At 47.7% G+C, this 60,948-nt stretch overlaps 18 protein-coding genes and 2 non-coding genes across 20 annotated transcripts in view; 6 read left to right on the top strand and 14 right to left on the bottom strand.

Annotated features, from left to right (window-relative positions):
• Positions 1-592: 592 nt before the first annotated feature.
• Positions 593-1,705, bottom strand: GGS25DRAFT_503487 (uncharacterized protein). Its single transcript, XM_049262075.1, has one exon. It carries the CDS (start codon positions 1,602-1,604, stop codon positions 1,107-1,109), a length of 498 nt encoding a protein of 165 aa, XP_049113877.1. The 5' UTR covers positions 1,605-1,705; the 3' UTR covers positions 593-1,106.
• Positions 1,706-2,134: 429 nt separating this feature from the next.
• Positions 2,135-3,660, bottom strand: GGS25DRAFT_524597 (putative serine/threonine protein kinase; the record flags this gene model as incomplete). The annotated part of the gene is made up of 5 exons (XM_049264635.1): positions 2,135-2,331; positions 2,395-2,557; positions 2,618-2,916; positions 2,980-3,305; positions 3,371-3,660. The coding sequence occupies 5 exons, from the start codon at positions 3,658-3,660 to the stop codon at positions 2,135-2,137; spliced, it is 1,275 nt and encodes a 424-aa protein (XP_049113876.1).
• A 963-nt stretch (positions 3,661-4,623) lies between these two features.
• Positions 4,624-7,013, top strand: GGS25DRAFT_503485 (uncharacterized protein). Its single transcript, XM_049262074.1, has one exon. It carries the CDS (start codon positions 4,800-4,802, stop codon positions 6,573-6,575), a length of 1,776 nt encoding a protein of 591 aa, XP_049113875.1. The 5' UTR covers positions 4,624-4,799; the 3' UTR covers positions 6,576-7,013.
• Positions 7,014-7,094: 81 nt separating this feature from the next.
• On the bottom strand, positions 7,095-8,697 carry GGS25DRAFT_533927 (Arb2 domain-containing protein; the record flags this gene model as incomplete). The annotated part of the gene is made up of 4 exons (XM_049265727.1): positions 7,095-7,574; positions 7,679-8,358; positions 8,436-8,551; positions 8,630-8,697. 4 exons carry the CDS (start codon positions 8,695-8,697, stop codon positions 7,095-7,097), a joined length of 1,344 nt encoding a protein of 447 aa, XP_049113874.1.
• Positions 8,698-9,346: 649 nt separating this feature from the next.
• Positions 9,347-9,823, bottom strand: GGS25DRAFT_524594 (glucocorticoid receptor-like (DNA-binding domain); the record flags this gene model as incomplete). The annotated part of the gene is made up of 3 exons (XM_049264634.1): positions 9,347-9,409; positions 9,474-9,645; positions 9,717-9,823. The coding sequence occupies 3 exons, from the start codon at positions 9,821-9,823 to the stop codon at positions 9,347-9,349; spliced, it is 342 nt and encodes a 113-aa protein (XP_049113873.1).
• A 908-nt stretch (positions 9,824-10,731) lies between these two features.
• GGS25DRAFT_503480 (uncharacterized protein) lies at positions 10,732-11,379 on the top strand. Its single transcript, XM_049262073.1, has 4 exons — positions 10,732-10,913; positions 10,984-11,024; positions 11,086-11,154; positions 11,213-11,379. Exons 1-4 carry the CDS (start codon positions 10,778-10,780, stop codon positions 11,309-11,311), a joined length of 345 nt encoding a protein of 114 aa, XP_049113872.1. The 5' UTR covers positions 10,732-10,777; the 3' UTR covers positions 11,312-11,379.
• Positions 11,380-13,921, bottom strand: GGS25DRAFT_503479 (acetyl-CoA synthetase-like protein). Its single transcript, XM_049262072.1, has 6 exons — positions 13,601-13,921; positions 13,264-13,499; positions 12,840-13,205; positions 12,478-12,735; positions 11,900-12,397; positions 11,380-11,824 (listed from the first exon to the last, which is right to left on the bottom strand). Exons 1-6 carry the CDS (start codon positions 13,641-13,643, stop codon positions 11,492-11,494), a joined length of 1,734 nt encoding a protein of 577 aa, XP_049113871.1. The 5' UTR covers positions 13,644-13,921; the 3' UTR covers positions 11,380-11,491.
• Positions 13,922-17,063: 3,142 nt separating this feature from the next.
• On the top strand, positions 17,064-19,874 carry GGS25DRAFT_533925 (uncharacterized protein; the record flags this gene model as incomplete). The annotated part of the gene is made up of 7 exons (XM_049265726.1): positions 17,064-17,773; positions 17,832-17,962; positions 18,014-18,895; positions 18,954-18,997; positions 19,054-19,284; positions 19,349-19,561; positions 19,644-19,874. Exons 1-7 carry the CDS (start codon positions 17,361-17,363, stop codon positions 19,872-19,874), a joined length of 2,145 nt encoding a protein of 714 aa, XP_049113870.1. The 5' UTR covers positions 17,064-17,360.
• Positions 19,875-20,722: 848 nt separating this feature from the next.
• GGS25DRAFT_503470 (uncharacterized protein) lies at positions 20,723-22,534 on the bottom strand. Its single transcript, XM_049262071.1, has 3 exons — positions 22,074-22,534; positions 21,770-21,941; positions 20,723-21,541 (listed from the first exon to the last, which is right to left on the bottom strand). The coding sequence occupies exons 1-3, from the start codon at positions 22,095-22,097 to the stop codon at positions 21,078-21,080; spliced, it is 660 nt and encodes a 219-aa protein (XP_049113869.1). The 5' UTR covers positions 22,098-22,534; the 3' UTR covers positions 20,723-21,077.
• A 353-nt stretch (positions 22,535-22,887) lies between these two features.
• GGS25DRAFT_524589 (uncharacterized protein) lies at positions 22,888-23,371 on the top strand (the record flags this gene model as incomplete). Its single annotated transcript, XM_049264633.1, has 3 exons — positions 22,888-22,897; positions 22,961-23,250; positions 23,336-23,371. The coding sequence occupies 3 exons, from the start codon at positions 22,888-22,890 to the stop codon at positions 23,369-23,371; spliced, it is 336 nt and encodes a 111-aa protein (XP_049113868.1).
• A 257-nt stretch (positions 23,372-23,628) lies between these two features.
• Positions 23,629-24,082, bottom strand: GGS25DRAFT_524588 (SOH1-domain-containing protein; the record flags this gene model as incomplete). The annotated part of the gene is made up of 2 exons (XM_049264632.1): positions 23,629-23,901; positions 23,975-24,082. The coding sequence occupies 2 exons, from the start codon at positions 24,080-24,082 to the stop codon at positions 23,629-23,631; spliced, it is 381 nt and encodes a 126-aa protein (XP_049113867.1).
• A 640-nt stretch (positions 24,083-24,722) lies between these two features.
• GGS25DRAFT_t96 lies at positions 24,723-24,793 on the top strand. Its single transcript has one exon. It is a non-coding gene; the product is annotated as a tRNA-Gly (tRNA).
• Positions 24,794-25,191: 398 nt separating this feature from the next.
• On the bottom strand, positions 25,192-25,313 carry GGS25DRAFT_t86. The gene has a single exon. It is a non-coding gene; the product is annotated as a tRNA-Met (tRNA).
• A 1,646-nt stretch (positions 25,314-26,959) lies between these two features.
• On the bottom strand, positions 26,960-31,860 carry GGS25DRAFT_503463 (ARM repeat-containing protein). Its single transcript, XM_049262070.1, has 7 exons — positions 31,303-31,860; positions 30,948-31,026; positions 30,378-30,844; positions 30,134-30,318; positions 28,887-30,073; positions 27,827-28,822; positions 26,960-27,770 (listed from the first exon to the last, which is right to left on the bottom strand). The coding sequence occupies exons 1-7, from the start codon at positions 31,390-31,392 to the stop codon at positions 27,583-27,585; spliced, it is 3,192 nt and encodes a 1,063-aa protein (XP_049113866.1). The 5' UTR covers positions 31,393-31,860; the 3' UTR covers positions 26,960-27,582.
• An 8,676-nt stretch (positions 31,861-40,536) lies between these two features.
• Positions 40,537-42,046, bottom strand: GGS25DRAFT_414812 (uncharacterized protein). Its single transcript, XM_049258515.1, has 3 exons — positions 41,768-42,046; positions 41,596-41,658; positions 40,537-41,524 (listed from the first exon to the last, which is right to left on the bottom strand). Exons 1-3 carry the CDS (start codon positions 41,930-41,932, stop codon positions 40,772-40,774), a joined length of 981 nt encoding a protein of 326 aa, XP_049113865.1. The 5' UTR covers positions 41,933-42,046; the 3' UTR covers positions 40,537-40,771.
• Positions 42,047-45,146: 3,100 nt separating this feature from the next.
• Positions 45,147-48,311, bottom strand: GGS25DRAFT_414846 (DNA/RNA polymerase). Its single transcript, XM_049258516.1, has 2 exons — positions 47,648-48,311; positions 45,147-47,579 (listed from the first exon to the last, which is right to left on the bottom strand). Exons 1-2 carry the CDS (start codon positions 47,860-47,862, stop codon positions 45,830-45,832), a joined length of 1,965 nt encoding a protein of 654 aa, XP_049113864.1. The 5' UTR covers positions 47,863-48,311; the 3' UTR covers positions 45,147-45,829.
• A 4,701-nt stretch (positions 48,312-53,012) lies between these two features.
• GGS25DRAFT_524584 (uncharacterized protein) lies at positions 53,013-53,507 on the top strand (the record flags this gene model as incomplete). The annotated part of the gene is made up of 2 exons (XM_049264631.1): positions 53,013-53,068; positions 53,315-53,507. The coding sequence occupies 2 exons, from the start codon at positions 53,013-53,015 to the stop codon at positions 53,505-53,507; spliced, it is 249 nt and encodes an 82-aa protein (XP_049113863.1).
• Positions 53,508-55,400: 1,893 nt separating this feature from the next.
• Positions 55,401-56,884, bottom strand: GGS25DRAFT_524583 (zf-DHHC-domain-containing protein; the record flags this gene model as incomplete). Its single annotated transcript, XM_049264630.1, has 3 exons — positions 55,401-56,155; positions 56,236-56,685; positions 56,770-56,884. The coding sequence occupies 3 exons, from the start codon at positions 56,882-56,884 to the stop codon at positions 55,401-55,403; spliced, it is 1,320 nt and encodes a 439-aa protein (XP_049113862.1).
• Positions 56,885-57,585: 701 nt separating this feature from the next.
• On the bottom strand, positions 57,586-60,067 carry GGS25DRAFT_503447 (Osmotin, thaumatin-like protein). The gene is made up of 2 exons (XM_049262069.1): positions 58,892-60,067; positions 57,586-58,836 (listed from the first exon to the last, which is right to left on the bottom strand). The coding sequence occupies exons 1-2, from the start codon at positions 59,336-59,338 to the stop codon at positions 58,048-58,050; spliced, it is 1,236 nt and encodes a 411-aa protein (XP_049113861.1). The 5' UTR covers positions 59,339-60,067; the 3' UTR covers positions 57,586-58,047.
• Positions 60,068-60,155: 88 nt separating this feature from the next.
• GGS25DRAFT_414388 (actin-like ATPase domain-containing protein) overlaps positions 60,156-60,948 on the bottom strand; it is a 3,396-nt gene continuing 2,603 nt past the window's right edge. The window contains exon 3 of the mRNA XM_049258514.1: positions 60,156-60,948. This exon is cut by the window's right edge and continues 1,348 nt beyond it. Within this exon, the coding sequence (XP_049113860.1) occupies positions 60,857-60,948 (92 nt within the window). The 3' untranslated portion in view covers positions 60,156-60,856.

Raw genomic sequence — 60,948 nt, 5'->3', positions numbered from 1 at the left:
TGGGGAGAGAATAGTTGACTTCTTGGGGAGCGGATGCCAAGACATCGAGATCATAAAGGGGTAAAAAACACTTGCAGCTAGGATGATGATACTAAGACTAATTTCGATATTCTCTTCTATTATAAAGTAGTTAGGTATCTATCCGGAATTGTGCTCTAACGACAATAGTTAGATCAAGCGTCTTATCAAAATCAGCTTACATATACCTAGGTATCAAGCGTGCTAGTCTACCTAGTACCCGTAGCAGAGTAAATCGTCACGCAAAGAACTCCCTCAACCACTCCCCCATCCCCTCCGTCGCCCCCCTCCTCCCCATCTCCAGCGTCTCCAGCACCTCCCCCCCCTTTACCTTCACCCTCCTCACCCCCTTCACCTCCAACCCCAGCAACTCCTGCCCCAGACACCCCCATCCCACTCCCTCTCCATCCCATCCCCACACACAGAAAAAACCTCCTATCCAACCCCTCAATAAACCTGCACACGCCACACGCCCACAGGGAACCGCCGCACCCCTCCCCCCCTCCGTAGCTCCAGGCGATTTGCTCCAGCCCGCCCTCGGGCCGCGCCACGTGCCATAGGCGCTCCGAGCCCGGGTCGAGCGCGTGTGCATGCTTTTTTCTTTCTTTTTTTTTTTTTTTTTTTTTGCAGGAAAAGACGAGGAAGACGGGGCGGCGGTGGTGGAGGGCCAGCCAGGGAGGGATGTGATGGGCAGGAAGCGGGGTTTTCAGGCCTGAGTGGGCACGTGTACCTAGGGGATGCGGATGTGGCGGGGGCGGCACCTCGACCTGATATCAGCAAGCCGTACTCGTCGGGGTCGGCCGTGTCGGCAACGAGGGATGTGCGTTGGGGGCAGATGTCGGGTCGCTGCGCGGCGCGTGAAATGCAGGGCAGCAGCCTGCTCGACCGTGTTTTGAGTGTGCGTCGTGTGCATGTGCGGGGTAGGAGAGGAGGGCGGAGGGGTGAGTTTGGCTTGGATGCGGCAGGCGCATCGTTCTGGCGGCTTGAACTCGAACCCCGGCTCCAGGTTCGCCACGGCTTCGTCTTCGTTTAGGCTCGTGTGGATGTGGATGGGGAATGTAGTAGCCTAGGAGGGACTTTTTGATTTGCTAATCTTCATCATCATCGTCGTCGCCATCTAGATCGAACTCGTAGTTCTCTTTCTCCTCCGCCCAGTCAGAATTCGCAACCTGCAGATTCGCCACCGTCAAGCCGGTATTCGCAGCCCTAATGCGGAACGAGTCGACGTTGCGCTCGAGCTCGTCGTCGTCTAGCGTTACTAGTATGACGCCCTTGCTTCGCCACTCCTTGTCGGCGACGGCGATGAACCACCTAGGCTCAAACTTCTTCTCCTTCACCAGTTCGAGGTGGTGGTCGAAGACGGCGCGCAGGGGCTGGCCGATGAAGCGTGGCTGCGGGGCAATGCGCACGTTGGCTCCAGGTTCATTGCCCGTGTCTATGCACTCAGCTTCGCATACACGCTGGAGGTCTGCGAGCTCCGTGTCGGTTAGGTCGACGAGAGTATAGATAGGTGCTGGTGTCAAAGCGGTGTTGTTGTCGTATTCTGGTGACTTAACAGGCAGGGAGAGATCTGGGGTATCGGACATGATTCTATTGGTTATTAATTCAGGGTACTTAGGTAGTGAATATCGACGGTTGGGATTCTTAGCCAGATGATATCTTATAATTCTAGTCTCGGGATTTGTTGATGAAGGATGTGAATGTGAGGTGAAGACGGTCGTATATTAATTGCCTACACCGCCGCACAGCAACATGATGTGACCCCGGCGCAGATGTGAGTCAGCATGCATACTTCGTATATACGCGAATGATAGGTAGAGGGAATTTGATATGTAGATCCCTTGGATAGCGATCATCCATGTTATTCCATTCCATCATCCTAGGTACACGTCGTAGGTAACTAGCCTAGGTATATTATTAGATACTCCTGCTAGGAATGCACAGATTCTTCGAGTAATATACAATATTCATCAGAATACCTTCATGAAAGCCCCCCTTTTCTCAATCTCTCTCCTTTACAACCATCTGCGACCGTATCATACTATAGAAGTGCTTAAATTCAAAGCATGCTACTGGAAGCAATTTGGAGATTCCTAGTAAGGCATGAAGCTTTAGGTTAGGAGTCTGCCCCAGTCTCCAGGTTGAACCAAGGGTCCAGTAGTAAATTCAAGGCACAAGGTCGATCCTCCGGCCTCCACTGGAGCATCTTTCTGATAACAGATAGAAACTGTTCTTTCTCCTCCCCTTCAAGGTTCTCCTCTTCTTCGTCTAACGAGGTATTCTCAATATTCTGGAGGTGAGGGTGCAGATTTCCTACAAACCCGTCAGTTAGCCTCTATCACAGATTTCCATCGTTTCATGGAGGGGTTCTTGTACCATCTTCGTCAAAGAATTCATATGAACATCTGCTTCTCTCTAAGAAGTCTCTGGGTGGATTTCCTAGGAGAGATACCATCCTCGCCAACTGCGCTCCTCTGGTAACCTCCCTGTTGGGTTCTCCGTTGCGGAAGAGATGTTTGCCCTCGAACAGATACCACATCTATTGACAGTCCGTTAACATTACGAGGTACACGGTACAGGTTTCTCATATTGGCCTTACCATAATCCCAAGACTCCAAATGTCCACCTTCTCGTTCCAAGGGATACCTAGGACAATCTCCGGCGCTCGGTATGCATCTTGCATCGCTTCGCCAAGAAAGGGGCCTTCCCCCACTCGTACCTTACCAAAGTCGCAAATAACCGGGAACGCATCCGACCCAATCATAGGGGTTCTCGATTTGTATATAACCCTATCAGCTGTAATCTTCCTTGGTGTAGGATACATCAGCTCTTCTTGCACGAAGCCGTCCCAAATCCGAACGTTTTCCGACGCCATCATGATATTTCCTGGGTGGAGATCTATGCCCGTCTTAGCTCAAACAACCCAAGTTGGTAAGGGGGTAGGTAGGTAAGTATCAGTACCAGTGTGAACCATGCTGCCCATCGAGTGGAGGTACCAAACCCCCGGCATGAAAGTATATATCACGGACTTCAGTAGACGCAGTGAGAATTTACCACCACGCCGGTTGCGAACATCCTCAAGAGTCATACACAGCGGGGCATAGACCATACAGACATGCGATCCAACTGGCCCATTGATCCGGAAGCTTCGCCGACAAAATCGTAGGCGATCTAGCCCAAAGTCGTCACCGTCATTTATAGATCTAAGGTAGCGATGAATATTGTTTTCGGTTGCAGCCTGCTGTGATCCAGTTTCATAGATCTTCACAGTCGCATAGGTATCTTGCCTTCACCTGCGTCAGCACCCCTCGATCCCCAAGTTTAGACAGTTGAGAAAAGTAGGTGTGCTTACTCATTGTCCCGACATAACCAAGCCGTCGACGCGGAGCCATAGCCAAGCTTCACCATAACTTGGTACCTGGTAGTGATGAAATCGCCGAGCCGGATAGGATACCATCTTTCAGGGTCGAACGACGATATCGTCTCCTCCTCTAAGACAATATCCTCGTCAATCACCTCAAACTCAGGCACGAGATCTTCTAGCGGGGTCAAGTGACCGTCTTCCTCATCACTTGACGGATATTCTGACCACCCATCTGACAATCCATTTGACAATCCATTTGGCAATCCATTTGTTTCCATTGTTGATGAGCACAGAAGGTGGTATTACTAGTGATATAGAACGGGCTGGCTTTTACTAATTAGTCGTATTTCTCAGCTACTTCAAATAGGGGGGATGGGTAGTTTCAGAATTTGCGCTTTACTCTGAATTAGAAAAGATTATGTTCTATAGTTCTTCACAGATGTCCTCGTATATGTACTAATCTAGGACGAGTCATTCTACACCTATGTTCGTATCCCAGCCTACAGGTTTGTACTTATCTGTGTAGCAACGGAGTTGTTTTCATGATCATTGTTGAAGTACACCCATATGTGCGTAGACTCTTAGTTAGCCATCAGTGTACACGTGCTCATATTTAGATTCCAACGCAGAAACCAACGACCCTTCCTTCTGGCAGTATTTACGTAGTTGGTATTACCTGTTGCTGTCACTATCGTGATAATGATCTTGCACAACACCTAGAGCCACGCACACACCTTAATCTGCCAACCGAATGTTTGCCTGGACTCGGAGTGCTTCCTTTACGTCGATTCGCAAATGATAATCTATAATGTAATAAGTTCAATGCTTCGAATAGTTGCTATACATACCAAGGTAGGGTGTGTGGTTAAAATATTACAACATTGAAAAAAGCGCGGAAAACATCAAAGTCAATAAAAAATCATGTACCGATACATAATAATTTTGGTGTATCAGTACATTCACCTCCCGCTATTCTACGTAGCATAATAGTGACAGTGACACTGGGTATATAACTACCTGGTAACACTGTAACACCCGGTAACACGCGATCACTAAACCATGGCGGGGTAGTTATGGAATGGATCTAGAAAAAGCACAGGCCTTTTTTCTTTTTAAGAGCCTCAAATTAAAGCCAACGTCATTGGTCATAAGAATAAAGTTAGCTACTAGGTACTACCGCACTAGGTATTGACCTATGATATTTGAACCTCGAAAATACATCCATGAATACCTACCAACCAACATACCTACATACCTACATACCTACATACCTACATAGCAAATCATGCGACATGGTCACCTATGCAGCTTTCATGGTGAAGATATCAGATCATTAAGGCCACAGGTCTCTGATACCTGACCAGGCAGTCTCTTATCTCCCGAATTATTCTACATCAACTACAATTAACAAATCAAGATGCAACAGTTGCGCGTCCTAGCCCGTCGTCTCCTCGTCCTTCGCCCCTCGAGTTCTTCCGTCACCGCCCGTCAATTCACCAGACATACCAATTACGCTGTTCGTGTACGACCACAGGTCCCTTTTCTATCCGTCCCTCTCTCCAAGAATCATCAATTCCGATACTTGACCACCGAGAGGAAGAAGTGGCTGGTCTATGAAATTGTCCTCGGTCTCAAATACACAGCCTATTCATGGGCAATCGTCGCCTTCTCCCTTGCAGCCTACTTAAGTATAGAGCAGGAATGGCTCGAGAAGAAATACCCCACTCCCCATGAATGGGGTTTCCTGACCCGGGTACGGTTCAGAAAAGGGAAATGGGTACCCAATCGAACAGACCGGCCAGAGCCCGATTGGGTTCGTACCAGTGAATATGCCAAGAACGTCGTAGAGAGGCTAGAAGATCCGGAAATCGAAGGTGCCGGACTACAAGATCTGTCTGAGAGCGGAACCCCCGCGTTCGACATAACCGCAAAGAGCGAACCGTGGAGGAGAGGCTACTACGAAGCATTGATGCAATGCGCAAAGGCAGCCGAGAACCTCGATGATAAGGTCACGGACACAACGCGACATTTGGTATTCCCAGCCAACCAAGTCATAGGTCCATCAAATCCCCACCCGAAGCCAATTTTCCATGGTTCAGAGAGCGCGCCTCGCGAGGAGAATTGCGTGCGCGCCTTCCCTGAGCCAGAAAACTACTACGACAAGATCTTAGCAACGAATGGCTTCACTCCGAAACAGAAGATGGACGCTGCGCTGGAGTATGCTGCGTGGTTCGACTTTAAGGGCGCAGCTGATGCTGCTGGGGCCATGTACGAGCAGGCACTAACCTTGGCCACCGAAACCTCTCCGCCTCCGTACGACCCAAATTCATATGTCCTGCGGGATACCACGCGCCTACCCTCCATCAACCTACTAGTTACCCTCACTGCCGTAGCCACACACAAGGCACGCAACGGGGATATTGCCACAGCCCTACCCATCCTACTCTCCATACTCCGCGCGCGACGGTCCCTCCCGAGTCCACAACCCCTGCAACGGGTCACATACGACGCTTTTGATGAAGAAGCGCCATCGCCCTCTCCATGGACTTGGAGAAACATCTATAACACCGCCAAGCGCGTGCTCGCTCCACCAGCCTACCCACCACCACCCGACGACGGCTTCTCCCCACCCATCCGCGACGCCAAGGAGCTATGCGAAGAAGCGGCACTGAACCTCTACATCGGCGAGATCATCTATGCCGCCTCCACCTCCTCCAGCGCATCGCGCCACACGCCCGAAGACGGCCTTGCCTGGACGCGCGAAGCCGTCGACCTCGCCGAGGAGCAGCTCCACAAACTTAGCCACACCACCAACCCCTCCTCCCCATCCTCCTCCCCCTACTCCGCCTTCACCACCCCCGAAGCCACCCCCGCCCTCGCCGCCGCAAAAATCGCCTGCAAGGAATGCCTCACCAGCGGCCTCGGCAACTGGCGCACCATGGTATCGCGCCTCGCGCGCGAGGAGCGCGAAAAGGCCGCGGCCAAAGACCCGCATAACACCGGTGGCTGGCTAACCAACCTCTGGGGCGATGCGAAATCCGACCTAGGGCAGCAGCAGCAGCAGCAGAACGAAAAAGGCGGGCGCTGGACGGCAGAGGAGAACGTGGTCCGCGAGCGCACGAAGAGGGCGATGGAGGTGCTGGAGCACGAGGAGGCGCCTAAGCCGGGCCTTGGGTCCATTTTCTGGGCCTGAGGATGTGTTTTGGAACTACTTAAGGTAGGTAGGTACCTGGGATGGATTTATTTATGAAATGAGGTACCTAGGGAGAACGGAAGAGAAAAAGACTAGGGTGGAAGGGTCGATGTGTTTAACTATTAGGTAGGTAGGCGGTACCTACGTATGGTGCATGGCATGGCACGACGCAATAACAGGCATGTGTGTGTCTGTCTACCTCTTCATGGATATAGTTATTCCCCCCCCCCCCCCCCTTCTTTTTCTTTCTTCCACCACTGTTTATTCGAGTTGGGGACTTGCCTAACCACACGTCGATCGCTACTGTTCATACGAATGCTTTGGGCAGGGGGGGAATTACATAGTATGATACATAGTCTGGGAATGGTGTTCATGGCACGGCATGATGTAGGATATTAGTTACCTACTTACCTAGGGTATATATACCTTTCAAGCGTATATTCACGTGGTCCTATGCATGTGACACTGAATGGTGAGAGGTATCTTTCATTTAAACGGTGATAAATAAGCCAGTCTTAATTACCTAGGTGCTAGATTTTCGACTGTTTCCACGGCCTTACCCTTACCCTTGTCCTTATCCGTACATGCATTGATCTCTCCACCCTCGTCGCTGTGCTCCCTGTCCTGGCCATTTTTTGGACGCTCCACAAGAACGAAACGCGGCTTGTTATCGTCTTCCTTTGCATCTTCGCCCTCCTTGACCTCTTGAGTCTGCCACTGACTCCAATCAGGCTCATCTGCGTTAGTAGCCGGATCAGCGTGTATGATCTGGAACTCTGGGTTCACATAGTCCTCGCCTTCAGGGGTCAGAGCCACCTCCTGGAGCCAATCGAGTATTACTTTGGAGCCAGCGATCAACGTCTGCTCCGTGTAATTCTGCTCGCCGCTGCTGAAGACCGGGCATCCCAGTTCCGTGAAGGTGGTAGTGTTGGGGTTGCCCTCGGGGCCAGAGAGGACCATACCTACAGGCTCGAGGGAAGTTGCGTAAGCTCGAGCTTTCTGTGAGAATTTTAGTGTCAATGAGGGTATTAAAGGGGCTGTGTGTTTTAGACAGAGAATACGAATGAGAAAGAATTAAGAGGAAATGAGCGGAAAATGCATACGTTTCGCAAGAACACGTTGGCGAACTCCTCACTTCGCAGCTCAGAGGCCGGATGTAACCCACCGACGAGAGAAAGGCAGTTGATTCGGTCCTTGAAACGTTCCCAGACCGGCGGCAGGTCAAGGTACTCCTCAACGGTATCCGCGCCATCTCCGATCCCAATTACATCGATCCCAGGGCGCATATTCAAGAAGTGTGGAATTACTTTGTCAAAGATGTAATGAACATGGGTCTTCATGCTCTCGTTGTGCGGTACTTTGGTATCTTCAGTGATCGCATTGCCTGCCTGGACAGCGCTTTTCATAGGTGTATTATGGAAAGCGGAGTGACCGAGAGTGCGGTTACCGGCGGCCCACCAGAGCAGTTCGCCCATGTTGGCGAGAATAATGCCTGGTGGGTTCGAGTCGGTAGAGGAGCATTGCTGCTTCAGCAGCGCGGAGACGATAGATACCATGGAGCCCTTATTGACTCCACCAGGACCACCGAGAACGCGGTGGGCTAGGACACCCAAGTCTTGCATTGACTCGCCAAAGATGACCACAACACGTGTTCTGGTGCCGATTCCATCGCTGACAAAGATGGGAACATGCGGCTTTTTTGGGTCAGTCGTACCCAGGGGCAGCAAGACCTTCTTCATCCCGAGATTTTCGAGACGAGCCCAAACCTCATTCTGGAGGGCCTCTACATGGTTAATGTCAGTCATAGTTCTAGCGCTATCGAGTGGACAGTTAGGTGAGGAAACTAGGGGGTTCGCTCACGATTCATCGCGTACCGCTGGCGGTCGTTCCATCGTGGGTTCCGGTTTATGAAATACTTGAAGTAGTATTCTGGATTTTCGATGGAGCAGACTTCATCGTTCTCATTGATGAAGTAGCTAGGTTGGTTAATGAAACTGTTCTAATTTATAACGAGACAGGAGGAGCACTCATCAAAGTACTCTGTAGGTACTTACCCAAGTTCCTTTAGGTCGACAGGGAATTGAGGGTCTTTTGGTAGACCAGACCACTTTCGTCTAAACATTGTGTCGTAGAAGATGTGTGAATGAAGGGATACCTAGTAAGATCGATGGGAAGAGGAACACGGCGTTGTTATATTCGATTGTCTTTTGGAGAGGAAATGATAAATGGAGAGGGGATGGAAAAGGATTGGAAAGGGGAAGGAAGGAAAGGCAAATGATATCGAGCTAATTGTTTGCAATATACCTACCCTAGGTAAGATACAGGTACAAAATGCATGCCCCAGGCAGTAACTTCCAAGTTTCATTATTAAATCGGAAGGCACATGAGTAACAAATATGCTCACGCCAGGGTTGTTCAAATTGCATATCTAAGTACTCTGTAATTATGTATCGATATACCTCGGCCATCTACTATTAATCTAATTGATATCAGCAACTGTGTAGCTGCCTAGCAAGTTTAGATGCCCAGTGGTAAGGCTATAGTTGTATAGTTGTAGTGGTTATTCGGCGTCGGTTGAGCATGCACATTGATGTGATAAACAGTCCTAGCATAGGTAGCGATAAGTTGTTTGTCTGAATTTGTCCTTTTTTTCTAAGTAGGGTTGGTTTACTATATGTGCTGTAGGTACACACCGCAAGCATCAATCATAGCCAGCGGAAGTCTAATCGCATATCCTACACCACATGTATCGCCAATGGTTTTGTCGCGAACTACCAGCTAGCCTTCTTCACACCTGGTAGGTTACCATATATTGCCTGCATTCTGAAATTGTACTAGAGGAAAAATAATGTCAGCATGTGCACAAGTCATTTCCTACGTTCAGGGGTCCTTCCTTACTCTTGAGAGCTTGAAGTCGCGCAGTACACCTCTGCCCTTGCCACCCATTATACATCGTCCTCGGATTTGCGTCGGTCGCGTGTAGCAGTGCATCTGTGTCAACTGCAGCTGGGCCTCAGCTCGCGCATGAGGAGAAAGGGTGGTATTTCTGATAATGTATCGCAAGGCTTGTCTAGATTATCGCGAAGCAGGTATTAGAATATTAGGTACATCAGAACAGACGAGCATAGCTGTTTTGCGCACCTCTCAGGCTCGAATTGAGCATATGCCTTCCTCTTGGAGTGATCTCGAATTGTCTTAATATTGACGAAGCAGCCAATATCGAGCTTCTTGGCCCGGAACATCGACATCTTTGCGGTTAGTTGACGGAATCCGAACTTTTCTACTATGAATTGGCTCCAGATTTTTCAAGTTGTCGCTCAAGCCCACCTGCCCACCTTGAATGTCAACGTGCGGTTTGGCATGAAGTTATTTGCTGACTTATCAAACTGTGCTAAGACCCACATAACTATTACCTAGATAGTTAGTAGTAATCCATCAACCGATATTTTTCCGAAGCTTCACTTGCAATTGAAGCTGCGCGGGCCTCACTTCTCAGTACTTACTATCAATTGAAGTACGATAGAAAAGCCCTTTAGTTATTGTTTGCTTGTCATAAAAGCATCCATAGCCCTCACTTCATAGCCAAGAATCATCTCAATTCCCTACTAAATATGGCCTTAATTATTGAAGCTTCCATCTATGGATGATTATCGATAATCAAATCGAAAATCAGCTTCAACCGTGTAAATACATACACTATGTAACTAACTTGAGGTTGTAACATTGAATTTTGGCAGCTGCGATTTACGTACCTGGATGAACATAGCGGGTCAAGCCTCCAGTTTTCCAGGGGTCTTTCGTACCTAAGTAGCATATTTGAAGTCCAGCACGTCAGTCGCGATGCACCTAGCAAATCCATACGGGTCATCAATGACGTCGACTTGTCCACCAATTTTTCAACACGCCAAATTCAGCTTATGATGTAAAGTGGCAGACATTCGTAGCACCTAGAAGTACTTTTAGTGCCTAAAGTTAATTGACATTTAGTATCGATAATGAAAGTTCGGCAGCCATGACGTAGTTGAATTGTCAAGTGTAATTGATGGTATTTAACAGCTGGATTGCCATTGTCTTGCTCACACAATTGCAATCAATATCATCTATTTACAACTCAGTAAGCTCAAGTCTTGAAAGCATATCCTCTGATCAATCTACCACATATATATATATATATATATATTCTACACAAATACACATCCACCATGTCTGGAAACTCCAACGTCGGACAAGCCTCAGTCTATGAAGCCGGTGATCAGAGGAACCCGAAGCAGTCTGATATCCCAGGCCCTACCAGGTTCGAAGAAGGCACTGAGAACTCCCACCTACCCAATGACTCCAGTAAGTCCCATGCCCACAACCATACCCCCAAACCCCCCATTCAGTCGTGTGATCTAACCTTATCTTCTAGAGGATGAACGATCCATTGCCAACCGTCTAGCAAACGAAGAGGTATGCCTCAGTCACTCCCAATCACAATTGTGTACCTATGTTTGAGTCTAACAATTCGTAGCGCAAAGAGCATCTAAAGGACGAAGATGACCCAGAGACCAAAGCCTCCAAACAAGACCCTACACTACCGGTAAATTGCCATCCATCGTTGACTTAGATATGAATGCACGTACTTACATCCATTCCAGGCAAAGCTACACGGCAACAAGCCGTCAAGGGGCGCCAGGGTCGATGCTGACATACAACAAGAGGAGGAGGAATACCTCGAGCGGAAGGGCAAGAACTAGATAATCTGATTCACATCCTGAGACATAGTGACCTATACCAAACACGATGAAAAAAAATCCTGACACAATCTTTCTATCTTCGTATATGAATATGTGTGTCTAAATCAAGACGTATCCAAATATCCAATGTGAAATCCCTAATAACATAAATCCTAGGTTAATCCAATCCCAGCCAAATACTCACAATTTTGCCCCACTAGCTCTCCTCTTCTCCCTCTCTTTATCTTTCAACAGCCTTCTAAGAATCTTGCCACTAGGACTCTTGGGTATCGCATCCACAAACTCGATCCCGCCCTTCAGCCACTTGTACCTGGCTTTGTGCTCTTCCACCCACATGTGAATCTCCCGCGTGACTTCTGCATCTGGCCGCGCCGCCGCTGACGCAGCCTTAACCACGAATGCCTTCGGCACCTCTCCAGAGCTTTCGTCGGGTACGGGGATGACTGTGCAATCGTTAACGGCAGGGTGGCTGAGCAGATGCGCTTCCAGTTCTGCTGGCGCGACTTGGTGGCCCTGCGCAATTTGATCAGCAATTGAAACGTTTCGCCATGCTGACATGACTTGCAGTAGACAGACGCATGCTCTCACCTTGACCTTGATCAACTCCTTCAACCGATCGACCACGGCAAAATGCTCGTACCCCGACGGCGCCTTCCTTACAACCGCCACATCGCCCGTCCGTATCCAGCGGCCATCATGATCCCACACGAACGCCTCGGACGTCGCTCTCTCGTTATTCAAGTAGCCCAGCGTGACGGAGGGCGACTGGACCCAGAGCTCGCCGCGCTTGTCGTACTCGATGATCTCGTGCCCGTCCTCGCCGATCAGCTTCGCGCGACATGCCGGCGCCAGGGACCCCGAGGTGCCGATCATGATGTCGGTCTCGCTCGTGCTGAGGACCACCGTGCTCGTCTCCGTCATCCCGTAGCCCTGCGCCACCTGCAGGAAGGGGAACGCCTTCAGCATGTCCTCGTGCGTCTCGGCGCCGAGCGGTGCGGCGCCCGTGTACACCATCCGCAGGCTTCGCAGGTCGTACTTGGCGCACAGGTCGGGGTTGCGCAGCATCTGTATGACAATGGGAGGGACCTAGCACAATCAATTAATTAATATAACCACTCGTCATCCCCGTCTTCTAAGCAAGGCAGTACGCGTTGAGTGAGACCAACAATGTGCATAAAGTTAATCTTGAACCTCTGGATCGTCTCCAGCAGCGTCTTCAACTCGAACTTGGGCAGCACAATCACGCCGTCGCCCCGGTACGTGCCTACTTGCGCGACAACCACCAGCCCGTAGATATGGCTGAACGGTAGGAGGCCGAGTTGGATCTGCGTCTCGACGCCTTTCGCCCTTCGTCCGGGCTCCTCGTGCCACCGGACCTGCATTATGTTCGCGATCACGTTTCTGTGCGCAATCATGACGGCTTTCTAAAAAGTAACGTTAGCACCTACTCAATCAATCCTTCTCCGTCAAACGCCAGCAAAGAAAGGAAAAGAGAGAGAAAAAAAAAGAAAAGGGGGAGGGGACTGACAGGCAACCCCGACGTGCCACTCGAATAGCACAGATACGCAACCTGCCGCGCGCCCTGCCCCTTCGCCCACGCCAGCGGCGGCAGCTCCGGCAGCGCCCTGCCCTCCTCGATCAGCTCGTCGAGGCTCTTGAACGGGACGGGGTCGAACTGGCCCGGCAGCCGCATCAGGAACACCCTGTCGTCGGGGATGCCGCACGCGCGCGACGCCTTCAGCGCCGTCTCCAGCAGCGGGACGCAGGTGATGAGGGCCTTGGCGCCGGAGCTCCGGAGCTGGTGCTCGAGCTCGGCGGCCGAGTACATGGCGTTGGCGGGCGTCGCGATGCCGGAGAGGCGGTGGACGGCGAAGGTCGACATCATGTAGTCGATCTAGCACATTAATAAAACCGGCCTGATTTGCTCATCGCTAGGTAGGTAGGTAGATTACCGAGTTCAGGGAAAAGACACCAACGACCTTGTCCCAAGGCGTCTCCTCGTTGGCGCGCCAGCCCATGCGCTTCGCGAGCGACCGCGCCAGCAGCTGGTACCGCGCCGTCATCTCGGCGGCGCTGTACGTCTTCCCCGTGATCCCGCACGTGTACGGGTTCCGCGACTTGGCGAGCGATTGCCGGCCATACCGCTCGTCGCTCCAGAATTCGTGGAGCGGGATTGAGTCTGGCGGGTCTGTATGTGTAGGTAAAGGGTTTATTGGTAAGCGGCTGCTGCTCTCTCTCTCTATTTTTTTTATCTTTTTGGGGGTGGGAGGGTCTTTAGGTAGAACTTACCGAAAGGCAACTCGGGCACCCAGGGCGGTGGGGTAAACACCATCTTTGCAATTCCTGTTTTGGGATGGAATAAGGATGGAGTAGGTGTCTAGGTAAGTTTCGAGTAAAACCCCTACTCGAGAATAGATAGACAGGCACGAGATTGAGGGAAAGGGCGCGGCTTTACGGTATTCTAGTAACAAAGGGGAATCGGTTCACAAAGGGCGGCTGGCAGGAGAAAGGGATATGTAGATATGAAGGGTCAATGGTAGATAGGTCAGTGTTACATTTATGTATGTTAGGTAGGTAATGTACTTACTTACTATGTATTTACAACGCACGCACGCGCAAACAGTTGAGCCATGGTGGTTGTCCTTACGTCCATCCAATGAACTAAACTCCGCATTTCCGCATCTCACTAATCTGCCTTCCCCACAATCTTTCCCACGGATCTTCCCCCCGAGCTAGGCCAAGGGAGCAGGTTGGCAGGTAACTAGCCGGATATAACTAGTTAAAGTATTGAATGTACAATAGCTTCTCGCGTGCCGAACTTGACAAAGCAAACAAGTAGCCATGTAGTTAACTTATTGCTTGGATGGATTAATCAAATCAAACCTGGAACTCCTTTCAGCTTAGCCTGCCTGCTCTATTGTTGCAGATCGCCAATCAGCTTTTCAACCGTTTCTTCGGGTTTTCTTGGTAGCCATTATGTATTTCATTAATTTCGTAGTTGCACAAGTGAACGTTAATGTCAACGGTATCTTTGATTTTGTGTAAGTTGGACACTTCCCGAGATGCTTACTCAGCGAATGAAACCTCTCTTTCTAATGTTGTGTGAATGTTGAGGGTTCATCAGTTCAGTTCAGTTCAGTTCCACAATGGGGATGTCATTGACATGCAAGAATGTAAGGTGGTAACTACATACCTAGTACTGTACCTACCCTCAGCATACATACATAACCTCGGCTTGATGGACCCCACATTACATCAATTGCTTTAGCGGAATCGCTAACCTAGACCCCTTGTCTTTCCAGGGGTACGGGCAGCCCACAACCCTTGGACCAATAGGAATTTTCCGATGTCTCTGATGTAAAGCCACCACAGCCACATGGTTGCGATCCACAGATTGTTGGAGCACAGCCATTTTCTTCAACGTCACCCACCTTATGTACATGCTGCATTGCATTGCAGGTCCTCACTTGAGCCTCAATATATGATATGGAAAGCTTGACTTTAGGCGTAGCTGGGGAACTTTGCTATTGTATGAGGATCTGGAACAAATGTAATACTTCGTAAATATTGAAGATGCACTATCTACCCACTTTACCTGAAAAAGGGGGTTGTAATGATATCGATGCCACTATCATGGATTTGATGTAATACCTACCGTCTCTCTACAAAATGCGCAAATACTTTGGTTTCCTAGCCATGATGATTAGCATGCCTCTTTCTCTACAAGAGCAGCGCGTATATGACTCTAACCCAGATCTACCTTTCATGTAAATCTAGAGCAATCATATGTATCATGGGGGTTTGTAGCAGCAAATGCTGCAGGTTTCTTATAGATGCAGAGGTATCAACAATGCTACTTTTTTGTTTAAATCTCAATTGCTTAACTTTGGCTACTGGGTTTGATTTGTTATTTTAACCCTCAGGTTTGAAATGTTAGTTGCTGAATACTGGCTGTATACTACCTAGAAGTTGGACAATATTGGTATGATACATGCAGACAATGTGTTTACCTTACAAGGCAAACATTCACCATGAATTATTATATAACCGTACGTTTACGTTCTATGAAGCTTGTCTTCCCCTTCAATCCATCCTGACCTAGAATTATTTTCATGACTGCCACTATCTATTTACGTCTGCTCTCAAGTTGAAGTCAATGAAGGTGTGCACCCTCAGACTATGTCTACAATACTTGTTAGCTACTCGACGGCGTTTAGTCAAGAGTATGCCTTAACTATCAATATTTTATTGTGAATCGTATCACATTGTAGGAACAAGGCCCACTTCTTTATACATACCATGAGATGCTGGACATAGGAAGCACGAAACCTAACAAGTTCCGCGTATGTATGTATATAGCTATGTACATATACATATATCGAATCAAATGGCGCTTTCTCATAGCAGTAATTGCCAGCAAAGTTCGCCCCTTCCAGTTTACTAGCCACCTGTGTGGACACTCACTTACCTAGTACCTGCCTACAACGTTGAAGGTAAGTACACAGCAAGTGCTCCAGCTGCTTATAGGTAGTGTTCGAGCTCAGTAATGACCTTCTGTAAAGCTATAGAGCCCTACGGCGTTCCTTCCTCTGATAGAATTATCCACTGGACATGTACATACCCACACTAGAGTGCTCGTCTTCAGCCATGGCACCTTCAAGCTTCCGTACGAGTCGCTATTCATTAGGTAGTAGTTTTCTACTTTTAATCGTGCCTTCTCTTCCTGGATGGAATCACCTCGCCCCATTTATATTAATATGTAAATCGAGACCCTCTTCCAAGCGAGTTACTTCGGCTCTTCTGTTTTTTTTCTTTTTTTTCCCCAACCCGTCACATAAATTACATCTCGACAACCCGTCTTCCTACCTGCGCCGTTGTACTCACGTACAATTTCTCATCTTCAATTATCCAACATTATATCAACATTCATTACAACATACGAGTGTTAGAAATAGCAATCAATCGTGCCAGTTCTTCTATATGACCACTCAGATACGAATCGCCAATATAGTATCAACATAGGAGCATTATTGAAGATACCTGCACTGGCATAGGCACATTGCCTATGCTCTGGTCTGGTAAGTCCCCTTATTTATTCGTTTTAGTCATCTCAACGTTCGTTCTTTCCATTTTGTGTCTCAACCATCAGCTCTTTTCAACCGCGTACCATCCAAAATAGAGGTCTAGTCGGTCTAGTGTTTACCCCCTTCCTATAAACATTCTATCGCAGCTTCCGAATGCCATAATTGATTCAATAATCACCTCTCCCACTTGCCGTATGAAATCTCTGACTAGCCTGACTGTCCCTTTTCTTCAGCCGCACAACATCTAACCCTCTACTTCCTCCTTTCCTTCCCGTGACATACCGAAGTACATATCCATCTACCCAACACTCTAACAATTTATTCAAGAACCAAGCTTCTTCAGCCATTCATTATTCACACTCAAATAACCATTCCCTGTGTGCCTTCGCAATATTGCACACTAACCTTGTCGATCCGATTCAGACTACACATTTACTTCCTGCGCCGAAATCTACTCAAGTCCTCACTGAGGCCATTATATCAACGCCGCCTGGTATCATTACTTATCATATTAAAGTTATATCATATACCGGCCTACCTAATCCCGCCACTTTCTCAGTAAGGATCACTTCAGTTATTTACTCATTTATTGCGGCCGATTTATTGATAACCTACTCATATCCCCTCCCCTATGACTTTATCTCCCTTCATGATAACTATCACTCCTCCTCCTTCGCTGCGCTATTCATCTCTCTTCATATTCATCGTCTCCCTCCTTGCCACCCCTCCTCCATCCCTAGTAATGACATAACATAACATATAGTCTATTGAGAGGACTACTAACAGTTTTCCTAGTCATTAAACCTCGAATCCCTCTTCTTCATATTCATTTCTTCATAAATATATTCAAACAACACCCCTCCTCTTCATATATTTCTCAGTCATTTAAGTTTCTGTCAGTAGAAACGCTCATCACATCCCGTTTCTATCATCCTAGTACGGGCATTACAGTATTGCCGATAACAATGTCTGGCATTAAAATGAATCCTGGCACGAAGCGAAAGCTTCGTGTAGACGATTATTTTCGTCCAGTCAATAGTCCCAAGCGTCACCAGCCCTCATCGCGAAGGGCTACCCGTAGCCAAGCAGACATACCAGCAACCACTATTGAGACCACCGATAGTGATCCTATCGACCTAGAACCGACCCAAGATGAAATCCCAGCGGATTTCGTTGACATTCATTGTGGAAAACCGGAGGCACATGGCAAACCTCCGGCATGGTCCCCCAAGCGAGCTGCATTGAATGATGCAGTATCCTACTACAAGTCCCACCAGGGGAGCGTCTACAGCCGAAGTAAAACGGCGCTGGGGCTCCTGATCGATGAATCGGTGGAGATTCGAGATTACTTCTCTAGCGAAGTAATCATCACTACTATGTAAGCTCTTCGGTATAGAAAATGGTTATGGTGATCACACTGACGAAAAGTTGAACAGAGGCGGGGGGAAGACATTAGACCCCGTTACAAAGAAGATGGTTCGCTCGAAGGACCAGGATTCTAACGGGTTGAATTACGTCGCACTGCGAAATGCGTATCTCGAAAAGTCACCCCTTGTAGTTGTGGCTGGTAAGTAAAGTGTAAGACTCTGAAAGTACCTACGGTCTAACAAAGTATTAGGTGCCGGAAACACACTGTTTCCGGTTAAACCACCATCATATTATAATGTCCTTGACTACTTCTGGATTACTGATATGTGGTCAGAAGTCGGACAAGGACTCAAGGATGGCGAGAAGATCGCCATAAAGCAGTTTAAGATGCGCCTGGAAAAGGTCAACCTGGGCTCGAGATCCTGGTGGGCACCCAAAGGCGCCAGCGCGCATGACGTAGGCGAATTCAGCATCGGTGAATTTATCACACCGTCTGCCAGTTGCCGATTTTGTCGCACGTCCAGCAAGCAGTTGTTCAAGGAGGATTGGACATGCTTGAACAAGGAGTGTGAAAAATTCTTCTACTTCAAGGACGGTATTGACACCAAGCAATTGGAGCATAGCGACGAGTTCTTGAAAGAACGAACTGCTTGCCCGAACCTAATGCGCGGACACCCCCTGACTCCCTCTTTGCCTTCAAAGAAGAGCAATGATTCTGGCAGCGAGGAGCGTTTTAAGCAGGGGATCGTCTGTCCGAAGTGCCGCTGCTGCAGCCGGCGGATCAAGTGGGAAGGGTGGTTCTGTGAGAACCCCGACTGCGACTTCACATACAAGGTGCCAATTAAGATGATTGCCTTCGCAGACGTGCTAAAGGAGAATCGCATACACGAGAGCAAATCCCGGAACTGCAAGCTGCACAAAAGTATTAAGGCATTCGACACGACCATTGGCGATGTCGATATCAAGACCTACTTCTTGCCAGATGAAACGGACAAGGGTGGCTTTGTCGGCTCAGTCACACGAATTCGTCCCGGCGAACAAGCGCTGCAACGACCAGGAGGATTCAATGACTTGTATGCACATGTCCAAAGCAGCGACATCAAGTTCCAGAGGAACCCTGCGAAGAACTCTGGTAAGTATTACCCAGATCATCATATCAAGTGGCCACTAGAGACTAATGATTAATTCAGGATGCAGAATCGAAGAGTTGACGTCCCATTTTGCCGTCAACTTTGTAAGTCCCCCCTTCATCGCAGTTGACGCTTGATCGGAACACTAACGACCGCACAGGGTGCGCCTTACAAGTTCGGTGTGGTTGTCAAAACCACAAACGGCTTCAGCGACGCGCCCTTACCTATCATCGAATCCCTCCTTCGACTAACTTGGGCCGGAAAGACAGCAGTTTCCATTACGAACAGCCTTATCCAGGATAAGGAGATTACTGCAAATGAGATAGCAGAAGAGTTTGTCCCATACAACGAGGAACTAGTCCTCGCGTACTTTGAAAAGTCGAAGATAAGCGTATGTCTCTCTCTATTTCTCTCTCTCTCTCCAGGATTTCTTTGAAGCTAACTCCAACCCCCAGGCCCACGATGACGGCGAAAAGGAGTTGGGACCCAACGTCGCGACTCTATCACTCGGATCCCCCTCCACGATGACGTTCAGCCCCAAGAAAGGGCTGAACATAGGCGAAACTCACGACAAGACAAAGAAGCTGCGAGCCGCAATGCTCACACTGAAGTTGAAGCACGGCGACATGGTGGTCATGCACGGCCAGCATATCCAGAGCCGTTACTTGGTACGTCTCAGTGTTTCGCTCAACTTATGTTCTACCCTCTCTAATAACGTAAATGGTGCTAATGCCGTCGAACCGAAAACAGCACGCCGTCGAGCCAACCGGCAAGCACCGATTCGCCCTAACCTGCCGCCACATTCTGCCCGAACGGATGCCCAACGAGGAGCAGCGTCAGCTGGCCCTGGTGAACGGCAAACTGCCCGACCAATGGAGCTCCGTCCGTTATGACGGCGAGTCGGACCAGTTTCAAGCCCCCACTGGCGATCCCGTCGCTAGTCCGACTGAGACGTTGGCGAAGGGCGAGGAGGAGGCTTAGTTGCCTAGGCGGCTAGGCGGATCGAAGAAAGCCAAGACGAATGATTCACACTGCTATGCTTCCGGTGTACCGATTCAGTTTTGCTTTGCCAAGCTGCGCATGACGACACGACACTTATGATAGGTAACTGAACTGCGACGATTTCACGAGGAGACGAGGTATATAAGTGGGAGGAGGAACACCCTAGGTTCCCAGGGCATTTTCTTTTTTTCTTTTTTTGTTTTTTTCCAGGAGGAACTAGCATTCCACTGAAGCACACTTGCTTGCTTGCTTGCATTTACGCGCTGGAACGGCGGGGGAGGGGGGAGGGAGTTAACGATACGATACCCATTTCGTTGACTATTTTTCATTTTCCAAGGTTACCTACCAAGAAAAGGGGGGGGGGGAAGATACTTGAGGTACACCTAGTTATACATATAGCTTTTGCGATACATACCTAGCATCCATGTCATGTAAGTACACTAGGTACCTAGCTAGGCGGCGGAACAGCTATATTTTTTTTTTTTACATTTGCTTTTGCTTTGCAGACTCAACGCAATGAGTCGATCAGTCAGTCAATCGAAGATATAGCCGCCCCTTTTACACATGAATTTGTGCTTGGACTTGCTTCTAACCTACCTAGTGAACTAACTGCCTCTATTCCCTTTTTTTGTTTTTTGGATCTCAAAGCGTGAAATGTCTTGTCCCTTGCATGTATGAAAGTATACGCGTAACTGAGTATGCATGGTATTTTCACGTAGAATGAGCATTGCCATGCGAAATGAACATGTCTACATCAAAGAGGATGCAAATGCGTTCGTTGTTTGGTGCCATATGCTAGATACCTAACCTAGGTACCTGGGTAGATAGATAATCAAGCGCCGTTCGTGTAGGTTAGAAGACACCCGTACCGCACCATGTCTAGGTACCACACCATAACCATACCGTGCCTGGGTAAGTATCTGGATAAGTACCTAGGTTAGGTAGGTAGATAATATGTAGCTCCTTGGGGTAAAAAAAGCGTAGCCGAACCGGGGCTAAGCCCAATGGATGGATGTCTCTGTCTGTCTGTCTGTTTGTCCCCCTCTCTCTTCTTAATCCAAAACAAATCTATATCTGCTCGTACTCTCCACGCTGTGGCCGTCTATTCCCAACCCCTTTCACTTCGTTTCTCCCTTTCAGCTTCAAATGTCAGTGTCAACTCACACGCACTGTGTCTCTCTTTCACCGCCCCTTATTCTTGCGTCTCCTCTCCCACTCCGCGCGCTCCTCCTCGTCACTTCCCGAGAACTCCGCATCATCGTCGTCACCATCATGTGAATCGAAGAAAGCATTGGCCGCAGCGCTGTTACCCTTCGCGTTCCCGGCCTCGTTATTCTTACTGTTACTATCGTCCACAAAGTCACCGGCGTTGAGCTCGGCGTACTCGTGCTTCTGGATGAGGTCGCGCAGGCCGGGGTTGGCGGGGTCGACAAGCTGGAGGGGGGTGAGGCGGGCCTTGTTGCGGGTTCGGGTGGAGGAGCCGGCCTCGAGCATCATCTGCACGAGGGCGTTGCCGAACTCGCGCTGCGCGGGGGGCTCGCTGTTGATCCAGCGGATGGCGCTGTGTAAAGGGGTGTCCCCTTCGGCACGGTTCGTGGGATCGCATTCGAAGTTGGGCTGGTCGAGGAGGGTGTCGATTACTTCGTCTGTGTTTTTGAAAAAGGGGGTTCTGGTTAGAAGACGAGGAGTTTATGGTTGGGAGGGGTTGTTAGGGTAGGTAGGGTAGGGAAAGGGGATGGCAGATGGCTGGGAGATAGGACAAGTAGGGGTCTTATCAAAGTCTTGCGATAGGGGGCTGAAAAGGAGCATATAGGGAGGTAGGGAGGTAGACGGGGAACATGGAGAGGGCAAAAAGAAGGAAAGAAGAAACACACAATTGCCCTGTAGCGCGGCCTCATGGTATAAGTGGTTTCCCATGACGGTGGTGGTGTTGTTGAGGAGGTTCGATATCTCGTCGTCATCCTTGCAGTTAGAGATGATTTCGTTAAGTAGGTCGACGTTGTTCCGTCGGCAAGCCTCGATCAGCTGCTCTTTCACGGAAGCGCCCTAGTTTGACATATGTCTTGCGTGAGCCCCTATTGTTCCACATGTTTACCTCCCTACCGACCTGCTTGGGTAGCAGGCAGGTAGGTAGATAACTCTCTCTCTCGGGTGTAGTAGGTATCAATGGCTTCTAACCTCATGTTCATGACCGTCCGCCATCTTGTTCCGAACTCAACAATAGTTTCCTCGTGGTATATATCGATCCCAAGTCTGTAGACGGTTTGCGGTTTGGGTTGCGGTTTGGGTTGCGATTTGGCTTGACTCAGCTCAGCTCTTCACCGTACTTCTTTTAATTTGTAACAGATGGGCTGTGACAGCTAGGTAGACGTTGAGAGTTAGCCAGTTGGTCAGAAATAAGTTAAGACTAAGGATGATCTAAAGTCAACCTTTTGACTAGTATTGATTGTGTACAATGTGTATGTACAATATAGTGATTGATAGTTAATAGGTAGAAAGAAGGGCGCCTAATGATAGGCGGATGGTTAGTTACTGGATTCTCAGCTTGGAGGCTGTGACGTGCCAAATAAAGTTGCTGAACCAAAGTCTAACCCCACCATCCAACAATTAGATGGAACCTGCGCCCACCCACTTGGCACTTGGGCCTTGCACCTGCGGGGGTCTAGGTACATACAGCATGTATTGCACAATACATACATCATGTACAGTAACTAACTAGTTAACGGAGGCATTATTTTAGCGGTCTCCGGCGGGACTACCTAGTACTAGGCTAGTAGTTAGTTACCTACCCCTGCATGTGCTAACCATTCATCAATGTTGATCTTGGACCAAAAAAAGTCCCCGCCAAAATTTACTTAGCAGTTCGTTCGGTCATACCAAAACCAAACATCAAAACTTATAAAACTTATTATCCAAGTTCTTATCGCGAAAGCAAATCAGAATACTTGAACATTACTGGAAAATCAATATCTATTCAGTCTTCCTCGTCACCATGCTGCTCTGTACGTTCATTTCATCTTCCGCAGCATTACTAATGAAAAAAAAGCTAACCATCTATCTCCCAGTCTGTCCGCAGTGTTCCAATATCCTCACCATCTCCCCGTCTCCCGACACCGGGCGCAACCGCCTCGAGTGCCGAACCTGCCCCTACCAGTATGCCATCGAACAGCCCATGTACTCGCGACGACACTTCAAGAGGAAAGAGCGCGAGGATGTCTTCGGTGGTGCCCAGGCCTGGGAGAACGCCGACAAGCAAAAGGTGCAGTGCAACAACTCGTCATGCGACGGGAACGAGGCCGCCTTCTACCAGATCCAGATCCGCAGTGCTGATGAGCCCATGACCACTTTCTACAAGGTAAGTCTGATCGAAGTGGTTGCTGCGACAAAGCAGGTGGCAGTGTATGTGCAGAAAAGATGCTAATGTATTGATTCTCTTTTAGTGCATGGCGTGCGGACATCGGTGGAGAGAAAACTAAACGTGAACTGGCGGATCGATTTGGTGATTTATAGCATAGCTGGGGTATTTCTGTCGGTCGGTTCTCGGAGTCCTTTTGACGGCGTTATTAGCAAGGGCTGGCCAGAGTTGATATCATTTGAAAACAACATACAACTACCCTATTCATCATGATACCCATATTTGCTTCAAGCCTTTACCAGTAGCATTTTGTAATATCCTAATTCATGGCTTTTCCATACCCTGAGAACAGCCAACGCGAGTGTACATAGTGCCCTCCTACTCGGCCTTGTGCCACTCCACCGAGGCTTTCGCGCCCTCCGTAGCTAATGCCTGTACGAGCTCCGGACTTAATATGTCCTGGCGGAAGCGCTCCTCCTGCAGCAGCTCGAGATGCTTGAGTGTGGGACCTGGGTAGTTCAGGTACTTGATGTATGGGGGTCGCGTCCAATAGCGCAGGTAATCGAGGTATGCGACGAAGGCGGGCTCACTAAGGAACTTTTGCGACGCGAGGTGGTTGAGGTAGAAGGGATTCGCGAGGGATTGGACAAACTTTGGTGGCTGTAGTTAGCGATGGGTGCAGTAGGACAGGATGTTAATAGAGAGATAGAGGTAAGATGCATACCTCAAGCTCAATCTCGAAGCGAGTGAAGCCGCCGTATTTCGGCTCGTTGTCTTCTGGGATGAGAGGAGGGGATTGCTGCATTTGTATGTCCTCTTGAATGTCCATCATTTTGTTTTGTTTCGTCAACGAATATCGTTGACTATGGGATCTAATTGTGTGAAGAAGATATCTCTGTCTGGGGAGTGAAGTGATGCGAAATGGATGTAGTAGTTCAAGTCAGTCTGTAGAGGTAACTACCTGTGTACGCAGTCCTAGGTACATATGAAGGTCCAAATTAATCGCATTGTAAGGATGACTAAGCCCGCTTTTACTTATAGTTACATGTACCTAGGTACATAGCCATAGATGCTATTGCTGCTAGTGCTAATCTCATTCTTTCTTCCTTCTTGATTGGATATGTGAGGGACAGAATCCCATATCGAAGCAACGATCTATAGCACAGGGCATACCGAGAAGAGGGAAGTTTGTATTGTACCGTAGGTAACTACTGCCTGTAATTGCCTAATTACAGCATTACAGCATTACAGCATGACGTCAATCCAACTCCATCCTCCGTCCCATATAAAAACACTACCTACCTACATGTAGGGTACAATATAAAAACAGCTAACGTTAGTGTTGTATGAGCCTTTTAAACAACCTCCCAAGCAAGGATTAACAAGGATTAATAAACCTCATCAAACCAGAATTCTCCCACAAGCGCAGTCACGAGTATCCATTCGTACTTGCAACAAAACACGCAAAAATAGCATCAGTGGTTTAGTGGTAAAATCCATCGTTGCCATCGATGGGCCCCGCGTTCGATTCGCGGCTGATGCATTTCTTTTTCTATTTTTTTTTCTTTCTTTCGTTACCTCCAACTACATACATACCATCAAGCTTACATGTAGATACAATAATGGAGAGAGAGAGAGAGAGAGAGAGAGAGCCCTAATAATGAAAACTTGCCCTTTTCAGCGCTTGGTACGCTGTTCATGGACTACCATTGGCTAAGCTAAGCTAACGTGACTCTGCAATCCACCTGGTTTTCCCACACGCACAAATTTGGAAACTCTGGTGATTTTTTTTTTCGTCAAATACCTCCGTACTATGCTGTCTGTCATATGTATCATCTAATAGACGAACACCAATAGAGAGCCAAAAAAAAATTCATCAAAAATAAATATATGGAGAGCAAAAAAAGAATAGATTTATATATATAAAGGAATTTTCAGGTTTGTCCTCGGTGAGGCTCGAACTCACGACCTTTGGATATCCCAACACCTGTGAGGGTTGAGTCATGTATATATTTGTGGTATTTCTATGAGACCAACGCTCTAACCAACTGAGCCACGAAGACCGGATGGAACTTCGGCATGTTAAGATGGCTCTTCAAGGGAAGCAAAGCCCAACAGCTAGCTATGGGCCGGGAGGAGGGACTTCGGGCGTGGTAGAGCGGACGATGTGGGCCGTCGGACTAGTCTAACCTAGGGGCTATTACTATGTAGGTAGGTATATTCCACGAAATCATATCTAGGGGTGATATCTCTATAGCCAACGCCTTTTTAGAGCTTCGCATGTAGTCCTACAGTCGGTATCAATCTAGACTGGACCTATTTTAACTGTAGGTAGGTAGGTAGGTAGGTAGGTATCATATGCTTTCATACACGACTCGATAACTACCTTGACTGCCTAGGTAGGTGCCTAGAAACCTGGTGATATAAATTCTTACACAGCACCTACCTACCTACCTAGCAGAGCCTCACGGGCTAAGCGTAAAGGAACGAAGCTATCTATACCTCCTCTACTCGATTGTCTCAATATCGAACGGCGACCTAATAACCGACAAAGCTATTATCACAACGACGGAGAGCGCTCCGAAGCAATGCATCCATTTTTTTATTTTTTATTTTTTTCACAAGAAGGCGCTACGCTATAGAAGCCCTTTAAAATCACGGGCGAACCGATCACCGCGGGAGGAGTTTGTGGCCCGGGGGATAGAGCATGGTGAAATTGTCGTTAGTTTGCAATTGTGGGAGTACCTTCGGCTCGAAGTATGCGATGCTGGATTAGGGAGACCTGGAAGACTCCCTCCCATATGGTGATCATAGTCGGAAGGGCTAGAACTCATGTATGCCTCTTAAGGTTTGATACCTACGTACCATACTTCTTAGTAGCCCTGCATGCTGAATACCACTAGGGAGGTTAGCAACAGCGTTAAATATACCAGCCAACCAGCCAACCTATGTACCTAGCCTAATTTCCCCCAAAGCCAAACGATCTCTACCTAGGTAGCCAACGACCTTGGAAAGGGAAAGTCACGTGATTCAGGGGTAAAGTAGAAGGGCTACAACCTACCTACCTACCTATTCCATCAATGTACCCGATTTTTATATTCAACCATCATAGAGACGATAGTTTCAACGGACCATCTCATCCTGAGTTAGGTGAGGTGGTCTTCAGTCCATACTACCTAGGTAGGTAGTCTTAACACCAACTGAAGTCACTTGATGGAAACCTTAGCTAGCTGCTGTACCTAGGGTTAGGAATATGGGACCTTGGGTGGAGCTGAAGCCAACCTCGGAAAGCCTACATGTGGGTAGGTAGCTAATACATAGATATCAACCGATTCAAGCATCATTGAGATGTCAAAGATGTCTAGGTCCCAGATGTCAATCAGCCAATAAACGACATGAATATTCAATTACCTAGAACTTCCTAACGCCATGACAAGAAATATCCAAGCCCACCCCAAGACTCTGTTCCTCTCTCCAACCCCCTATACCCCCCAGCAGTCTAAGATGCCAATTTTTCACCATTCATCGCCCCTATTTATGCCTTATGTATATCTGCCTACCTGCCCAGCCCCAAGATATCGATAAGTTCACCACCACCAACCACATACACACATAGGATAAGCAGAACACACATAGTAAGACGAGCTGATAGATTGGGTGGGTTAAGACTCATGCGATCAAATTTGTGTCTGTCTGTCTGTCTGTCTGTCTGTCTGTCTGTCTGTCTGTCTGCTACTAGTGGCAGGGGTTGTAATAGGAAGAGGAGAAGGGGGGAGAGGGAGAGGGGGGGAGGGATAATATGTTTGCACGATCTAAAATCTTTCCGAGTTGTGTCCCGTCCAGAACGGTACAGTCGCCGATCCATCTGGGAACATATCCATCTTTGGCTCGTCTGTTTGTTCGTTTTCCTTTTGCTCATAGCCAAACTATCGCCATCGCCAACGTGCCTCCGGATATATCCCCCACTATAAATTCCCCTTTTCCTCTTCCTCTCGTTCTTTCTTCGTTACACAATACCTATCCTCAAGGCCTTTTCTTACCGGACAGCAATAAACGTGTCTTGGTTTACCTCCTAAAATGTTACCAGTGGTTTGGGAACCCCACGCCCCTGTGGTGTTTATACCATACCCAAGACGCCACCCCAGTACGGCGTGTATTATCAGGATTATCAAACTTGAGTCCCTGCACAAACTATCCATCGTGATCACTGCCTTACATACACAGCTTCACAGCTGCGGAATTGTCAACATTGCGTTTTCGGCACTACACCCCAGGGGAAGCAGAGTGCAGAAACCCTCAATTGTACCGAAGCCTATTGAGGGTGTGTCGTCTCTATCTGGCACCGCCGTTGGGAACCCCAGGGATGCCCTGCGGATTTTGTGCCGCCTGAGCCGCCATTTGCAAAGCCGCTTGGGCATTCACCTCGGCTTGGTGGATGGCGTTTTGAATAACGGATTGCTCGTCAGCTGATAGGTTGGATGTGAGGTTGGAGTAAAATGGAGGATTTTCCTGTTGTATTTCTGTGTTGAATTATGTTAGAGATCGAAACAAAATGAATAGGCTATGTTGGACTTACTTAGGAGAACGTTTCGGAAAAGCTGATAAGGCTCAATTTTGTCGAGTGGTGATTCCAGCAGCACACTATCTTCACCCAATTCATCGTCCGAATCATCAAGCTGATCCTTGTATTGACCGTCGATCTGGCTGAATTTTGCTGCTTCTTCATTAAGAAATTCGAGATACGCCGTACTCTCGTCCCTAGCATCACCTTGGTCTCCCTCGGCACCCTCCTCTGGGTTCCAGTTGGTATCCTCATCGGCCCATTCGTCATCATCGTCAAATTCGTAGGTCGCAGAATCATAGGTGAAATCTTCCTTCAGAGCCTCCTCGCGATTCTTCAAAGCATTGGGCAGTGTTTTGAAGAGACCAGTAAGCCCTTGCAAAAGTCTTGGCCAACCAGTGCTCACGCTGGCGGGAATCTGGTCTGCACTTAGACTTAACAAGGAGACAATGGCTACGATACAAAGCTTCTTGTCGTGAACCCGGCTGAAGTGGTCCATGTTGCTGAACCACAGGCTAAAAAACCTATTGGTCCACCCTTTATTCTCCAACACCGCTATAGTCAAAATCGGGTTATAGTAGATGGCATTTATAACCATCTCCATTAGGTGAATCTTATACGACTTGACTTTGATATCGTTCCCGCTGAGTACTATCATGGACATGGCGATAAACCCGGTGACAGATTGGTCAATATGACCACGCAAGCTCAGCATCATAGCTTCTGCAAGCTTGCATGCACAGATGCGGTCGACACCTCCAACCTTCTGGTCTTGAAACATGTCTTGGACCATTCCGTACAGAGCCTGTACGTATTCGGGTTTCTGGGTCAGTTGAGCAGCGCCATACTGTACAAAGTTGTCGAGGGCTGGGAGCATATCTTCCAGGTATAGCTCGGCACCGGACTTGAAAGTTGCGTGGATAAGCTCAAAGGCTTGCCACATGGTGGGTGAGATGCTCTTGGCAGCGAATGTGCAGCTATCAATAATTTCGAATACTTCATTATAGAGATCTAGGCAGAAACATTAGTTAACGGAATGGGCGAAAAGGAGAAAGAGGAGGATTGATCAAATTACCGTATAACTTGTTTTCGAGCGTCACTTGGATGACAGGCATGAGAACCGCCTCGATGTGAAGCAGTACGTCCGGAGTACTCTCGAGGGTTAAAATGAGAGTGCCAATCGTCTGCAGGACACCCAGGGCAGTGATGCTCTTGTCGTCGAGGTAGTCGCCGAAATCATCGTCTCCATTGCGGGCATCGTTTTTGTCCAACAGTTCGCGGATGATTCGGAGATAGGTGTCTCGAAGTTGCTCGCTGAGGGCCACCGCAAAGGGCGTGAGCTCAGCAGCGAAGACCTCAACAAAATCTTCCATGACGTTGGCAAGGGCATCAATGTCGCACTCGTTGGCCAGCTTCAACAGCTGCTGCATGATCGTAGGAATGCTCTGCTGCATGCTGATGCGGATAGCGTCGTGCCTAATCAGGGGCTGCAAGGCAAGGGCTGCTGTGACTCTGACTGGCAAATCGGTATCTGCCATGCAGTCTAGGATATGCCGATAGATAATGAGCAGATTATTCTGGTCCTTGAAGTTGAGCTGTTCGAACTTCTCGATGGTGTCACATGCGCGGGCCCGAAGATAACCCAGAGGACTCTTAAAGTCGGGGAAGACGTATCGGACCAAGAAATATTCGATCTGGTCGGCGACTGGGCTCTTCTTGCCTAGAAGGACTGGTGCCAAGGTAGCGATCATTCTCAATGCCCCCTCTTTCGCGATGTGGTTCTTCTTATCGTCAGGTGATTGTTCGTATTCATTAACAACTCCATTCACAAATTGTAGAATCTCAAACGTTTGCTTGCGACGAGCCTTGGTCAAGGTGACGAGGAAATTAGTAGCGGCTACATCCGGAGCGGAAACCTCTTCATAAAAGTTAAGTTTTCGGTGGAGATATTCTTCAGGCTCATCCTCAAACTTTTCCACGTCCTCCTGACTGAGGCACAAAACGGGGAATACCAGATGCGTAACCAGGTTAGTGAGGTGCGGTTGCATCAAGCTCCACATCGACTTGGGGCGACAACACTCGTCGAGGAAGACAAGTGTATACGATAAGCATGCCTTGCTAAGCCAAGCTGTCTTGGAAACCCACTTCTCGATTTCTTGAAGGTAGTGCTTTAACACCTCGGGCGCGATTGTGGACTCGAATTCCTTTGCATACCTAATCGTCTCATCATTTTTGGTGGTAAGAGACGAAGGATTACCTTGTCTTTACAATAGAAGTTAGTAAACTGGCTGGGCTACCCCCGATCTCATAAGGAATACCAACCTAATCCAGAGTCTGTTCAGATTGAAGTAGGCCCACTTCTTGGCCTTCCACCAGTGATGACGCTCTCGTTCCTCGATGTCGTCAGACATGGCCGAGGCGGGTATCGCCTTCGACACGGTTTGCAGGAAAATGGTGCACCATCCGATGTTGACGTCGTGCTGTCTAAGGTAGCTGGAGAGTTCGATCTAGTAGCCAAAGTCAGAAGTGCTGCGATGATGAGAGACCATCATAGAGAAACACTTACCCAGGTTGCGTGTTTATAGGCCTTCAGTGCGATGTGCAACATCTCGCCGGCTTCGTCGCTTTCCTGGTTGACCAATTCATTACAAACTTGCTGAAGTCTAGGAAAACTAGCCTCGACGATCTTGTCAAATTCTGCTCTACTACTGTCCTCGGGACCCTTGAACCTGTACGCTCGACAGGTCACCAACAGGCACTGCAGACCAGCAAGAACTGAAGGGGCATCATTTGCATGTAGCAACTGAAGGGTAACGTCCATGAAACTAGGCCATCTTCCAGGGAAGTCGAAGTGCAAGATCCGCTGAATCAGCTGTAATAACTGTTGGCGGACGGGGCCACGAGAGGCGGCAAGTATTGGAAGGATGCGGTCGCGAAAGCGTTGTTTCTCATCTTCTGCTATCAACGGATCGTCGGGGTAATGGTCGCTCCTAGACCAGCCTCGATTCGTTCGATTCTTGAGATAGATGACGGCTAAGAATCGACAGTGTCAGCGAGATAAATCCAGGTGAGTATAGACGGACGTGATGTTCTACTGGTATGGTGCGGGATAGAAGGGAACGAAATGTATTCATACAGGAGAGTTGAACAGAATCGTCAGGCTCCGCCGTCAAGACGTCAAGCAGGACATCGGTGAAGCCAGGATGACTCTCGGCCTATAATTTGGAGTTAAATAATTTTGTCAGCGTATATATGCCCAACAAGCCAGTAGGCAACCAGGAAAGCGTAGACGCGTCAAACATAAGATATAATGTTGAAAGGATGGCGCATCGCATCGCATGACATCGCGCAGCATAACACAACAGAACCCAACACAACACGACACGATACGACACAGTACAGCACGCATCACGCCGAGGTATGACATAGAATACAAGAATAGTGAAGGGAAACGGGAGAAAGCAGTGGGGAAAAACAATGGGAATATTTACCTGCTTGAGTTCCAACTCGGCGGCCCTCCGCACATTGGCATCGGGGGAGAGGGTAGCGACAACACGAGCCCTTACGGCTTCGGCATTCATGGTGGATTCCTTGTCGTTGCTGTTTTTTGGGGTTTTGTACTTGATTTTGATTTTGACTTTTGACTTTTTCAAAGCAGTACTAGCCTAGGTAATGTCTGATGATAGTACCAGGTATAGGTATAGGTATAGCGAGCAGTATAACAAAAAGCAATGACGTTTTGTTTCTGTATAACGGGTTTCGGTAAGGATTCGGGGGGTGTGGTGCCCGTTCGACCGGGTCGAGTCGACAAGGCAAAAAAGTAAGGAAGGAAGCTGAACAGACAATAAAAGAGTTGGTCGAGAAAAATGCGGTTTGTGATGGTGAGATTATTGTTCAGCTGGCGGCGCTGCACCCAATTGTGGTGTAGGGTGTTTAAAAAAAATAAGTTTTGAATTATGTGAGGTTAGACTTGAACGGTAGTGACTCGTTATTTTTGCGCCCGTTCAAAAATGGCGGGGCAAAAAAAAAGACTTGAAGTCAACTCGTCTGGAAAGCAAGAGGCGCCACAGATTGCCCAGGGTCTAGTCCCAATCCGCTTGTTCGTAGTAGGCATTATTGTACGATAGTACTAGGTACTTAGGATTAGGTTAGTACCAGTGACCAATAGTACTTGCCAAGGTACATATTGTATTGTACAGTACATCACGTACTGACTGTAGTACTGTACCTAGTACTAACCTAGGTATTCAATGTTGTACCTGACCCTGCTGACCCTGATGGGATCTGGCGCTAATGGTGGGCAACAATTTTTAGTTGGATTCCAAGGTTAGTTGGATTAGGTACCCTAGGTAGGTACTAGGTAGTCACTGGTAGTGTAGTGTAGTCGGATTCTTTAGGGCGTGTCACAGACCTACTGGTGGTGCCTGGAGCAGTGATGCTTCAAGCCTGAAGCCCAGGCTCCCTTTAAGAATGCTAGGGCTGCTAGGGTCCAGGGAACAAACCTTGCAACGCACCCTAAAAGTTTTACAACTTCGAATGCCCCAGTAAGGGTTTGTGAGAATTAACGATACATATGTAGATAGATCATCAACGTCCATCTAACTGTACGTTGTAGATAGTACTGTAGATAGATGCATTCATCCATACCTAGTACATAGCCAACATTCAAGTGCATACCACATCCTTACTACTTTGTATATAATTAGTTAGCACTTGCAAACTAGAAATTGCATTCCACTGCTTATGTCAGTACTAAGCGGTCTGCAGTGACTCTGCACATACTAACAACGCTTAGTACCTACATAGTACCTAGTAGATAGTATGTAGATGCCTGTACATGTAGGCACTGGGTAGGTATCACACGGTACACACATATTTGATATCCTGTGCTGATGATACAATACATAGTAGGCATACACATGGCATACACTGTACGGTATGTGCCTATCCGCTTATGGGTTGCATTCGATGTCAACTGAAAACGTGTTTGGAATGCCTCCCTCTTCATAGGGCAACCCGATAGACAGAAGGTATTAGATTCTATCTCTTCTCCATAAACGTATGTGTACCTACATATAGTAAGTAGCAACATTCAAGTTAGGTAAAGGATGTTAACATTAGGATGACATAGGTATATCATCAATCTTACGTACCCAGGTACCCATATGTATCAATAATCATGGATGCCATTGAAAATGATTGAAGGTTGCTCGCATATTATAGGTACTAATCTAGCCTAGGTATATATTATATTGCTAGGGTTGCTAGGGTTGCTAGGTTACATGTAGTAGATACATATGCATATATTTGGGTAAAAGGCCAAGATTAATATATCTGCGTATGAGAGGTGAAAACGGTGCAACTTCACACATCGAAGGAATAAAAACATGTGCCTACATGTAATATGTAGCAGCCTAATGAAATGATTTGTTGGAGTGGAAAGACAGCCAGCGGTAACATGTAGGCATTAGTGAATGATCAAGTGTACATGTTCGAATACACATATAGTCTCAGTGCTACAAAGGCATCTAGAGGCCATCCTACTGGAAATAGCATGTACATACATACCTCCTTCCGTTTGCACTTCAATATATATTTCAAGTTATATTATACATGTATTAATATTGAACCTTAGGAGTACGTAGGGACCAACTCGGGAAGCCGAAGACGGTCGAGGACATGGCCGACTTCAGGTTAGTTCAACAATTGATGTTGGTTTTTATGAACGTAAGCGGCAACTACGCTTGCCGCCCCTCACTCCTTGTACTACCTACCCTAGGTATTCCATGAAATTCCAATTGGATTGTCTCCACTTCACACAATTGGCAATTGAGTTTAAGGCTTTAAGCAGAGTTTAAGGCTAGGTACATATCAATATCATTGTCCATTGGGCTCTTATCCATGTCACTGGTGACTTCGATGTTTAAAGAAGAAGAAGATGACGCCGGCTAAACAGCGGTAGCAGTACAATACATACATTCAAGTTGTCCCTGAAGATCTCCACAATCTTTTTTTATTTCCATCTATTTCTATTTCCATCTACCTACCTACATCCTACACTACATACCCAACATACCCTACCCTAGGTAGGTAGCATATTCTATCTATCCTAACCACATCTAGATTGCCCTCCAGATGCATACCTTCGCTGCCTCATCATGTCCATCTCTCACATCAAGACCTGTATACATACGTACCTAGGTAGTTACTATCATCATGCGAGTTGATATCATGAGTTAATCTACCGGTTTCAATGTTCCAACCCATGGTTCCTATCTAAAACCTCCCCAATGGGATGGCTAACCGCCCGGCTTTCACATCCGAATATCCTGGCAGTTCACGTTTCCTCACCCACCGTACCGTGTGTTCCAAAATGCCGGCGGTTATCGAAGAAAATACTGTAAATCAAATAAATCCGAATGCGTACTTACCTAATAGGTAAGCAGGTAGGCAAACCAAATTGCGCATCTCCAACGGGGTTTGAGAGAGAATTATAGATAGCATGCTAACCAGACAAGCGATATCGATATACTTCGTCGCAGGCAGCTTTATATATATCATGATATCAGACATTCAAGCATACACCATATCAAAAAGATGGTGTTCGCGGAGCATTGATCAACCGGTCGGCTCCGTTGTAGGTATTTCAACGAGGACCAATACGATAATTCGAGGTTTGCCATGTAACGTCGTCACAAGAACCCTGAAGCAAGCAAGCAAAGCAACAAGCATATAAAGCCTTCATAGCAGCATTGAATCCTGCGACTCCTTTTAGCCCCCTCAAACCTAGGACAAGGATCTTTTCTATTTGTTTACCCTCCTCGACTCTCTCAATTCATGTAAACAAACGTTTGCCTACACATGTCACTGTTTCGTTACATCAAACTCGTTAGTTTTCAGATCCAGCTGATGCTCGCACATAGCAAACTAGGTACGCACTACACTGTATAGTCATGCATGCAACCCGGCCCGACAGAAGTTCGCTTATACAACACGAGGCGGGCCGAGCTTTTGCTTTTCGTAAAACATCAAAGACATAACTCGACATGTAGCGAAACAACGTGCCTGCTTACTCGATCTTCCAGTCCCCTTTCCCATCCTAGGTACAAAAAGCAAAGGCAAGATCTAGACAGGTAACTTATATTTGCAAACAGCAACATACCTACTTACGTCATCTTGCTTTAAGCCAGGGATACATGTAAATGTAGTTCGAGGAATTCCTCGGAACTTGGAAGGCGAGAGAAAAAAGGCACGAGGTAAGTATTCAGTGTTGGAGCCGCATGCTTCCATGTGTCGGCCACGCCGACACATGGTCTTGAAGGCCGATGCAGAGTGTAGCCTATCAGGGTCACTCGTTCATGCCCGAGTCGACGAGGCTTTGGTAGGACCTAGGTACTAGGTACGCTTCCATCTGGCAGAATCCCCCAGAAACTCATGTCCTCGAATACTGCATTAGGCAGGCAGGTAATCCGCAGGGACTCGATACATATTCGCTGCAAGGCTCTAGCCTCTTCAAACGCGGATGTAGGTAAGTAATGATTTCGTGCCCCCCCTTTTGGCAGTAGGTACAGCATGTAGATTCCCGTCTGTAAGGATTCTGCTAGCCTTGCATATAGGTAAGCCCAATACTAGCATAGGTCGTTCGTTTCCCGGGGCTGCCGTTTTCCTTTATGCTCACCTACAAGGACATGTACTTAGGAGATCGCGCACCTAGGTAGCGGTACGGTTCTGCGCCTACAGACGGACAATTCGACTGGAATCTGACAGAGCATAGCCGCAAGGCATTGTTGCAGCTGTCTTTATACCTACCTCGCCGCATAGCTAGGTAAGTAGGCAGATAGAGGCCTGGGGCTTCCCTCCAAATGGATACCGCTAGATTAAGTAGGTAGAGAAAAATGTGCCCAAGTGAAGTGAATAGCAAGCAGCAATTCTCAGGCTGTATATAATCGTCCACACCTCCTCAATTGTAGAAATTTTACGCACAAGTCATACACCAACCATTCATTAATCCGTTCATAGAGAATCCATCGTTCTAGTGGTCTATATAAACATCGACCAAGAGCAGTTCCATCCATATGTGTATCCACCGATTATCACCCACATATGCCTACCTAGGTAGACATACACTCTTACTGATGGCTTTGCTTCACTTCACCCCCTTTCCAACCCCCCTATACGAGGACTGCTCGCTGTAGTGTAGAGGGCCTTATCCACGTATGAGCTATGTACGTACTGCCATCTCTTACCCTCTCAATGAGACACGCTGTCGACGGCTCGTTGCCATATCTACCTGCCTAGTTTCGAGATCATACCGGGCGGACTCTTCTCTTCAGATTACAGATATAAGTAGGTAGTTATCCTTCCTCCCCACTTCTATTCGAGCCCAACAAGTATCTAGAGGGGGGAAACTGCCGCGTCTAGAGTGGTAGATTCCAGGAGGCAGTGGAGGGTGTTAAAAAAGAGGTGTGGATTAGATGAATAGCTACATACCTAGCTATCACGCCCCCCACCTCGTCTATGTCAATATAAAAGTTCACTACCTATACGTCGTTGGTACTAAGTACATATATGATAGCCAAGGAATATATAATGAATAGGAGGAGGCACCTGCTAGGTAGAGCATACGTACCTAACCTATGTACCTAGTACCTAGAGCTGGGTTGGGAGTGTGTATGTGCATCATGCCGCTGATTCTAGACAGATAATGGTGGGACTGCGTACACCTAGGTTACCTTAGTATCTAACCTAGGAATACCTACGTTCAGTGAGGAATGGAATCCATGTACAAGATCGATAGAAACTGGGAGAAATCATTGCAAGGCCAAGAATAACTTCTCCTGGTGTTATCTATCTTATGCATGGATTCATTGGACGATGATGTTTAGAATGCTTCTCGTGGATAGGGGTTCCCGCTACGGTGCTTAATGGATGTGTGCCTAGGTGTATATATCAGACAGATATCCTTGATGACTAGGCTAAGAGCTCTGATATTATAGCCTACCTACCTACCTACCTACTTAAGTGCCAAGGGAGGTAGGTAAGTGATAATTATCTGTTCGAGACACTTATCTAACCTACCTACCTCCATGCCTCCCTATCCTCGAAATACATCATTAGTATCAGCATCAGACACTTGATAGGAAAAGCTCATAAGAACCTTGAAGCCTCCTCATCAACTACCTATACCCCCTCCCCCCACACATCTCCATTACCTAGGTATCCACACACCTTGAAACCCCCTTTTCTTCCCCTCTTATCACCGCAGATAGACAGGTAAATGTTGAACATACCTATCACATACCTACCCTAGGCACCTCCTTAGGCAGCTGGGTACCTAGTTAGGTAAGTCCGTACCTACCTACCTATAACTATACGCACCAACTCTCCTATGATACCTACCTTCAGTGTTAGTTTCACGTGCCGTTCAAATCCCAATCCCAACCTAAACCCCCGAACCTCAACCTACCCTTACTTAATGACCTATCTACCTACCTAACCTACCAACCTCCATATCTATGCACCGACCCAAGTATACAAGAACCAAAGCATCCAGATGTCCCGCGTACCTGCATACCAGGTACCTACCTACCTACCTGCCTGCCTGCCTGCCTGCCTGCCTGACAGTATCTATTCACGCAGGTACGTAAAACACCACTTTTCAAGGTCCTCGCTCCCAAGAAACGGAAGTACCTGTACCTACACCAACGAAGCCAGCCAACCAATACTGTGTAGTATGTACGAGGTAAGCAAGCACCTCACCTAACCTCACCTCACCTTACCTAACCTAACATTCCCAAGAGTAGGCAAGATAGCCGCCATCTGACACCACACTAACTAACTCAAGCAGTATAAAGTAACGCCCATTCAAGTCAAGTCAAGTCAACCCAAACAACATCAAGTCAAGTCAAGTGAAATAGAAGCACCGCCAGCCTACCCCGCGACAGACCACCATACCCAGCCAACCAGGTACCTGCCTACCTAAGCCAACCAACTATCCATACCTGGACCCAGATACCAACTACTCCCCAGCTACACATACTAGGTACAGACAAGTTAGCTAACAACCAACAACTAACAACCATCCGCTTATAGGTATGTAGGTACAGTACATACTCCTAATCACCTGACACCTGCTTACAAGACATGAGTCAAGCGTACATGTACCTACCTACTACCTTAACCTAGGTGGTTGGGTAACCTAGAACCTTAACCCAACTACAGCCCAGCACTAGGTAGACCAGCGTTAGAGGCACTCAAGTACTTAGGTGAGATAGGTAAGATAGAATACCTACTAGGTAAGTAAGACAGCACATCAAATCACGGTCTACAATCACCTAACCTAGGCACATGCACAACGTCGAATAAACAAAAGTGGAAAAGAAACGCCATATATTCCAGTTCCATTGAACCCAACAACGTACATGTCTTTTCCCATCCCCAGGCCAATACAGACAGCGCAATCCACATCCCAACACATAACCCCATTAACCCTCATGATGACAAAACCCAAGCCCTATCCATGCCCCACCTTCACCACACCCATCTAGTCGTAGACACGATACACACTTGCCTCATCCATCCAAACAAGCACCACTCAGCTTCCCAGCACACAAGCCCAAGTGCACCCAAGCAATCCCATCCACAACCAGGCCATGGTTAGTAAGCCACCGTCCGTCCATCCGGAAAGGCTAGTCAATGAAAACATAGCAGAATAAAAGGCAGAGGCAAAAGCAAAAGCAAGAGCAGGAAATGGGTCCTGGGAGTTGGAAGACAATAGTGGTAAGGTGAGAAGAAGGCACAGAAGAAGCAACATGAATGGATGGTGGACAAATGGCAGGGTTCAAAAATGCGCAAGGGGAGAGCAAAAGCTGGCTACTGACTGGGCGAATATTGTGAATGTCCAGAAATGTTGACTGATGGTATCCATTGGTAAGTCCATAGATAGGTAGGTCCACTACAGGGGGTTGTTCAGGGCGACTGCTTCATTCTCCATATGGCTTGCCAACTGGTGTTCTAAATGTCCAGGAAGTTGTTGATCAGTCCAGAAGCGGAAGACGGCTGTATCCTGAAAGGTACTGCAGCACATCTTTTCCTGATATGTCCATTCCTTGGGTGTTTCATCCAGGGTCCATTGTAAGCGCACTAGAAATCCAGTTGCTGAACAAGCACTGTTGAATCGGTGTGGTGAACCAATCGGCCAACCTGTACTGCCATGAGCAGACCAGACCAGACCTTCATAGGTCCCAGGTGGTGAGTGTATCATGGATTCACGGCCATCATTGTAGTCCTCTGCTAACTTGTTTGATTGGCCTTTGTCTGCAGGAATCAGCGGGATCAAGCGGTTGCATACTCACCACATAATTCTTGCTTTGGCGACATAAAAAGTATGGTCCTCTTTCAATCGGGTCATGTATGGTTGACGACAAATCACGACCATGCAAAAAGGGAAGCTGGGCGTGTGTTCCTGTGGTGCAACTGAGGGTGGACTTCTTACCTGCATATCCGACTGAAGATTCAGGGACCATTGCTTCTTTTTTGCACTAAGACCTTGTTCAGGCTAGTGATCCATGGCAGGCTTGCCAAATGTCCAGTGGAATTGTCCAGTGGTAGATTGAATCCCCGGAATTATCCAGGTGTAATGTTGTAGTATCCGGTGAAGAGTAATCCATGGAAATTTTGCTGCTATGTCCATCGGTCAAAATCAAGCTGGCATTCCAACCAGTTTCCTTGGTAAAAGCATCCATGGGATGGCAGTGAGTAATCCTGAGTATTGTGTCGAGTAGTCCGAGGTGGCCTGTATGTTAGTAGTACATGCACGAAGGCGGAAGAAAAAAAGAAATCCGTGAGGATATTGCCAGGGCAAGTAGAAGCATTGAAAACATCTTGGAGATATCCTTCGCAGGAGTGGTTGGCATATATATACAATCCGTCCAGCGCTCACCTTGCTGTCCGGATCTCGAGCCCTATCTATTAGTAAAATCGTTCCAGCATCTCACCATAATGCAATCCGCGACTGGCCATGGAAATTCTCAAACCAGGAATTTGAAATAAAAGAAAACAGCCTCCTTCGGCTGGATCCGGACAGCAAGTTGTGGCAGGAGCCAATCCATAGATAGAAATACTAACCAAATAGTAATAGTAATAAAAATAAAAAAGAGAACTTCTTTTCCCCGTCGGCCTGTAGCCTGGTATAAATGTGCGGCAAAAAGCCAACTCCGTACAGAGGCATAGCAGAAACAATGGTCGTCGTTAGTCGATTGAGGCCCACCCATATGCAAGTCGTAACAAAGTTCCCGTTCATAGTACGCCGTATCCATTCTGGGGCCCAAGATTTCATGTGCGGAGTAATCGTAGTAAAATAGGTTAGGTACCGGGTGTCCTGGAGATATGTAGATGGAAGGTTGCGTTGGGTTTGGTTGATTGGTTGGTTGGATCCAGGTCTCTTCTCCTTTCTCTTCCTCATGAGAGTGGTTTCGGGTGGTAACAACATTATTCAAAAGTCGCAAACTTGCAACTGCGCAAGACACACAAAGGTCTGTAAAAATTCAAAACCCGGTCTATCCATTATTTTTTTGCATGGCAAAAATTCCGGAGCAGGACCACGATATGGTTTGTTAGGGACTCCAAATCCTGGGAATCTCGGCAATGAAAACAATTAATCATGGAGGAAGAATCACAGACAAGACGGAAGAAGAGTCCGCCTAGTATACTCCAGCGGTTTTTAGTTTCGTCCAGAGCGATGAGGCCGATGAGCGTGTCTGGAATCGGTATGGCGATCGACGCTGTCCCTGTTTTCACGATGCCGCGCAGACGCTCCACTAGTTGGAATTTGAGTACTGGTTGTGGTGGTTGAGGTACGGGGGGCAGGGGTGTTTTCATACTGTGGATCTTGTGCTGAACCGTAGGAGGTTGTGCCTGCTGGAGATGCTAAACAATCAGAAAGGGGAATAGGGAGGTGGATTATAAACCTGTGGTGTACGCACCGCGTCCATAGAATGGATCTCCAGGTTGCACGGTAGGCGCATAGGACGGGTTCGACGGTGACGGGTTCGAAGGGTAAAATCCACCGCCAGGCGCCGATGATGGATAGCCCTGAGGTGCAGGTGGTCCTGAAGTTGCGTAAGTAGTCCTACTTGCCGGCATTGTGGTCATGGGCGTCCTTTGATCCCTAGGGTCTCTCGGGTCTCTTGAGCCTGCGTACGGGTCATTATACATGGCCTGTTGGTTGTTCGCCACTCTCGAATCTGCTCCAACCAGCTGGAAAGGAGGCTCCTGGCCGGCCTGGCCAAACCCTTGCGGAGCCATAGAAGGATAATTCACACCTCCGGCAGGAGTCTGAAATTGCGCCTGGGTAGTATACCCTTGTTGAGAACTATACCCACCCTGAGGATATGGCTGCGATGCATACGCGCCAGAGGCACCTGTATATCCTGCGGAACCAGTGCCTGGGTACCTGGGAGTAGCATCACCGTACGGATCTCGGTTTGGATCCGCCGCCGCGAATCCGGCCTCGGTAGGTCCGTAGTATTGACGGGATTGGTGTGTGTCCGAGTTTCTATATTGGACTATAGGGGAGTTAGAGAGTCTGACATATACGCCATTCGAGTCTCTCGAGGCTATAGTACCTCCCGCAGCATTGTTACGGCTCGCCGATTGCTGCCGCCTTTCTTGGTCCCAGCGCGCCGAATCTGCTTTCAGGTCTTCAATCATAGCCTGCACGCAGTAGAAAACCCCCAGTCAGCGATTGTCATATCCGAAATCGCATCGCGAAAAAGTCAACTCACTGTCGTCAGGTTACGATACGCATTTATGTAGTAACCCTGAATGATTTGGCCGGTCGAAGGGTTCTGCATCACATTCAAATGTTAGAGTGGAGTTGCGAAAACATGTACTGATTCTGATTTTTCAAAAACAAAAGAAAACAAAAGAAAAGAATATCAATCAAATCAATCGTACCTCGTATGTGCCAGGCCGAACGAGTGCATCGTTGCCAAGGTAGCGACAGATGTCGGCCGTGATTACCTCACGATCGATTCCGTCCCTTGGAACAAAGTACTCATTCTGGCGGTTTTGCGTAGGTAGCGTGTTGCCACCCGACGGTGCTGGTCTTCTAGCAGCCATCGTTTATTCGAAATATGCGTGAATTACCGGTCGACGACGATTATGTAGGTATGTATGTTGAGCGGGGGGAGGGTAAGAGGAAAAAAGGGAAAGGGTCGAGGAGTAAAAGGACAACAAAGGTAGATGAATGGATAAATTAAGATTTAGAGAAGAATGAGCGGTCGAGAGAGAGGAAAGGAATTGAAAGGGTGGAGGGAGCGAAAGAGGAAGAAGAGGGTTGGATGGATGGATGGATGGATGGATGATGGGATGGAATGGTTGGATTGGATGGTGGAGGGTGGGGAGGAGAAAAGGGCGGCAAAGACAGTTTTTTTTTTGTTGGTGGGTCCTGGGCTTGAGGGCTCCGCGGCACAAAAGAGTCCTACTGCAGCAAAAGGAGGGGCCTATTTAGGGGGGGGCCAGGGCTATTAGGGAAAAGTGACAAGGCACAACGGCGACACCCAAACAGGGATTATGGTGTGGCGTGCAGGTCCAATCCTTAACGGGTGGCAATGGTGACCTACAGGGCTTTTGCAGCGCTGCACCGTCACAAACAACCTGGAACTTGTTCAAAGTAAAGTAGAACTTGAACAAGAAAAAAAAAAGGCAAAAAAAAAAAGGAATAATACGATTTAATCTTGGGGATAAAACCGTAACTCCAATATCGTAAGACCAGATTGTATATGTAGGTAGGTAAGTTAGTACCTGGGTAGGCCTAGGTAGATATGTAGGTATGGAGATAATTGGATTGTATTATTGTATTGTATGAGTGAGGGAGACACATAAGACAGCGCAACAAGTCAAAAGATAAGCCAGCCAGCAAGCAAGTTTTGTTATGAGATTGGGGGGAGGCGAATATGACTGTCAGCTGAGAAGGAACGGTGTCTTTTCCCGGACAAGGCAGCAAAACCAATGAGTTGATTGTTGTGCGCGGACGCTGTGGAGCGGTGTCACCGTACCAGACGGAGCGTGGGATGGTATGTATGGTTGATTGGGTTGGTGGCGGACAATGAGTAAGAGTGACTGACTGACTGACTGTCTGTCTGTCTTGAGGAGGACAGATAGTAGGTAACAATAATGACAATGATAGGTAAACAAAGTATTAATGTAATAATAAAAGTCAAATAAGTATCCAGGTAGGTAGATATTATTAGGTATAGTGAATCTCAAAAAGCGATAGTAAAGGCGGATCGAGTATCACGGGAATTGAACTGCTTCCAAGCTAGGCACGTAGGGTCGCAGCCTGAAAGGATGGATGGTACCTTAAAGGCTTAGTTTAGGTGGTAAGCGTTCGAGATGCAAGTGAGTTTGACAAAACTCTCACCCGGCCTGCGGCTTGATGGAAGCGGAAGGGATGGATAGGAACCCCCGGTGATGAGTGACGCGCAGCGACGGGGTCCAAGAAGCTGGGAATGATCTGTTCCGTTGCAGCAAGATTTGAAGACTGGCAGACGGGAAGACTGCCCAGGTTGCCAGGTGGAAAACAAGACAGTACTGGACTGGACAGAACTGAGGATACAACAGGGAGGGACGGTACACACTGCCTAATTCGAGTTCTAGACTGGCTGAGCTAGGGTAACCCGAGCAAAAGTGTGGCTAATGACAAGAGATTCCTTGATAAAGATTCAAGGTTGTCGTGTGAGATTGCGAGAGATTGTGAGATTGTGAAGATAGATAAAATGGAGAGCTCCGCCTCTAGGATTTCCGAATGTGGGATGGGTGAATGGCTGGTGCCTGTATGTCTTGCATCAAGGGGTAACAAACAAACAAACAAACAAAACCAACACAAACCAATGGATTGGATAATACTTCAACTTCGACTTCAATTCCGTTCTTTTTCTTTTTCTTCTTCGTTTTCTTCTTATTTTTCTCTTCGATGCTTTGATGCAACCTTATCAGTCCTTTTGGTGATAATCGATTGATGGATCCGTACGCAAATAATTATCGTAGAAGCTTTTTTTCCTATCGAACATCAAGTTGATACAGGTAATTGACCGACCACGATTTCTTGGACCGAAATTTCTAAGACCGAAACCCGAAAAGTGCTTTTCGAAGAAGCTAGTCCGAGGAAGACTCTTGGTCGCAGTCTTGTCTACTTAAGGCCGTCGGTGGAGCAAAATTTATTTCGTCGGTGGCCCCTTTGGGTTGGGCTGCTTGCTCAGAAAATCAAAGTCGTCTTTCTCTCGCGTAGTCTCTCTCGTAGTCTCTTCTTTTTCACACCAGCTTGGTTATGTATGTAGGTAGGTATATAGGTATGTTCTAGCAATCCGCCCAAACAAGACCGGGAAACTTTCTTTAAAAAAACGTCCCTGAACAAGGGATGCCGTCTCTAGACTTCCTATTATACACGCACACGTCCCCCCTATCAGAAGATTTGAAATAAATCCTATCACATGGGGAATCTGTGTTCCATTTGCCTTACTCCATCCCTCTGTGGCCCGGGTTGACACCCTACCGACCGGGCTCATTCCCAAATGAAAAGAGGGTACAATGTTATGTAGGAAGGAGAGGAATTTGTGCTGAGTAGAATTGGTATCGTCTCTTCACTGGATCAGCCCCATCGTTTGTGGCCGGCACATAATCAAGTGCGGCTTCATCCTCAGTGGCTAGATAAATTTATGTAGGATGGGTCCCGCCACTCGAAGATGGGTCTCATTCCGCTTGAAGCGAGCGATTAGGGATTTGATTTTTACCATAATCCATGATGGGTGATGGTCAAAAAGGGGACGTGGCACTGTGAGAAAAGCAGGCTGGGGATAGACAAAAAAAAAACGCTGGAAACTGGAAAATGCCTGTTCTCGCCGGTTGGGTATCAATGCACCCGAGCCTAAAAAAACAAAGTAGCGGGCGCTGCGTCGTGGGTGCCTAAGAACACCCTTTGGCCAATCACTACCAACTTAGGTCTCATTCCTGTGACATGATGACTGTCCCAAATTCACATTTCGGTATTTTTCGTGAGATGAATGATGAAAAGGCCAAGTTGCTGTTCACTGTTAGGTCGCCTTGCGACACCACCACCTGCTTCATAATGAGCACACTCTTCTGATGCTTGCCTGCCTACTACGTACTGGTAGTTATGTAGGCCCTACCCATACATACGTACCTGTCAAACTGCAAGGTGGGTGGTAGCATAATATTCCCTAGACTCTTTTAACATACCAAGGGCTGCCGTTTCCGCACCTGACTATTAGGTGGTATCATCTAACGATTAGTACCATTCTCTTCGTTGTCGCGCACACCACAATCTTTCAGTCTAGAAAGCCTCCCGAAAAAAACTTTCTACCGTAGTAATATCGAGAGTTCATCCCTTATTATTGCATGTGAATCTTGGGGGCCGTCCGCACGCGTGCCGTGTTGTTCATGTGAGGCCGATGGGCTGTCTCGCCGAATCGGTCCACCAATGTAGTACACAATTCCCGGGTTTGAATGATGCACTTGAACATTAGGTGACTCTCTTAAGACACGAACGAGCCGTCAAGCGCGAGTTCACGAACAACCCATTTGCCTAACCTCGCACCACCGACACCTATACCGTAAGGTAGTGAGTGGGTCAGGCGGTGCAGACCGACATTTCTGTTGGCCCAGATTTTTTTCGTCGGTTCCTTGCCGAATGCCTGAACACTAAGCTTCTATTGTCCTCAACATATCGCAATCGGCATAACCCATCACTACTTAAGACGGGATCCCAGAAGACGCCATCCGTTTTCGTATCGCCGAAATTTAGACACAGATAGGAGAAATGTGCATAAAGGTGGACCTGCTGTATAAGGGATGCACCGAATGTTGGTGAACGCGATCCCCGTTGGACGCCATATATGAAGACAAAGATAGCATCTCGCCTGGACGAATGGATGCGTTGGAGTTGACTAGGGCGCATGTAGCGTTCGCTTCGAGTTGAGTGGTATGCTAGGGATTGCTTCACCCAAATTTCAATTTACTCTGCCCTTGCTCAAGCTTAGTGCTAGAGGTACTACCTCTTGTAGATTTCTTAGAAGATAATGATGACGATGATGCAGCTGCAGTCTTCTGACTGCGTGATCCCGTGGATTGGTGGCTAGCAAATGTCTGGTTGCCACGTTCTTCCTCCTGAAGGTCTTTGGCGAGATGCCAGTCGAGGTGGCTCTGTAGGGCCTCGGCGCCTTCAAGTCTTGCATTACAGCGCGTACATACCTTGACGTATTCCGTAGCTGGCCATAGTCGACTTCCTGAACTGTTTAGGGACGCCTCTTTTGTCTCGATTTTGCTATTGCCCGTCCCAGTTAGGTCGTCGTCGATACTCTCCTCGGGATCTCCACTCGAACTCTCCCTCTTTGGGAAGAATCGCTGGATACCGGGGCTCTCGACCCGTCGTTTCTTCTCCGGTCGTTCATGCGTGACTGGACCTGCTGGATCCTCTCGGAGGTTTCCCTTGGATTCACGTGCCTCGTCCCCTTTTAATAAGAAGGCACCTATACCCCGGTTGCCAGTGATACCGTCTTCAAATCCTCCCACACTCAAGCTGAGGTTGGAGCATGGCCAGACTTTACCTTCTTGGATAAATTGGATGAATAGATTCTTGGCAAGTTCGAACAATGTTGCCTCATCGAGGGTCTTCCCTTGAGGAATATTACTCTGTCGTGAGCGGGTCTGAACCCCTTGGCGGTGATGTAAGTTGATTGTCTTCGGCCGCCTCTTGTTTTCGAGAACACCTTCCTCCACCAATCGCGAGAATATGTCGGCGGCAAAGATTCGTAACCACTTGACAGCTTGTTCCTGATTGTTTATGTAGGGCCTAAAGGATTTGGCCGACAGCATCGACTTGATCTGCGTCCGCGAGCTAACCTCGCTCACGTCGATACCTCGTATAGTATTGTAGAGCCACACTCCAGTGTCATCACCTAATTTGAGCTTCATTTGCTCTACTGGCACATGCAACAAATCTTTAACTGCTTCTGTGTGAAAAGTTGACACGACCTGCTCGCCAAGCTTGCCGCCCAAGTTTCGAATCTTGGTAAATTTCATGTCAGATAGAAAATGCTGCACCGCTCGATTCCGAATAACCGTCTGTTGGTTGGGCTTCTTGTAGCCGGAGCCCAACTTACTCAGCAGCTTGTTCCCTGCTATACCGGCAGAACATGTGTAGCCTAACGTTCGACGAATTTGAGCTCGTATATCTCGAACAATTTCTGATCCAATGAGAATGGCTACGTCGTCCCAGTCCGGGTCATCCGCCTCGATCTCTGCATCCTCGAAATCCACAAGTGCGTCCGCTTGCCAGTCGAGGGCAGTGACTGGAGGGAGAGGCAATTTCTCCGTAGGATCATCATACGGGGGAGGGTAAGCAAGCTCCGGGAACCTCTGCAGAAAAATAGAGTGGATATGTGCAGATAGATCCAGAAAGACCTCGTCTATGCTTGCCTTCTCAACCCTCTGCAGGTTGGACGGAAGGCTCTCTTTGATTAGCGCGAGAATTCTTCGTGACTGAAGCCTGTAAGGATCTAAAGAAACCTTGTGAGTGCCAATATGGGCAGCTGCGTCGTCATGATACGCCCATTTCTCGTCACCTTCCCTCCAAGTAGCAACGTGCTGCGAGATGAGTTTCGGGCACAACTTCTTCGCATCAGTCACAGTGCAGTGCCGACCTATACCAAACTCTCGCGCAGGATAGTTGACGGCAATCAGCCCTTGCCTGTAGTCTGTAAGTCTTATGCAATACAATGATAGAATTCACATCCTCATAAAGCTGTATATACATACCACTGTTGAACAGCTAAAGGTTGATCTTCAGCCGTACCAAGACGCACCATCTCACACTGAGCATAAAAAGCATCTAGATCGATATGGGCAATGACACGAAGAGGAGTTGACGTGGAATATGATGTTAACAGGGTTAGTTGTCGATAAGTGAATCGAGATTTCCGTCTGCCGGTGCCGTGGACGGGAGATGACATGTGGAAACGGGGTGAAGACATGCTCGGCAAAGCATGCGGACTTGGGTTTGGTTACTCTCGAATCGGATAACAGCGGAGCGGGATGACTATATAATATAAACATGTGATGTATGTATAACTGATGGCCGGAGAGCAAGGACCATTGTTGCACAGTGTTCCGCGCCGACCCGGTCTGACTATGGCGATTCAATATTTTTTTCGGACCGTCGCAACATTGAAGTTGATAGAAAATGAGAGGTACATAAAAGTTGAAAGAGCTGAGAAGTGAAAGAAGTACTTCTTACTCCGGGAAAGTGACGCGCCGGTACCCGTGATCTACCTGACCTAAGAACGCGCCTACCTCGATGTCGGCGAAGGGCAAAGACAAAAAAGTGGAGACTAATTTGACTACTTTGCTCTGTTGGTAGGCAAGACCTGGCACAGGCTGGCAGGACCTGGGAGGTACGCTCCAAACTCCAAAGCTGGTTACGTCAATTAAGCAAACCACATGACTCGTATTTTACTTTCGTTCCCATCGTTCCCATATCTCTGTTTCCTTCTTTCTTTCCTTTCTCATAATATTGATTTTATGCTGTGTGGCCTTCAAGGTAATGCAATGCCGTCTTGGGGAGCAACGGGTGTTCTTTCTTCGCATATACCTGTAATATAAGCATTTTTGATCAAACACATCAAATTCTCCAATCTTAATTTATTCAATTCAATGTTAACCTTGGAATATTGAAGCGTGTAGGCCTCCTATATAGGTATCTACCTGACATCCAATATGCTTGGTCACCGCCTATACGTCGGCAGCGTTGGAATGAGCCGTATGCCAGTATCCCTTTGGAGATATCTAGCCCTGCGTGTGGCGGTTTTCTCGTCCAGTGATCACCTGGCAGCCCTGCTCCCCATGCAGGTACTCCCGCGTTAGAAATTGTACGATGAACGCTATTCCGTCTACTTCCCACAACATTCCACTTTCTCAACCCATGTGTTTTGATCACTTCGACATCTGGATGTCGTCTTGTCGGAAACGGCAAGGTCTCCTATCGCGCCGATGGGTGTTCGCAGACGTATGTACCTACCTACTGGGTAGTTAGGCAGACAGGTGGTATCAGAACCGGATGAGTGCGGAACAATTTATGACAGGCTGACGATCTTACTCTTGCAAATTACTTACATACATACATTATGTACACAATCTGACGCTGATGAGATTTATGAACTTGTATGACTAATCCCATCGGTCGGATACTGGTTCGCGGACCTCGTCAAGCCATTGAGGCATAAAATAAGCGGCCAGTCTCCCGTCAGAAGATGGACGCGCAGGTTGCAATTATCGCAAGATGCTTGCTTTTCTTCGGTTTGGCCGAAAGCTTTTTTTCAATTCTTTCAAGTAACCTATCTATTAGGCCGAGCTGAGAAGCTCACTCGGTACTCAAAGGAGCAATCCCAGCTTCTCGGCACCTGAGAACTTCTTCTCCCTCCGGCTCTCCCACGTCATAAGAGCGGACTCGACGAAGTTCTACCTTGCATGGTGGCGGATGAGAAAGGAGTGTGGTTTTGGTGAGACGTGATGGTTGAAGGAACGTTGAGTGGTCAAAGGCTCTGCTCCTGGAAGATGCCCTGTGTTATACAACGTCTGGCTATAGAGCTTTCTCCAATCGTGCAATTCATGATTTATGGTTGAGGCTCAATTGTGCCGATGGAGTAGATCCCACGGACGATCGTTGGGGGAGGATCTTCGGTCATCTTTCCCAGAGGTCTTCGCCACAGCCGACATTGTCAATAATCACCACAATTCAAGTCATGATGTCTATCGTTTCTAGTCATGGCTGTTGTTTACTGCTGGCATGTGTGGATAGGCATATGCCGATAAAATCTGCGCTTCGGTTTAGATTCCCGAAAACTTTATAGAAGAGGGTATGCACTTCTTACACTCGTGTACTAAGGACTAGGTAAGTACCTACGTGAATAGCGGCCTCTTCTTCGCTCTATCTCTCAAACCTCATTCTACTGGAACTCCCACGAACCACTACCGCTTCTAGCAAACCCCCATGTATACACGGGCCGCCCGTCATGGCTATCCGTAAAATTTGCCGTTGTCACACGACATTTTTTGGTTCCCATTCTCATTCGCCCAGAAGAGAGAACCCCCATTGTCTGCTGCCAGGCTGCCGGATCCATGATCCAAGATGTCGCAGACCGGTGAGGCTCTATCTACCTTGTATTACGAAGTACCACACCGACTTCTTCTTATTCCCTTGCCGTAGCGATACTCTAGATTCTCCTTGGGGCAACCTTCATCCCACTTTTGAATCTTATGGTACCTACATAGGGCTCGATCGGTGTCACGTCCTACGTACCCACGTTCCGCTAGTTTGTACGGGGCTGAGATGGGTACGGTTCCATGTAGGTACCTAGTAGGGAGGTAGATACCTATGTATGTATCATCTATCCTTAGAAGGTTATGGGTTGGGGACTAAAAGGGATATTGGGTAGGGTGTGTGTAGTAATATAGATTTGACGAAATCCAGAACAAGTGACTGCCAGGTCTAAGATTCAACTTGCTCTCTCTTTCAGCTCAGTATAAATGAACGGACAGCTATAATCCCGAACCACGACCCTTCCTTCTTCAAAACGTATGTGTAAGCTAGGTAGGTACCTAGGTATGTATGTACACAGCCTTGAGGTTGACGCCTAGTACGTAAGTAGCATAGGCCAGGTACCTAGGCATTACTCGACAAAAAAAAACAAAAAAACTTGGAGACGGGTTAGGTAAGGCTGTAAGAGAGGATTGATTATGCGGCACTGACGTTTCTTGTTTTGTGTGTGTGTGTAAGTGTGTGTGTGTATGTCTGCTTACTTACCTAAGTGTTTCCAGCCCTTCTCAGATGTAAAACAGCTTTCTAACCCGGTTGTAGGTGCCGGTCCCGGGAAGGTTGGATGTTCGGTAGGAACCATGTAGGCATGTATGTACGTAACCCTTGAGAAGATCTCGGCACACAGGACCATGTATCCGGGAACATAATGGCGGTACGGGGAGATCGATCCACGCAGGGTTTGCTTTTCACCCACGACGTCGTCCTCCTCCTCCTCCTTCCTTCCGAGAGGGAAATAACTCTCTCTCTCTCTCTCTTTCTTGCGCTCGGCTCTCTTCGTGTAGGTATGTATGATTGTCTTGGTGGTCCGAGAACGGACCGGTTTAGAAGAGAGAGAGAGAGAGAGAGAGCAAAGTGAAGTGTCAAGTCTAGAACCTGGCGATGGGCCGCAGTGTGTATAAAAGTGCAAAATGAGAATAGGTACTACTTATGTACCAGTAGTTAGTAGGTAGGCACCTGTTACCTAACGTAGGTATGTGTACGTAAGTCTGAAGAAACTTTGCAACAACCTTCTTACTCAACTGACGCGATCTCTCATGCGTGCGGCTCCGCTCACTGCTACCTACCGTGTCACGCCTGGTTTCTTTTCTCCTCTCTTTCTCTCTCTATCCTCATCGCCACGGATCTTTAATTGCCATGGGCAAGCAAAAGCAAAAACTGAAAAGGGGAGGGTTCGTGGGAGCGGTGAGTAGGAGTCAGGTTAGATAGGTATGTAACCTAACCTACCTTACCACAAAGTCCTGGAGCCGGTCCGTCCCCCCGCCCCTTTTTTTCCTTTTCCTTTTTCTTTTTGGTTTCCCGTCTTCTTGGTCTCCCGAAAGGGCAATACATACACACTGGGTATGCATCCAGGCATACATACGCACAAGTTGAATGGGCCGCCTTGCTCGCCTTACCTAGAGGACCTTCGCTTACCTCACCCATATCTTTCCCAAGGAAAAAGAAACAGCCACGATTCCTGTTGTACTTGCCCTTTCCACGGCCCCGGCTTACTTGTGTTATTGGCTTAGCACAACCTTCCTGCGGATAATCATCACGACCTCCTGCGGATGAGATCATGAACCAGCCCGTCGGTATCCAAACAGAAACCACGGAAAGCTTCAAGAGTCCCCCCCCCCCCAAGGTTGCGTGCGGTAAAAAAAATTCATTCTTACCTATCTCCTATTTCGCCATTTCGTGTGAGTGAATCCTGCCTAGGGTTTTAGGTATACTCTCATGAAACGTACGTTTCGGTGTTCTTTCTTGCGTAGGGAGATAGGTAGGTAGGTAGGTAGGTACCCGGCCAGCCAACTACCAGCTAACTAGGTACCTAGGCAGAGAGAGAGCGGATAGATCTTTCTCTCTCCTCATCAGGTATACCCTTTCCCCCTTCCCGCCATTGCAACCTCCTTCTCGGCTCGTTCTCTTACCTACCCAGTCTACATAGCCCAGAGACCTTTTTTTTTTTCCCACTGGCGAAATACCTAACCCTTTTTGCTAGGCTCAAATCGCCTGGTTTTTCCTTTTCGAACTACCTACTCCCTTTCTTCTCCTCAGCAAAGCGTCGCAGACCGGTTCTCGGTAGGTAGTGGCTCCCGGCAAAGAAACCCTGCCATCCCAAGTTCGGTTCTAATTTTTAGTTCTTTTTTTCTTCCTCTTCTTCGTCTTGCTTCCTTCCTTTCTCCTTGCGTGACTATCCCTGTATGTAAATGTAGGTGTAGGTAGCTTGTAATCTCGTAATCAATATAGTCAATATGTAGTATAACACTGCCCGTTTATCAGCCTATCTACCTGTCTATTTGTATGTATGTATGTATGTATGTATGTCTGTTCTATCCCATCCGTCCTGTCTGTCTAGGCGGAGTTCGAGTGAGATGCCCTCATGTGATACAACGATCCTATCATCGATCATAGCCGTCACCGAAAGGCAGGACCGCAAGGTACCTACTATCAGGTTTGGGATACACTATTCTGCCCATCAGACGAACCGTTCTATCGGCAAACTTGTGAGGCTCTGCGGCTTTTTTTTGCTGCTTCGTTTTTTTGCCCCTTTCGAAACTTAGAGAGAGGAGGATCCTTTGCTGCTTCGTGGGCTTTGCTTCTCATGATCCGATAAGCATTGCGGCTCTAGGTCGGTCAGTCGGTCAGTCAGTCAGGCTGGTTGGCAGGTTAGTAGGTTAGTAGGTTGGCAGGTTGGCAGGTTGGCAGGTTGGCAGGTTGGTAGGTTGGTAGGTTGGTAGGCTGTGGTGAGCAAAGACGGATGATGTAGATGCGTGCGTACGTACGTAAGTGCGAGATATCATAACCCCTTTAGTCTGCGCGGGCGTATAAATGGCAGCTCGAATCCCGTCGTTTGTGAGGAAGAAAATATCCGTCAAGCTCGACAAGTGAACAGCAGAGTTTAGCTTGAGTGCCCTCTTCGTTCCATACACCACTCAACATTAGTGTTTCCAGTTCTCTCCTTCCTTGTTTCTCTTCGAAACTATAAACGGCTTTGCGTCTTTAGGCTCCAACGATATCAAACAACCAACCTACCTAGCAACCTATTTACGCTAGCCACTATGTAAGAAAGCCACCCAGCCAGCAAAGCACCCCCAAAAGATCTTCTCTCCTAATAAAAGTAACACCTGTAGGAGCGAAAAAAGCGTCTCCGGCTCCTCCTCCCCCGGCGGACCACAGCCAGACAACGACGTCTACACAACGTCCAGCAAGATCAAATGTTCCGAGTGTGGGAACGAGGACTACTTCGAATACGTCAACAGCGAAGAGGACGCCAACTGCAAGGAGTGCAGGCATAAGAAGTGCGACGACTGCAAGATAGTCTAGCCACACTCCGCGCCTTCGACTCAACTCGACTCAACTGGGCCCAACTCGAATCAGCTCGAGAATGCTAGACTTCGTGTTGTGCACGACCGGTCCATGAATGATAAAGGGGCTGCAGTGGGATATACAAAAGAGGCCGCGTTTCGTTTCGTCCGTTTACATGGGCATTGGATTCTATCTGTTTCTCAACTGTCTGTCGTTTGTTACTAACCCTGAAGTTTTTCATGTCCTCAGAGAAACACACACCCGCATCAATGTATCCCATCTCCCCACCCCTCCCTCTCTACCTGCCTACCTATTTACCTACGACACATTGCTATAGCTAGCCGGTTTAGCTAGGCAAGCAAATAGGGGCGACACTCGTTTTCCTCTCCCTTTTCCTTATCTACCTAGGTACCTATGATAGACCTCGAGGCTTTTCAAGATTTCTCTCCTTCTATTTCCCTTCCCTGCTTTTTCTTTTCCCTTTTATTTCATACCTATTCTTTCGTTTTTTTTTTTTTTTGTTTTTTTTTTCTTTTTCGATAGAATTAGGATAGCTCAACCTGTCCCCTTTTCTTTTTCAATAAAATTCCATAAAACCCCAAAAAACAAATAGGTTTTGAATTACCTAGGTTAACTCCCCAGTGACATATAAAATACATTACTAGGTAAATAAGACGAAGAAGCAAAAAAACTGAGCCATGAATAGTCCTAGTCGTAGTCGTGTCTTTTGGTATTGTAATACATAGGTACCTAAGCCCCCCTTTCCCCTATTCCAATTTCCCGCCCTACATACAAAAAAGGCCATTGGCTGGTACGTACCCGTAACTTATAAGTTGGCTACGCCACACCCGCAATTCTTGAACAGGTAAATACAATACCTTACACACACCTTCAAGTTATATCGAATGTAGGTGAGAATAGAAGCCCAAGTACTAATTCCCCATAACTACTGCGCAAGACATACCTTGGGTAAGTAGTTAATAGTAACTAATCAATAAATGCGGCGCAGCGAGGTGAGAAATCAAATAGACCAAAAAAAAACCCACAGGTTTGGTTCGGGTCGTTCCGTTCACCGCCGCGGCGTATGTAGGTAAAGTAAGTAAGGCGACATGACATATCCATCAAACAATGGCCCCCCAAAAAAACTTAAGAATAAATATACGATGAAAGTAAGCCATTAACTATACATACTTTCCAAGGCTACCTTCCTACCACTAGACATCTATCACACTTCCTACCACTAGACATCTATCACACAATAAATAGGTAGTCAAGAAGACGAGGACTTAGCAGCATCAGACACACGCTCAATCATTCCCACCCTACCTCTACCTACCTACCTACCTCACTAGTTAATTATCTATGTATTTCCCTCTATCTATCTCTACTTAATATATTCCCTTTACTATACTTTACTTTTCTTCACTTCAATGTTCGTTGGAATACCACCACTATGTGCTCATCCATCCATCCATCTATCCATACAAACACGCAAGCAATAGCACATGCATCATTACTCTAGGTAGCCTCCCCAGCCTAGGTATGTATGTACGCATGCATGCCCATCGCTCCCTCACTATTACAAATATATTTAACCCATCCACCCATCCACCACAAGACATTAATAAATCCCTCCATAAAAACTTTACTTTCAAAACTCCAAAGTCCAATTGTTCAAAGCGGGTGACGATAGACACCAAGTTAGGTAGGTCGGCAGGCCCTTCAATAAGCCGAAATCGTGGTTACGTGGGAGGGTAGGTAGGTAGATAGGTAGGCGGGCGGAATCGGTAGGTACAATCGGCAACGCGTCGTTCGTCCAGATGAAAAATAAGGGGGGGTATCAAATGCAAACCAAACAAGCCCAAAAAAGAAATTAACAAAAAATTAAAAGGATTCCAGTCCAGTCCAGTCCTATTCCCTACTTAATCTATTCCCTCCTCCTGCTCCTCCTCCTCCTGCTCTCCCAATCTCCTTCATCTCCAGCCCCGCGCCCTCACCGCCAGCTGTCGCCATCGCCAGACCCGTAAGTTCGTACCTAGCCAGGACATCCGCCAGCGCACGGCCCATGGGGTAGAAGCTGTCGTGGCTTTCGTGGTTGACGCAAGGTGACTTGCGGAACGGCAGGACCCAGTCGAGGAGGTGGGGGCCCATGATGTTCTGCCAGTTGCGCCACGCCCCGAGGTCCCACAGGTTCTCGCCGGGCTCCGTCTTAAGGATGGCGAACGTGCGGTTTGCGAGGTCGTCGCGGGTGGTCGGGCGAGCGCGCGCGTCCGAGCTGCTGCTTCTAGCCGTTCGGGGCACCGCCGTTCCGTTAAGCCGGCCGTTGGTGGTGATCTCGCCCGGCCGTGGCAGGGGATAAGTTACCACACTGAACCTGTCCGTCGCCTCGGTGCCGCGGGGCACGCGAACGGCCAGTTGGTATACTTTAGATCGGGAGTTCAGCATGTCGACGTTGGTCATGTTGAGCAAGATGTATCGGATAGACGTCAGGGTCATTAATGAAGTGAAGAGCCCGAAAAATGCAGCCAGTACTATGGCAGGTATGAAATGCGGATCCAGTGGAGCGTCATCATTGATCACTTTGCGAAGGCTCGAGGCCGCGGCGCCGAGAACAACACCGCAGTAACAGGCAGTATAGGTGGTGAATTGCACGAAAAACTTGAAAGCTATCAAATGGTTAGCCAAACATGGAACAAGCACCCGAAGTTAAGTGGTTACGCAACGCGCATCATAGCTGGTCACTCACAATTCTCCCCTACCATGCCGCCGACCCATGGGCAGTAGTGGTCCATACGTAATACGCAGCGATTGATCTCACTGCTGTGGTGGACGCGGTCTGGCTTCCAATTGCAGCACTCCGAGCACCATCTCGGGCGACCATCATTTTCACAAGTGAAGACATCTTTGGTGTAGAACTCCTCCAAGCCAGGACTATCGGGATTCGGATCGGGACCGCTATGATAGGGCTGACTCTCGAGGTCACTTTCTCGGCGGTTTCTGCCTCGTTTTCGTCTGTCTCTTTCTATCTTTCTCCGTTCTATCGCCAGCGGACCGAGAGGTACGAGTCCAGGATCGAGGATGACAGTGAGGGTATTTCGTAGATAGGTGATTACCATCAACAAGAGGAATAGGAAATATAGGATGAGGATAGTAATAGCTGCCCCAGCTTCGCCGCGCTGGCTGATGAGATACTGGGCTAAAATTTGGAAAGAATCTTAGTGTCAGTGAAGAGCCATGGAATGCAAAATTGAGTTATTCAACCATAGACAGTAAAACTTACAGCAAACCCGGCCGACAATGACAAAGGTAGCATAGCTAATAGCGGCAACAAGAATCGCAGGGACTAAACGAGTGATCCAGCGCGTCGCAGGTCGGGTACTTTCGATCACAGGCATTTCCGCCGCATCCTGGTGGTGGTTCCCTTTTCTATTTCTGCCTCTGTGCTTGCGTTTGCCACTCTCTTTCTCTTTCTCACTTTCACTATTATCACAACCTCTGTCTCTGCAACTGCAACTGCAACAGCCTCTTCTTTTTCTACCTTCCCTCCAATTATTATTAGTAGTAGTAGTCTTAGTAACGAAGGCAAGACAAAAGCAAATTCCCAACACTGAAGTGAAAAGCAAATGGTAAAGCGTTCGTCGGAGGGCCGACGAGGCGCGAATAAGGAAGAAGCTTGTGGTTGATGGTTGTTTGGGTGGTTGCATGGGGGCTGCATGGGTTGCATGCAGCAAAGAATTCAAGATTGCATCGAGTCTCAATGGGTCGAGTTAACGGGTCCAAACCCAATTCTAAATCCATTCTAAACTGTTCTAATCCGTTCTAGGTAGCGCCTAACCGACCCCGTCGATACTACGTCAAGACCAGGATCAATGATTGCCGGATCATAATTTGCGTGATAACTTCCTTGCTATTAATAGCTAATACTATGCAATTATGCATCATTTGATGTATTATCTAAGGAAGTCCGTACACATATACAGTGCACAAATATTCACTGTGTGAAACATTGAACCCATCTGGGGTCCTTACATATATGTAGTAGACTCCTTACATAAGGTCCCAAGGTTACTAATCTTATTGTTCGTGTCAACGGTGTCAGTGTGTCAGTGTGTCAGTTAATATTCCCAAGAATGTTAGCAGTTTGAAAGTCAAAACCCGAACCAATTTTGACTATCTATTGTCTGTACCTCCTTATGAAAAGGGGCTACAATCATTTTGATCACCATTTCCCCAAAAAAATCACATCAACCTTGGGGAAGCATCCGCACTCCTTTTTGTTTGACACTCGCCTGGTTGTATAATACACTTCTGCTGTGATCAAGTCATACCTTGAGGTGTCTTAGGTACATATGTAGGGGAAGATATACTTGAATTATATAGGTCAGGTGATTGGTACAACAAGGCTCCTCTAGCGCAAGTAGCCATAACTCTCAACCATGGCGGGTATACCCATCACGTTTCCAAACGCCGTGCCATGTCCTGTTATGTTCTATCCATCGTCTCTTCTTCATTCGTCATATCATTCATCCCTTTCTAACCACAACACCCTCTGTCATCCCTAAGCCAACATGATGCCAATCGCCATGCCAGCAACCAACATCCACCCCATTATAGGTGCCTTGAAACCCACCGCGGCACTTTGTTTCGACTCGATATAACTTATATTCATCGCCTTTTGCAGAATATCAGGGGTTACCTTTCCGCTCGCCGCAATCTGATGTAGCTCGTCCGCAAACGCTGCTAATATCGCAGTGCTTCGCCCCTCCGGGCAAAACACAACTTCCCACCCGCCTCCGCTGGGAATTATAAACGTGGATGTCTGGTCATCGAACGCGTAGCTGTACGCGTCAGGGCACATAGCCTTGGCGTTATATGAGTACTGGCTAGGTTGGCAAATCCACGGGTCGTTATAGTCGCCCGTGCAGCAATCCGACGGAAAGTTGTCGGCCGCACATGCGCTCTTACACGGATCGAAAACCGGGCGCTGTAAATTGTCGTCCGGGTATGGGTATATGCCGTCTCCGGGCTTCTCCGGCAAGAAAGCTTGGAGATTCCATGGACACCAGCCAGCCAAGTCACCATTGGATTGTATATCCTCGTATGGCATAGGATAGGTCGAGTTGGTGTAGGTTAGTCCAGTCTTACTGAAGGCAGAAAGGTATCCAGGTGTTCCGATGCATGAAGGATTGACTAGGTTCGGCGGGATGTAGGACGTGTTGTCTGCGGGATGGTAGACTATTCCTATAGGCAGGTTATAGCCATCGACAAGTGAAATGTCGTAGAAGGTCTGCCTGCCAGTCACACCACCGGCAAGATTGAACTCAGCAAGAGTGACGGGTACAGCGCCCTGTTCTGCTATGTTAGCAGATGGGGCATCATTCCGCTCCTATTTTCAGACTTACACCATACTCGCAATCCAGCTTGCCAAAACAGTCACCAGTCAAACATGTCGCTGTGTCCCCGCCAGTGCTGCAATTTGTCCGACCCCATATTCTTCCCTGCCAGGTAGGGCCAACAGTCTGGATTTTGGTCTCGCCCGGGCCGAGTTCGAAACCGTGAGAGTCGGGAGGGTCCCCATGCTGAGTTCTAATACCAGGCCATAGAGTTTCTCCGCAGTTGTTGGTGACGATTAGAGGGATTGCATTGTCGTACTTGGTCAAAGGTCGGCTGGTTCCTTGATATTGCCTGTTGGTACCTAGATAATCAAAAGCGTACAACTCGTGGTTGCTCGGGTATACAATAGCACCCGCTTGTGGGAAGCGTGATAGCAAAAGGAGCGCAGTACTGATGGCCGATTGATTCCTCGTGTGACAATATCGGCGGTCACGTTCTAGTGGCCACTGAGGCATAGTATCGTGTTCCTACTCGAATTTCAGGCTGAGACCCAAAGTTGAAGATTTCTAATCGCGTTATAGCGCCGTTATCGAAAAATGAACTGGTAGGAATGGCCCGTGGGGGATGTATGTCAGGAGTCGAGTATGCTGAGTAACTAGATAGACAGTTCATTATCTAGCTACCTAAGTACCTGTTGGTTCCAAAAGGGAGCTCCTGAAGGATCATTGAGGTCAAGTGTGTCGCCTGAAGTTCAATCCTCGATATGTATCTTGAGGCTGGTCTCTCTAAACATACGCGGTACTTCTCTCTAACCAAGTTCAGTGCCGTATTTAGACGACGTATCGGGTTCTGTTGGTGATGTATGATAGGAAGTAAGAGACGAATGGGCGACGATAACAAGACAGTTAACCACCCTATCTGACCAAAATACACTCCGCAAAGATCCTCGCCTTAGTTATTGAGGAGACGAGGATCGAGCAGGGACAGGATTCGCCGAAGGAGGATTTAGTATATACTTGATAAGATATGGTATAGGGGGTTTGATGTGGATTATTGTAGGAAAGGTATAGATCAATCCTTTCAAGGAGGTTTGTTGATACGGATAAAAGTGATGTTGAAGGAGTGTATTTCAGTATATATGTAGTAAGAGGAGGTGGTAGATATAGATAAAGCAGTTGCCATTCAGTGTTATTTGGCGCCTTGTCATGTCGCGGGAATGAACGATGACGCAGTTGCAACTGGCTATCAAGTTTTGTCGCAATATTCCGGGGTTATCCAGGGGGTGACATTATGTACCCCTGCATTACATTTAGGTACTATGTACCTTCCCCAGATAGATCTACATTTGAACCCAAAGGAAGCCGTCAAACTTAACAGTTTTTGCCACCGCTAGATTGCATTATCGATGCCCATGTCCATGTACAATATATCAGTTACAATGTATCAATACTACTATTGCACGTCCCGAGCTTCATGTTCAAGTTCAATGGTTGTACCAATTCTTTGCATTTCTGCATATAACTACCTAAGGTAGGTAGGTAGGTAGGTAGGTAGGAGATACCTTAAAATGTGCAAATATTCTCTTTCCCATGTAACCAGCTACCTATTCACCCTTCAAATGGTTTCCCTTGGCCATATAAATGGTCATCTCACCATCATCAACACTTCTTGTCAGCTTAAAATATTGAGAGAAGACTCTTTCTAAGTACGTTTGTTATTGCTCTTCTTTAGACGAGGTATCATTGGAAAGCTACTAAAAATTGCAATAGACGAAAGACGTTGTATAAAAGAACGCCCAACTACCACGTAGTACGCCCACATATTTTGATTCCCTTATCTAAACCTAGATCTGCAGCGGCCCATGACCTCTCCTTGGCAGACTAGTTCGGCACTGAATTCGGACCCGTCGAGGGTTAGGTAGATATCGAAATATACTCGGTAGAAAGTGCCCTGCGGTGTGTCCATTCGCTCGAAATCTTTCTCGAGGTTCTTGCGAGACAGATCCGATGTTAAAGTGACGACCTCTTTTATACCTATAAAAATGGGGAAAGGAACTTGTCAGTTGTGGAACATCTATTGAATAGTGGCAAAAGAAACTTACGAGGGTCCTTAGTATACTCGGGGC

This window comes from Hypoxylon fragiforme (genome assembly GCF_022984875.1).
Source record: "Hypoxylon fragiforme strain CBS 206.31 chromosome Unknown GGS25scaffold_8, whole genome shotgun sequence".
Taxonomy (NCBI): Eukaryota; Fungi; Ascomycota; class Sordariomycetes; order Xylariales; family Hypoxylaceae; genus Hypoxylon; species Hypoxylon fragiforme.
The sequence above is the reverse complement of the archived record's forward strand: the minus strand, read 5'-3'. Positions and strand labels throughout refer to the sequence as shown.

Coding starts and splice junctions, on each gene's coding strand:
- GGS25DRAFT_503487 (XM_049262075.1), bottom strand. CDS start 1,604: ATGTCCGATACCCCAGATCTCTCCCTGCCTGTTAAGTCACCAGAATAC.
- GGS25DRAFT_503485 (XM_049262074.1), top strand. CDS start 4,800: ATGCAACAGTTGCGCGTCCTAGCCCGTCGTCTCCTCGTCCTTCGCCCC.
- GGS25DRAFT_503480 (XM_049262073.1), top strand. CDS start 10,778: ATGTCTGGAAACTCCAACGTCGGACAAGCCTCAGTCTATGAAGCCGGT. Junction 11,025..11,085: donor ACCGTCTAGCAAACGAAGAG/GTATGCCTCAGT, acceptor AACAATTCGTAG/CGCAAAGAGCATCTAAAGGA. Junction 11,155..11,212: donor AACAAGACCCTACACTACCG/GTAAATTGCCAT, acceptor CATCCATTCCAG/GCAAAGCTACACGGCAACAA.
- GGS25DRAFT_503479 (XM_049262072.1), bottom strand. CDS start 13,643: ATGGTGTTTACCCCACCGCCCTGGGTGCCCGAGTTGCCTTTCG. Junction 12,736..12,839: donor GTGGCACGTCGGGGTTGCCT/GTCAGTCCCCTC, acceptor GTTACTTTTTAG/AAAGCCGTCATGATTGCGCA. Junction 12,398..12,477: donor AGATTAACTTTATGCACATT/GTTGGTCTCACT, acceptor TGATTGTGCTAG/GTCCCTCCCATTGTCATACA.
- GGS25DRAFT_503470 (XM_049262071.1), bottom strand. CDS start 22,097: ATGGCGGACGGTCATGAACATGAG. Junction 21,942..22,073: donor CGGACGGTCATGAACATGAG/GTTAGAAGCCAT, acceptor ATGTCAAACTAG/GGCGCTTCCGTGAAAGAGCA. Junction 21,542..21,769: donor GGCCGCGCTACAGGGCAATT/GTGTGTTTCTTC, acceptor TCAAAAACACAG/ACGAAGTAATCGACACCCTC.
- GGS25DRAFT_503463 (XM_049262070.1), bottom strand. CDS start 31,392: ATGAATGCCGAAGCCGTAAGGGCTCGTGTTGTCGCTACCCTCTCCCCC. Junction 31,027..31,302: donor CCGAGTTGGAACTCAAGCAG/GTAAATATTCCC, acceptor TCCAAATTATAG/GCCGAGAGTCATCCTGGCTT. Junction 30,845..30,947: donor CGATTCTGTTCAACTCTCCT/GTATGAATACAT, acceptor GTCGATTCTTAG/CCGTCATCTATCTCAAGAAT.
- GGS25DRAFT_414812 (XM_049258515.1), bottom strand. CDS start 41,932: ATGGCTGCTAGAAGACCAGCACCGTCGGGTGGCAACACGCTACCTACG. Junction 41,659..41,767: donor TTCGGCCTGGCACATACGAG/GTACGATTGATT, acceptor AATGTGATGCAG/AACCCTTCGACCGGCCAAAT. Junction 41,525..41,595: donor CGTATCGTAACCTGACGACA/GTGAGTTGACTT, acceptor TACTGCGTGCAG/GCTATGATTGAAGACCTGAA.
- GGS25DRAFT_414846 (XM_049258516.1), bottom strand. CDS start 47,862: ATGTCTTCACCCCGTTTCCACATGTCATCTCCCGTCCACGGCACCGGC. Junction 47,580..47,647: donor CCTTTAGCTGTTCAACAGTG/GTATGTATATAC, acceptor TACAGACTACAG/GCAAGGGCTGATTGCCGTCA.
- GGS25DRAFT_503447 (XM_049262069.1), bottom strand. CDS start 59,338: ATGCCTCAGTGGCCACTAGAACGTGACCGCCGATATTGTCACACGAGG. Junction 58,837..58,891: donor AGCTGGATTGCGAGTATGGT/GTAAGTCTGAAA, acceptor ATAGCAGAACAG/GGCGCTGTACCCGTCACTCT.